A 69,124-nucleotide genomic window follows, 5' to 3' on the forward strand; every position below is an offset into this window, starting at 1 on the left:
GATGGAAGCGTTGGAAAACTTCCAAGCATTTTAGTCTATATTTAAAATTGTAAGCAAAAATACGACAATTTTCCAATTTACGACCAGACTCGCTTAGGACTCAGTAAAGGCCATTCGTTTGTGTTAATTACTTGTAAGCCCAAGTAAATTTTCAAGATCATTTTAAGATTAACTTCTTAGTAAAGTTTTTTTCTATAACTTTTTTTAGATTAAATGTAATAATGACATATTTTAAGTTGCATTTCCTCCGAAAGCGATGTTCGCAAAAAGGGCTTAAAGAGTCTTTTTATTAGGATCAACTTACTAATTTAAAGTGTTATTTTATCTCTTACCTTTTAGGATCTAAATAGACTATTAAAGCAACCCGCAGAATTTCTTACAATCTGATATCAGAACATAGTGTCCCCCATCAAACTCTGCAACTTTTTTTAAATTTATTTTTTTATTGGTTAACTACAAAACAAGTCATAATAGATCTTAGTGGTCCATCCTGTATATATTAACTAAAATATTTTTTAACTGTACTATATTGGCAGGGAGCATATTAGGATGGGAAAGCTGGATTTGGGTGGAACAGTTCGACCACAGCGCTGTTATCTTATTAAATTTGCAATAAATCATGCTTTTGAAATTGCATAAATAATAATTTTAAACGTAAATTAACATAATCTATACAATTATATTAATAGTGTGTCATTACTATGGTAACTCCCTGAAATAAAACTCATAAACGGAATATAGTTCGAATAATATGTATGTGTATGTGTACCTTTATAATAAATGAATGTATGATCAACTCACAATAAAATGTCTGATGTTTCATTGTTTACAAGGACACGAAATAATTAAAGAAGGCTGAATAATATTAAATTTTATTAATAAACTTTATTTATATTAATTTTTAAGCATACTTACAAAATATTTTATTTTACTTTTAAATAAATTTAAAAAGAATACCTACTTTTTGCATAAAATTTAATAAATATTTTTATAACGTAAAAGAAGAAGCAAACCTTTTGATTCAAAAAACAATCAATTCAAATAAATATTATTTTTTATAGATGAGTCACAAAAAAGGATTGTATATTCTCTTCCTGTCTTTAAGTTTAATTATTAATTTTAATTCAATTAGTTTTAATTATAACTAAGTTATTATTTTAAATTTTGTACGTGTTTGTTCATTTTATAAGAAGACATATTTGAAAAAGCCTAGCTATTTGCACGGCTTTTCGTACTTTTCGTAGGTCATTTCTTGCATCCGAATATACATAATCCCTGTAAGAAACCTCACTTAGATTTTTTAACCCGAAAAATCGTTATTTCCTGGGGTACTTTTGTTGAGCAGAAAAAAAATCAGAAAGAAATTGTTAAAGATAAAAGGTCGCAGCTAGTCTTAAACGACGTATTTTGTTGACCCTCGAACTAAAAAAAAGGGGTGTTATAAGTTTGACCTCTTTGTGTGTGTGCGTGTCTGTCTGTCTGTGTCATCGTAGCGCCTAAACGGATGCACCGATTTTGATTTTTTTTGTTTCGCCTGAAAGGTAATTTATTGGAGAGTATTCTTAGCTATGTTTCAAGTGCAAGTTTAGGATTCCGTAACCGAAAAAAAAAAAATGGTGATGATCTTCAAAACTGGTTCAGTTTGGAAAAGGCTGTAAGGAAAAGGGAAATTTAATGGAGAGTGTTCATAGACATGTTTCAAGTGTGAGTTTAGGGTTCTGTACCCGAAAAATTTGTTGGTTTTTTAATTTTTGTAAATTTCAGTTGTTAAAATCTTTATTTTTTGACTCTTGATTTTATTGTGCGGTGCATCGTTTTCCTTAAAAAGTAGAAAAAACTCAAAACAGTGAAAATTGTCGCTGAAAATCTTATTTTTTAAGAATGAAGCTCAGGTTTTACAAATTCTATTTGATCACCATCGTATTCAGCGTATTTTTCAATATAATAATAGCCAAATCGTTAATTTTGACTTCAATACGACTCAGCTTTAGTAACAGTTTTTCATTCTCCTTTAATTTTATTGATTTGAGAACGGTAAAAATCAATTTTGTGATGGAAATTTACAAGAGTATTTTTTTTTTCAATTTAAATAAAATGTCATAGTACCTCAGATTAATAATATTATATTATGACGTTATCCGTATTAAACTACAAGCAAATCAGGCACAGATACATGATGTAGTATAATATGTATTTTTGTTTGGTCATGTAGGAGATAAGTATTCCTTTTCCCCACGGTTTTCTGTACGACAATATTATGATTTCTGGGGCAATCACCTCAATTTACAACTTCATTCTACAATCGGGGATGTAATAAATGTAGAAAATTATTTTTCGATTTTTTTGACCGTATAAATATGGTGAATTTTTTTTAGAAATTTTAGCTTTTAATGTATTAGTTAAATACATATGATATACAGGGTAAGTCAATTTAATCTATACACCTGTAGGTAACCAATAAAAAAGTAACTTAAACAAAAGTAAAAATTTATTATTAAATGCATTATTTGGCAAAATGATTTAGCCAAAAGTTGTAAGGACATTTTCCTATGCCCATAATTTTGATCTACAATAAAACATAAACTTTAAGCGTAATAATGACATATTTTTAAGTTGCATTTCCTCCGAAAGCTAACGATTTTTTAAAAAGTGTTTTAAATAAAAATGTAATTCTATTTCTTGCCGTTTAGAATCTAAATTGGCTATTAAAGAAATCTGAAGAACTAGGTCCAATCTGATGTTAGAATATGATGTCCCCCATCAAACTCTACAACTTTAGTGTTTAAGTTATTTTTTGATTGGTTAAGTACAAAACAATATATTTAGGTGTATAGCTTAAAATGGCCCAACCTTTGTATAATACACTAGAGTGATACCCACCCGATTTGTTGGGTTTAAAAGTAAAGATTGATAAAGATTGCTCTCGCTTATCCCCTTTCTATAACACTCGAAATAATGGTATGGATTGTTTTACACAGGTGAAATTTATGTATGGTTTTCTATTTTTTTTAAATGTATAATAGTAATTATTCATTGAGTATATCAGAAAGATGGCCGTGAAATATTGTATATTGACTATGGTAATGTCAAATTTAATTAATTTTTAAATTTTTTTTACTTTTTTATTAATATATCTTTATAAATTATATCTCATGTGTTATTCTGATACATCAGCTATATTGCTGTACAGTTTCATTAAAAACCATTCGCTAGTTTTAGTGTGAAAGCGTAACAAAGAAACATTCAAACAAACATGCTTACTTTGGCATTTATAATATATAGAGATTTACACTTTATGTAATTTTGTTCAAAAAGAAGTTTGTATCGTGTATCATATACTTTATAAGTATATACATATCGTGCTTGTGTATCACCAACTCGAGGTTACTTTCATGTTTCGACCTTTTAATAGATAAAAATTATTTAAATTGTACTTACATATTATTATCGAAATTTTCATATTTATTTAATCATATTAAAGTTTTGATTTTAAATATGTATTTCAATTTATAATTATAAACCTTGTTCAAGTATCTGCGGGATGGTGCCGAAATGATGCAATATTTTACTTTTATTGACCATTACAATCAGGGCCGGATTAACCCTCAACGGGGCCCTAGGCAACCATCAATTTGGGGGCCCTTTTTTTTCACGTCCGTTCCCTTCTTTTTTCGATTAAAAAATACAAACTTTTATCTTTCATAAAAATTTTATTGTCCCAATGTAATAATATCAATAAAATTACTATCTACATTTTAAACATGTCGTTTTCTACATTTGTTTTCGGCAAATTCATCAATTATATCATCAGTATCGATTTTGTTCAATAAATCTGACTCAATGCAAAGTATACCTAACATCTCGAGTCGCTCTTGTCGCGTTGTAGCTCTTTCAGCAGCTTTGATTCTTTTTAATTGCGAGAAGGATCGTTCGGCAGAACAATTTGTGATCATTAATGTTAAAAAAATCCGAAGAGCTATTTCTGTGTTAGGAAATACATCGGCTAATTGATCTTCCATTAGAATCTTATACAAATGACTATGAGTTTTTTGTGCGTCAGTGTATCTGGAGTTCACGTAACTTTGGAATTGTTTCATTTCAATAAAAAATTCTTCCAAATCTCTAGAATAAAAACGAACTAAGTTATTTATAGCTTCGTGGAGGTCTCCATCACTTAGAGAAAAGTTGATGAGAAATGCAAATCTCTCTGAAACTTCCATATACACTTTTGCACGTCGTTTGATTTCACTGTGAAGATTGTCGATGATTTCGAGGAAACCTTTTGTCCTAAAATCATCGCGAGGCGAAAATTCTACTTCTGGAGCATTTCCGTCATTAGGTTGTTTTTTTCTACGACGAGTACGTTTTACGATTTCTGTATAACCTACACCAGGTAATAATTGTTTTGTTTTTTCCTCGAAATCATTGAACTTTTCACGGAATGAAACTAAACTCTCTTCTAACGATCCGTACAAAAAAGCACACGTTTGCAAATCTGCTTTTTCACTTTGCAATGACTTACTCACTGAACGCATAGCAGTCAAAATAGAGTTCCATAAAATCAACATGAAACCAAATTCGAATTTTTGCATTTTATTCGCGATACACGTCGCCTCATAACGAGTATCAGTATTTTGTGATTCATCATCAGCAATGATTTCTAGAGCCTCTAATATGATATCAAATGAATCGTAAATTTTCATTTTTCGGGGGCCCCCTAAAATCGGGGGCCCCAGGCAACTGCCTATTCTGCCTACTTGTTAATCCGGCCCTGATTACAATCGAATTTTAGAAGACCTATCTATACCTTCCTCCTATCGAACAATTAATAAATCGGGTTGACATTAAATTACATAATACTGTGTGTTTTTTAAATCATTAAAATTAACTCGAATTTCAATAATCAACAGTTAAATTGCGAAATTATTATTTTGCATTTGACATTCTGGCGTCCCTTGCAACCTTGGGCTTAGAGCTAACGCTCCATTTGTTCTACGCTTGATCCAGCGCTGATGAACACTATTCAGTACAATAAATATTACCGCAGCATTCAAATCGATAGAATATTGTTTAAAAAAAACCGACTTAAAAAAAAAAAAAAAAATTCAAAAACAAATTAATATGCACTAAAAAGTAAAAAATAACGAAAATATAAAGTAGTTACAATTATTGTTATTTTGGAAGTCGGTGTCAGCCAAGGAAACAACTGTGAGAGAGCAGTTTGCTACATTAACTTGGCTGACATCGACTCCAAAAATAACAATAATTGTAACTACATTATATTTTCGTTATTTTTTACTTTTTAGTGCATATTAATTTGTTTTTTGTTTTTTTTTTTTTTTTTTAAGTCGGTTTTTGTTTTGTTTTATGATTTTTAGTGAATCTGAAGTACACTAATTTGTCACTAAAAAAAGAATCATCGAAATCGGTTGGCGTGATATTGAGTTATTCGTTCATTTGTCACGCACATACTTAATGCAATTTTAAGACATATGGTTTTCACATGGATACCGTTGCCAGAACTGGACCAAATTGAAATGGGACCACACGGGAAGCACGAGCTTTCAAATAGATTAAGAATCATCAAAATCGGTTCACTCAGTCAGGTTCTGAGGTAACAAACAAAAAAAAAAATATAAAAAAAATACAGTCGAATTGAGAACCTTTTTTTTTTGGTTTGAAGTCGGTTAATTATTAAAATACCGTTTCAATCTTACAATATACTCTAACCATTACATAGCATGCGTATATACGTTTTAGTGCTTTTCATGAAGGGCAATTACTTGAAAAGGTAAGTGATCATCGTAAGCGATTAACAAATATATTGTGAAGCGTGAATTTGTCAAAACGTTGATCGAAACAAAATTCACTGTATTACTATCGCAATTTAACTGAGCATAATAGGTATAATAAAAACGATCCGCTTTACATTTTATGTTTTTACTATACCTACAACTTTAGTGTTCGTAAAAACTTTAATAACAATAATAGTATATTTAAATGATTGAATATTTAAAAATTGTCTCACATTTTATAATAAAAATTAAATAAAATATATAAAAAATATAACCAGATAAAAATAATAAAAAATATAAATATTATATTCAAGAAAATGAAATCAAATATATATGTATACATAAATTATTACGAAAAAAAAGTAAATATGTGTTTTTAGATACCTATTCATTAAATATACTGAATGGTTCACATAATTCGTTCACTGTATTGCATAATGTCAACCGTGTGTCCACCGTACTCACATTAGTTAAATTTAGCAGTGTTTGCAACAAAATGAATTAAAAACAAGTACAAATAACATTTGGCTAAGTTAACTTTTGAAATACCCTGTATATATAATGTTGAATATGTGTGCTTGCATTATTTTTAATAAATTAGAAAAGCTTAAAATACTAACACATTTAAGGCAGCCCCCCTCACCAGCCACCATTTGTTATACATTTCAAAAATTTCAAGTATTTTCTAAAAAAAAATTTTTTTTCAAAAATCTTCTTACAATTTACGTTGAAGCAAACCTACAAATATTCAACTTTCTATCTTTTATAGTTTTGGAGAAAATGGACAAAATTTTGCCCTAATTTACGCCGTAACGGTTAAATAATGATGTTTACGAAAAAATATTTCAAACAAAACTTGTTTATTTTGGCATAAGGAACATTTTTTATATTTAAACTTTTATTCTATCTCTTACGCTTTACAAGATTGGTACCACAAACCCAAGACCCAATTGATCTAATTAAGTAATTTTATGAATACCCATACGAAATTTTGTTCGTACCATCAATATTTCTAAGCCACCATCAATATTTAAAAAAAAAGACTCGTAAACAGCAAAGCTTCATCACAAAAGTCATATTCCTCACCCTCCCTCCCACAGTGCGCGATTAATCCATCGCGGGGCCCGTAATAAAAATGTCTTTTCCCCATGGAAATCTCCTCAAAGTTTAAGAAGTGAGCCCTCGCTTTTATAATATCGATCTGCCTAGTAATTAACCCAACATATCCGTTTATTTGTGCAAAAGGAGGCCGCTGGGGAAGTATATACTTGCCCCATGCTTGGGTATTGTGTCCCAAATTACCAATTTTTCTAACAAGTCGTGTTGGAAATATTCACTTTCCCGTGGCTATAAGTTTATTGAGAAATTATCGTTATTTTAAAGTTATCTACCACTTGATGCAGTCTTGCTGTTTTAAACTGAACCACCCTGTATAGATAATGTAAAAATGAGCATAACATCCGTTTATTCGAACCACATTGTATTATATACAATAGAATGAATGGAATTGATCAAAGTGAAAGGAAGTATTTAATAAATAAAGAACACTTCTGGAACGAGTGATGTTTTATGCAATAAAAATATGATTGTAAAAAAAAAAAATAAAATTATATAAATATAACATTTAAAATTAAAAAATTAAATAAAATAAATAAAAAATATATATTTTAAATAATTTTTTTGTTTGTATTTTCAAAGCTATATTATGAATAGATTTATTTAGTTGACAAATAATAGTAATTTCTAAGGGGAGTCATAGTTGTCTGCAAACTTACTCGTTTCAACATAAAATAGTTATATTATTCGATTCAATAACATATTTTTCATATTCCATCAAACTTTTGCATCGAATGCGAGGCTCGGATTAAGAATATTTAGGCCCTGTACTCCTAACAAATTAGAAAATTAGTTATTGGTGTATTTTCTTTATATTCCGAAACGAACAATTATTATACGTAAAGCTGTAAGTTTTTAAGTTCTAAAAAGGGTTTTTAGGAGCCGATTCCTCCCAGGACCTGTCAACTGCCTCCCGATAATTAGACTTCTGAACTAAAATTAATATATTTTAATAAAGGATTTTCGAAAGCATTGGAGGTACGAATTATCACCATTGACGTTAGAGTTACATAGACTGAGTGTCAAACGATTGTAAGCCTAGGTAAAATCCATTGTAGATTCGTAAGAAAAAATGTAAAGTGATACGTGATAAGTATAAAATCAAAAAGCGAAAAACTTCAGTGAAATCACAATATTTTATGTAAAACATTTTGTGATATGAAAATTTAACATTCAATGTATGTTTTTTTTGATAAAGGTCCCCATATTCTTTTGATAAATGTATTTTTTTGATAAATATCCTTAGCTGACCTAAGCAATTACCTCAGTTGTTGGCACGCTTCTCACTGTACGGAAAGAAAGGCGATGCTTAGTCTATGTATAGCTCTAAAGTCAATGATTATCACTCAAATCTAAACAATTTATATTTCGTTCTCTCTTTCAATTTGTGAAACACTTGACGATGCTATGGTACACGCCATAATGGACGTTACGAATGTTTAGGTGAAAGTTTAAGTCTGAAAGTTTAGGTTCAGGCTAACAACTGCGTCCGTTGTATTTTGCATGATACATTCAGTTACTAAGCTTGAAGTGGGCCGAATAACCCTTTCGATTTCAAACGTTGAAGAATGACTATTTTATTTATAAATACTTTCGTTTAAATTTTGTTTTGTTTCAGATTCAATTCGACCCTTTGAAGTGGGTAAAATCACGTTCAACGATTCCGTTACATATAAACATACCAAGCTAATAAAATGGTGTTAAAAAAAATATTCTTATAACAGAAAAATCGAGAATATCAAAAAGCTGAAAAAGCAATTCAATAGACATTACATAGAATCAAACTTTTACTTTATGTGGCATTATAACTTATGTCGAATTCGTGTTCTATAAATATGAAAAAGTGAAAAAACCCCGACATTTAACTAGATAGCATAATATTTACATCCAGAAAACAAATATTTAAACAAACGGGTAAACCTTCTAGGTGATCGGAAATCACATGTGTGCAAGTTTCATGGCCCTCATGGTCTTCGACTTTGAATTCAGATATAGCAAAAGAAGTTTCACACAAATTTTAACAGTTAGAAAAGTTTATTCATATTTATTAATGTAAAAATACATGTAGGTTAAGTAACAATGTCTACCATTCTATCTCCCTCCCCTGATCAATTTGAATGTATACATACATGTTTCTACCTAGTGAGGAACTATATGTGGGAGGTATGAGAAGAGGTTAAAATAACATGATAAAAGATGGTACTTTGTTTCTGGACAACTCCCAAAACCATGGCCAATTTTGTTCATTACTCACAATAAACAAAAGAATTTTTACGATAATTATTGTGGAAATAAATACGTTGCTCTATAAAAAACCACAAATATACTACAAAAGCAAATGTCTTCCCAAGTTTTAAATATTATTTACACAACAAGCAATACCCATCAGTGATTTTTTAGTTCCGAAAAATGCAAATAGGAAATTATTTTACTAAAAAAACCAGTTATTCAGCTTATACACGCGTTTATAAACTGTGTTTGTTATATTATCAAGCAATTTATGTCTGTCTTAAGAAGTAGCAGCTAGCCACAGCAAGACCTGAAGCAACATTATAAAAAATACAGGGTCTTCATAAATAAATGTTAACATTGATCAATTATTTTTTCCGAATAAAGTATTGGTCTCATAATTTTTTATAAGGTAACAAAACGATTTCGAATAAAACCATTGATGTAATGAAAAATAATTGACGACACTTTTTCGCTTTATCGCCTAAAGTTGCGATAATTCTCGACTTTAAATTATTCCTATCCTAATTATGTGTATTTTTAAGTTGAAAATAAAGTGAATAATTGAATTGAACTAGAGTTCCTTTTATCACATTGACATGGAGAGCATAGGAGAGATCAATCTACTTCAAATTTCAATGATAATTGTTTGATAATATCCTCAATAAGTATAGAAAAAATTAAACTGTTTAACTGTAATAATATGTGCTGTGCCTGACGAATGATGTGCAAAATTAGAAAAACAAAATAGATTTAGAAAATCCTGGAATGAAAAATATATGTTTTCGTCTAAAACATGACTCTTTCTATTTTCCTAAGTGTAAAAACCTCAAAAATGACGAAAGAATAAATTAAAAGTTCACTGATGCTTCTTGAGTGGCTTGAGAAACTCTATCACGCAGGAATGTGCTCTGACCATACAATAATGTTTGCAGAAAATGAAGCGAGATTGATAGTTTTCAAGCTGTAGAAGAATAAAGATCGATTTTTCGACAAAATTGGCCAACTTTTTCTCCTGAGCCTGAAATAGCTGAATGGAAAGCAATATGCACTGGCTGGAGAATAATTTTCTGTACAAAGAAAAGCAAGACTCGAAGGTTTGCAAACTGTATAAGTATGAAGCTTGAATTTTCATTTGTTCACTGTTCATTTTTGAAGTTTTCAGATTTAGAAAAATAGAAAGGGTCATGTTTAGAATTAGAACGAACATTTGTTTTTCAATTAATGGTTCTTCATTTATATTATTTTTCTCGTCTTTCACAAAATTCGTTAGGCACAGCACACTTTATTACAGTCAGGATCATTACGGTAATTTAAGAAAGTTGGACCAACTGGAATGGGGGTAAGTTGGGTTTTGAAACACAACTTTTAAATACAAAATTTTAAAATAGCTGGGACCAACATTACGGGCATGTTGAGGACTTAAAATCATGGTCAAAATTAAGCTAAGTAGGTTATGAATTCGCACTGTGCGTGAGTTTTATAGTAGGCGTTTCCATGGTAACTATACACTACCTTAATTATAAAATTGTATGGATGCATATATAATTGTATGGATTGTATTTATGACTTACATTGAAAATTTAATATTATTGTCTTACAAATTTAAATAAATAATTATGATAATTTACATTTAAAAAATAATATTTGTGCAATTTGATTTCTTATTTTCACAATTTTTAATGCATTAAGTTTAATTAATTAGTGTTTTTCAATAATTTTAATTTGAGATTTTCTATAAGATTAACATGTAAAGAACTGCAAATTAGTCATAACAGCCTCCTTTATCACCATAATTTTTCACTGGAAGCGCTGGCATCTTTTTTATTGTCCCTACCATGGAGGTTAGAGAGAAGGAGAATGATCGCTACGCGCTAAAGCATTAGCGCGCCTGTCCCTGAAAATTCGTCGGTAAGTAGTATCTGCGAAGTTAGCTGTTTATGAGTATAAGTAGATGAAATTAGTTGCATAATGTACAAATTTAACAATAGCCCGCTTTTATTGAGACAACTTAGCGCCTCACTTATTTTGTCCGCATTTCTGGGACACTATTTCCTACAGCGATCGTCTCCTTCTCTCTAACCTCCATGGTACTACCTACCATGACTACGCACACAACGACACTGTCGTATTCGTATCTTGTGCAAACTATAATACAATTTTAAAAAGATTAATGAAGACATTGTACATAAAGAAAAAACGAATTGTGCGCGTGTGTGTATGTTTGTAGTTGTATACTATTGAATGCTGCTTCATACCAATATCATACAATAATCATAATGGATACGAACTGTATGTTTTAAGTTTTAATTTTAAGTACGTTCATACTACATACGTCAGTCATAGTACCTTTTTAGTTATGACGTAATTTGATGTTATTATTATAAGAGTATGGTTCAAAGTATGAATCAGAGATTAAAAAAAAATACATTTTTGTTAATATTATAAATCAATAGTTTGAAATAAGGTCCTATAAATATATAATTCTTTAAATAATTACTCCATGATTCAAACAAATTCTAAAATATAAATACTAATCGACTTGATTGAAATTGTTTTTTTAAGTTAATTCTATTTTAAAGACGCTTCGTAGCTAATCAAACAAAATACAAAATATTTATTGAGAATGACGATCAATTGAGCTAAAACGGGTCTTAAAATGAGCTAAAACGGGTTTCTTGAAAAGTAATTTCAGTCAAAGGGGGCTAGAAAAAGTTTCACGATTCTATTGAATATGGTGATAATTAATTATAACTAGATTGATACCCGACCGCTTAACTGGGCTTAAAAGTAAAAATCACCGCTTTATAGCCTCCACCCTCTCTTGATATACACAGTTTTCAATTTTGTTAAATGTAAAATAGTCATAATTCATTGAGTATATCAGAAAAGTTGGCCATGATTTTTTTTGACATTTACTATATTAAATTTTTACAGAATTCTTTAATTTGTGGTTCAAAATGATGATCATAGATCTGCTCCATCCATTATCATCATTTTCAACCATTAATTAAACATTTCTGTAAAAATTTAAAAAATGGTAAATGTCAAATTAAATTTAATTAATTAATTTTTTTTTTTAATATATCTTTATAAATTATAGTTCATGTGTTATTATGATATTTCAGCTATATTGCTGTACAGTTTCATTAAAAACTATTTGCTAGTTTTAGCGTGAAAGCGTAACAAACAAACAAACAAACATGCTTACTTTCACATTTATTATATTCGTGATTCGTATATTGATTGATGAGTCAGTACATTGTATTTGTGCATCCTCGAATTGTTATTTCAAAGATCTGGTATTTGAGATCCAAAATATTAATCGCAATAACCTTAAGAAAAGCGAGTACCAAGGCGATTTGAAATAAAAAGCTTGATTTTTTTTATATGAAGTAGGACTAAGTTTAAATCAATTCTGAAATTTTAGGGAGGATTGTCCGATTATTTAAATAAATAAATGACTTTAAAAGTAGTCATATTTAACATTGATCTTATGGGAAAACGGTAGATGGATGATTTTTCCAAAACTAGTCGGTGGAAATTAAAAAAGAACTATTTAAATTAAAGTTAAAACCTTAAGTGCCCGACTAATTAACGATGTATGAGCACGGTAGTGGGGACACAAATTTAAAAAAATATATATTTTCAATTTTGATGGTGAATTATGTTATAACTTGACAATATAAGACGAAAAGTAAGAATCAAATTTTTCGATATCTGGAGTAATTTTCAAAATATCGAAAATTGAAAATTTTTTTTAATTATTTAGCTTTCAATATTTCGAAAACCAAGGCAGGTATCGAAAAATTGTATTCTTATTTTTCGTCTACATTCATGAAGTTATAACAAAATTCATCATCAAAGTTGAAAATAAGGTACAAATAATTTCAACCCTTTATCTAAAATTGCCTTGCTTAATAAAAGTTTAGGTAATCGGGTAACAGACATAAAGAATACTATAACTCTCATACAGACGCAATCAATTAAGTCTGTAGCAGATACGTAATGATATCAAATTTAGTTGGATTAACTTCATGGTTTTTGCTAATAAAGAGCACAACCAATTAAAATCTCATTGCAATAATAAATTGAGGTGATTAAAAGAATGCAAAAATTTATTTTCAACTAATAAAATCTGCTTCTCGGTTTATTCAGTTATCGCTAATGAAAATTTGGAAAACTCAATAAAATACTTTTAATCATTTTAATGGCAATGAATTATTTATTTGATGCGTATGTGATACAACGAAGGTCAAATCAGTGAATATTCCACATTAAAAAGTTTTTTTTTTTAGTAAATCTTTGCTTGTTAATTTTTTTAATAACTAAGTATACCTACATTAAAGAAGCAAATTAAAACTTATTAATACTTTTATAAAATTTGTATAAAAATTACCTTGATGTTAAAATAATAATGTATGTGTGTAGATTAGATTAAAACAAAATAAAAGTCACATAAATTATTGTGAAATAAATATCAATATACATGACCGTATCAATTATTTTTGATGCACAATAGACCTTTTTCATGAAAAATATAGGTCGAGTAGAGCCTGTAACTCGAAAATTACGCATTTTTAACAATAAAAACACGATGAAAAAAAATTATAAAAAAGTCACAATATTTGAAATAATTAAAAACAATTTTTTTTTGCTCCACCGCAAACGTGATCTGTGACGTCAATTCGACAACCAACGACAGTAAAACAGTGTCAACAGTTATATTTATATATCGTTAATATCAACTTTAAAGGGGTCTATATAATATCATTTCTGAAAGTGAAGAATAAAATGCCACCAAAAATCAACCTGAGTTTTCAAAGACAGATTAATGAAATCTACCGAAAATAACTATTTTTATGATATGGGAGGTTTTAGTGTAAGATGACAGGTTCAATGCACCCAAAGTTCGTGAAGTAAAAGCAACTTTGTGAGTACTAATTTTAATAAGAAAATGCGTAACATTCTAGAAAGAAAAATGTGATTAATAAAATTTCTAAAAAAAAATCATCCAGGGAGAGCTATGGAGACTTTTATAGCATGTTGAATTTTGGTAAATTTCGTCATTTATAGCTTAATCCCCTTATTAGAGGCTATAAAAAGTTTTTTACCTATTATAAAAAAAGTATGCAACAAAAAGACGATCTTAAAATTGACATATTTAAGTTAATTTTGAAGCTAGAGAGTCAAATAAAGAACGAAAACTATTACTTTATTTGAATTTTTTGTTTGTTTCTTTTAATTGTAAAAAATGGTTTTTTTAAACCTCAAAAGAGTGGGTTAAGCACCCTCCCCGCGTGACAAATTTCAAAGATGCAACATTTTTTTCCTTATTACATGATTTTTTAAATACTTTCATTGATGATTAGGCAGCTAGCTTTATGTTTTACTCCTCTTTGATATACTTATAGCTACGATCATGTATAAAACATATAGTACAACTATATCAGCAATTTTTATTATTATAAATTTAATTTAAATACGAATTATTTATAAAAATGACCCTGATACTTGTTAGTAGTTTTTTTTTATTATAAATGAAAATCGAGTCTGCATTCAACAAAATTTTTATAAAATTATTTTATCACATATCATTTTTAATGTTTGGAAAATACCTTTACAACTTAAACAAAAAAATCTGATCGCATTGTAAGAAAGTTTTCTTTATGGCTAAATAAACGTGCCTTATTGGTGATATGCTTTTTTACAGTTTACCACCCCAAAGCCAGCCCAAAAATGTACAAAAATTCCTCCGTAAATTTAAAATTTATATTTATTTAATTTCCTTTTACCTTAGGAAATTCAAAAAATATTTAAACGAGTTAGTCCACAAAAATTTGTGCCCCTGTTCCGCCAAAAATCTCTACCAATAATATGAAACGTTTATTTATCCTTAAAGTAACATATCTACCTACAAAGCGGCAGACATTTTTTCAAATTATACAAAAATTTTACAGCATTTTTGCAGGTTTTTTAATTTATTATTAAAAAAAAAGCAGCCTGTAAAATCTGCGACAAAGACCGGATTAACCATTAGGCAGAGTAACTAGCATATATTTTATCTATGGTAACTAGACAAGTAACTACTTAGAAGTCCCGCATTGGCTGGGTAACCCGACCGCGCACAAAAAATTGAAAATATTTCATAGAGAGTTGTCAGTTGATGAAATACTTTATACTTACAGAACAGAGCCATCGAATAGAAGAACTAATAATATAATACTTACATTAACAAGAAGTCAAGAATATAATAAGGACATGAAACTTCCTATCTGGGCGGGAACTAGCTATCGGTCGTTGCGTACTTTATACTGCGCATCAGGCTGTCTAAGTGATTGAAAACACGTTTTCAATCACTATCAATTGATTAAAATAAACCGAAAATTTAAAACAAAAAACAGCCTGATGCGCTGTATATAAAGTACGCAACGACCGAAAGGACTAAACTTCGCCCAGGTAGGCGCCTTTTTCCTGCTACCCTCTACTCCTATTTTGACGTCCTTAATATATATGTTCTTGCAAGAAGTTTAAATTAAAATACCTCCGTCTTATTTTACTCGCATCCCTTCATCAACCATTGAAAAAAACTTATGATCTTCCAATGGCTGAAAAGGGGCCGCGACATGGTTAATCCGGCCCTGTCCGCCACTATTTCTTCCATGAAATAAATGTTGAAACAAGGAAATTGGACCATATTTCGTCCGAAAAACGTCCAATTTTTTTAATTTTTAATTTTCATTTGCCTTCTGCCACATATTGGGATATTTAATTGTAAAAGCGAATAATACGTATCATTATCAAAACTAAATAACCATAATTCAATTTTTCAGATTTCAAAAAAATATCCAGGTACGAAGTTTTATAAGAAAAAATTAAACTAAAATAGTAAAAACCTGATAAGAAAATACAACTTTATTATAAAGAATTGAGGAGCTTATCTGCAAACCGGGTTTTGTCCAAAAATTTCCAAAGTGGGGTTTTGATTGATTATTACTCTATAGGCTCGTTTACATCAGAAACAGTATTCCATTTTGTGCAAAAAAATATTTGTCCCATTAAAAACTGATGTTGAAAATGAAGGTTTTGTGCAAAGTGTGTTTTGTCCACCAGAAGAGGTAGGGTTCTAGCAATGCAAACCGTGTTTTGTCCACTCAGCCAATAGGAACTGTCCTTTTGCTCATGTGACTAACCACCTATTGGTTACTTCAGCTTCAAAATGTACCTGTTGGTCATGTAATTACGCAAGCGAAGAAGAATGATGTGAACAAACTCCTACAGAAAATGTTTGATGAAAACTGGGCTGACAAGGAACCTTTAGAAGATCTACGGCTTATGTGGTATAAGAACATTATTTTTGAAAATCCAACAGCTATTCAAGAAGCTGAAGAAGAAGAGTGTGACTGTCTGGCAAAGGAAAGGTGCAACCTTCACATATAATGAACTGTTTATGAACCCCATAACAGAACTGTGTTTACCTTTTTGATGTTGATATCAATAAACACGTTTGCATTCAAAACGAGTTTTGTCCAAGATAATTTTATTCAAACCGAGTTTTGTCCAAACATTTCCTGCAAAACGGGTTTTGTCCAAACTATAATGTTGATTTTTAACACTTTATTGTTTACTTAAAGGTAAAGTTAGTATTTAAATTGATTTAAGGAGTTAATATAAAAGAGCAGAAAAAAATTCAACAAATAATTATAAAAAGAGATAGTTGTATCAGTTTTTTCTCCCTCCTGAAAAATCCACCGAATGTGACAAAACCCGGTTTGCAGATAAGCTCCTCAATTATCAAAATTCCCCGTTTAAAAATACTTAATTTTCTTATTTTTATGATATACCTTTTGTCCCAGCTACACGTAATTCCCCAAGAAATTAAACAGTGGCGTATCAATTGTATTTTAATTAAATATTTATAATTAATTTGTAATTTTAAACCTACTATGGTAAGCCCGAGCGCAAATTGAGACGCAAGTTATTGGTGAGGTGAGATGACGCAGATTCTATATAGGGATAGATGATGTAGTTTCTTAAAGCACGCTTCATTATTACTGTTATTAATAACGGCATCATAATCTTTGGCTGCGAAAAGTAGTAAAGTATGTTCTGAAATCGGGATTTTAATTTTTGATGCATCGGGAAATTGCATCCGATTGTATCATTTAGTGAGTCTTCCAATCGTCTCAGGAGAGATAGATGCCCTAAACGTATTTAATTAAAAAAAGTTTTTATATAGGTAATATGTATATGTATTTTTTATACACTACATCCAAAAAGTATGGGAACAGTCAAGAAAGGCACTTTCTTTTGAGAAATGAAATAAAGCTGTAATCGCAAAAAAATTTTGTTCGAAATTTTTGAAGTTTTAATTGTAATCCTCCATAAAAGTTTTTCACAACTATGAAGAAAAATAATTTTTCGATTAGAGCGTTAACTAACCTAAGACTGTTCTATACACATTTTTGATTGCCGAGAAATCATTCTTTGATTGGTGGAAAACAAAATTTATAAAGAAAAGTGGTTTTCCAGACAAGAATGGTTAAGTTGTTTATTTTTTTATAAGGAATATTTTTTACATTTAAACTTTTGTTCTATCTCTAACGGTTTACAAGATGGGTCCTTCGGATCCAAGAACCAATTGACCTATGTTGCTCATTTACGAACTCGATATCTTTATTCGTTTCTGATTTATCGTGTCCATAGACGGACGGACAACCGGAAATGGACTTATTAGGTGATTTTATGAACACCTATACCAAAATTTTGTTCATGGTATCAATATTTTTAAGCGTTACAAACTTGGGACTAAACTTAGTATACCTTGCATATTACATATATGCATGGTATAAAAATAGGGGTTTACATTTGCTGTAGAAGTCCAGGGAACTAACAGGGGAATTGATTTTCATTTCATTCGATAGATTTAAAAAAATATCGGACACGTATTTTTCCGTTTATCAAAACAAAGGTCATTTCTCGAGTTCTTAGACTGTTCCCTTATTTTTTGAATTCCCTGTATATAATAACATTTTAGTATTTTATTATATCTACGACTTGATTTAAATAATCAATACCTATAATACGTATAAAACAAGTCATTATACCTTTACATGGTATTCTGTAGCAAATATAATATGTGTGGGAAGGTTGTTAAGGTCGGTCATTGGACTAACGTACATAATTTTCGATAAAGAAAGAATTTGGGAATTCCAAGCACATTATAGCAAACGCTTAGGTTAAAGAAGTTTTTGTCTATATTTTGCAAATTGTATAAATAGAAAATAAAATAATAATAATAATAATAATAATAATGGGGTTTAACCTCCGTTTTTTCAAGACATTATCTATAACAGAGGCCACTCACATCATTATTTTTTTATCTTTATTTATTTTATTTTAAACTACATTCAATATATAATTAAATTTTTATGATGTGAGTGGAGTCGATTACTTCGATTTGGCATTTATAAGAGGACTTTATATTAAAATCTTCTATTAAATTACCAACTGTGGCACAGTTGACAAAGTGGAAGCGTTTTTTATCCGCGATCTTAGTAAGTGTGATCGAATCTGAAAAAAAAATATTAAAGTGGACAAAGGAACGGTCTAGGATGGAGTAGTAGTCTGTGAAGTGACCACAACTCCATGGACCATCAATCAAATGTCAAAATATTTGACGACAACAAAACACATGTGAGTTTTTATTTCAACACTTAAGTAATTTATTTAAATTGAAATATAAATATTCTTTCTTTTTGTTTTTAGCGTTTACAAATATGTCAGTACTAAAGTTAAAATCATTAAATGAATTTAAAAAAAAATAAGAAACTAAAAAAAAACGATCACAACTTCACAAAATCACAAGGCGACATAACCTTATTAAAGTAAGTTGGTTTTTCTTTTTTTTTTTATTATTTTTTTGTTTTATTAAAATGTGTGATCCTAGTTGGAACCGAAGATTTCCGATTTTGGCGTAAAATTCGTCTTGTGCAGTGAACCAATTCACTATCCTCGGTATCTGACCCGTGACTCGATTTAGTCAAGCATTACACGGGGCAGAATACAGCGAAGATTAAAGACCGCGAAGTCCAGCTCCGAGCGAGTTTTCGAGACACCCGTAAATAGGGCTGTCTAAACTCGTGGTCAGCTACCTTCTAAGCGCGGTATTGGTCCACATACACAACAAAATTTATATATTTTATGAAATCGAATTGGAAATGTTCAATCGCTCATTTTAAAACTACGTATATTAAACGTTTTTGAATTTTTTTGTAGGTAAATCTCCAATTACTATTAGATACGGATTAAAACAGAAGAAAAAAAAATAACAACCGTACCTTAAAATCTAGGAAAAACCACCATAGGAAACCGAGCGGTACACAGCCAAACAAACAACACCAGCCGTTGATGAAATGTCCAGGTATAATTAATTTGATCGTTATGTAAGTCCACTTCTTTGAAGTTAAAACCAATTATCTTTATTTCCAGATTAAATTGCCCAATCAATCCATCAATTGTACGATGTAATATTAAAACGTGCTCGCGTTGCGGGCACGAACGTGTATTTTATTGATTGTAATAAATTTTTATCCTTGATGTGTACCATTCAACGGTGATTTTTTCAAGAGTAATTCCGTCGTTGATTATCCCAATCCATGAATTGTCGATGTAATATTAAAAACGTGCTCGCGTTGCGGGCACAAACGTGTAAAATTATTAATTTTAATAAAATGTTTATTCGAAGTGTATCCTTCAATGGTGATTTTTCAAGAGGACCTAATTTTTAAATTGTCTCATCTTATCAGCTCGGTTCTGTATTCATACGCCGCTACGTTGTTATTGTTTGTTAAATTTTAATAATTGTTGCGCGTGGTGGCTATTCACACGTTAGCGTGTACTGACGTCCGTTCACACGCTAGCGTGATTTTAATTCAATTTTTTTTTTTTTTTATTATTTTATTTTTCACTTTTGTACATATTTCTTTTCGTGTTCGTGTGTTTTAATGATTGTTACCCCTTCTGTCCCAATCCGTATAATGTTTTTGATCGTGCTTATTACTCTAATTTAAAAGATTTTTAATTACTGTCAACCTAACCTACAATCAAAATACTTTGAACCTTATTGAACGGTTCAGTCTCCCCCACTTTAGAGAGAAATACTATTGTATTTCGGAATTTATTATATTACACCGCTGACATTCCGGACAGGACCTAACATAACCGCGGACCTCCTCAAACAGCCGTGGCCACCAGAAGCGACGGGCAATGTCCCTATAACTTTTTGTAATGCCGGGGTGGTTTGAAGCTCTTCCATCGTGGTGATAGTAGAGAAGCATTTGTCTCATAGTTTTAGGTACCGGGATACGTCGCAACCTATTCCTCCCTACAATTTTTAGAAGAAGGGAGTCCCGTAACTCATAGCCTATTACATCATCCCCGGCCCGTAGGCGCACGATGATGAGCCGTAGCTCAGGATCTTCCTCTTGCTGTCGTTGCAGAGAGGTAAAGGTTTGTAGTACCTCGTCTAAAACTGAAATTTTTCGTGTATGTCCGTCTGTCAAATTTTTATGGAAGTTGTCTGTGGGACTTTCCTCGTCGTTTGATATTATGTTTGGTTTGCTGGATCCGTCACACCGAGGGACGTCTTTGAAGTAAGTATCTATGTTTACTTGATCCTTGATTTTGTACATATTATCTCCTAAATTACTATGCGATAAATTTATTAAAGACCTATTCGCACTTTGATTGCAGGATTGGCTACATGATATCTTACTTATCGATTCACATAAATATTTTAATTGGAGATTTACCTCATGAATATCATGCTCGTGTGATGCGTTGAGTCGTGTTTGGGAACGCATAAACTGTATGACTCTTGATGGTGTGGCGTCCTCCTCTCCTACTGTTGTTGTTGGCGCAGGTTGACCAGTCGGACCTGCATGTGCTGGTGGCGCAAGAACAGGATGATGTGATGGAGTTGTATTCTTTTGCGTAGTTGGCGCAAGATTCACATGATTTGGATACGTTGGAAGAGTTTGTCCATACTGTGGAACACTCCCCAACCCATAACCAAGATACTGATGCGGTTGTGCAGACGACGCAGGTGGAACCATACCAGGCGCCGGATTCAATATCGGTACGTTTCCAGGACTCGTACCAATAGTTGATTGTGGTACATTTCCAGCCAAAACTGTCGTGGGTAGGGTGGAATTGGCTTTCGACACTGATGGTGCTATTGTCGTAATACCATGAGCACCTGGAATATCTGGCGGAGTAGCGTAACTTGGTGAAGTTGCGTCAACAATGGTACCCAATCCAGCAGTGTTACTTGTTGTCGTTGTTGTGTTGACGGCGATTGTTGTAACCACCATTGGAGCATCTGCTGATGATGTCGTGTGCTTGTTGGACCGTGTAGTCGGCATCCTCTGGCAGTTCACCTAGACGTTGCGCTCGTACGAACAATGGAAAAAAAAATTAGTAGTATGTATTTTTTTTTTTGCAAAATTTATTTTAACTTATGAGCCAATAATCCTTTTTTTTTTTTTTTTTTTTTTTTTTTTTTTTTCTCTAATCCAGACTCGATCAACTACCCTACGCTATATGCTACCAACTTTGGCATTTATAAGAGGACTTTATATTAAAATCTTCTATTAAATTACCAACTGTGGCACAGTTGACAAAGTGGAAGCGTTTTTTATCCGCGATCTTAGTAAGTGTGATCGAATCTGAAAAAAAAATATTAAAGTGGACAAAGGAACGGTCTAGGATGGAGTAGTAGTCTGTGAAGTGACCACAACTCCATGGACCATCAATCAAATGTCAAAATATTTGACGACAACAAAACACATGTGAGTTTTTATTTCAACACTTAAGTAATTTATTTAAATTGAAATATAAATATTCTTTCTTTTTGTTTTTAGCGTTTACAAATATGTCAGTACTAAAGTTAAAATCATTAAATGAATTTAAAAAAAAATAAGAAACTAAAAAAAAACGATCACAACTTCACAAAATCACAAGGCGACATAACCTTATTAAAGTAAGTTGGTTTTTCTTTTTTTTTTTTATTATTTTTTTGTTTTATTAAAATGTGTGATCCTAGTTGGAACCGAAGATTTCCGATTTTGGCGTAAAATTCGTCTTGTGCAGTGAACCAATTCACTATCCTCGGTATCTGACCCGTGACTCGATTTAGTCAAGCATTACACGGGGCAGAATACAGCGAAGATTAAAGACCGCGAAGTCCAGCTCCGAGCGAGTTTTCGAGACACCCGTAAATAGGGCTGTCTAAACTCGTGGTCAGCTACCTTCTAAGCGCGGTATTGGTCCACATACACAACAAAATTTATATATTTTATGAAATCGAATTGGAAATGTTCAATCGCTCATTTTAAAACTACGTATATTAAACGTTTTTGAATTTTTTTGTAGGTAAATCTCCAATTACTATTAGATACGGATTAAAACAGAAGAAAAAAAAATAACAACCGTACCTTAAAATCTAGGAAAAACCACCATAGGAAACCGAGCGGTACACAGCCAAACAAACAACACCAGCCGTTGATGAAATGTCCAGGTATAATTAATTTGATCGTTATGTAAGTCCACTTCTTTGAAGTTAAAACCAATTATCTTTATTTCCAGATTAAATTGCCCAATCAATCCATCAATTGTACGATGTAATATTAAAACGTGCTCGCGTTGCGGGCACGAACGTGTATTTTATTGATTGTAATAAATTTTTATCCTTGATGTGTACCATTCAACGGTGATTTTTTCAAGAGTAATTCCGTCGTTGATTATCCCAATCCATGAATTGTCGATGTAATATTAAAAACGTGCTCGCGTTGCGGGCACAAACGTGTAAAATTATTAATTTTAATAAAATGTTTATTCGAAGTGTATCCTTCAATGGTGATTTTTCAAGAGGACCTAATTTTTAAATTGTCTCATCTTATCAGCTCGGTTCTGTATTCATACGCCGCTACGTTGTTATTGTTTGTTAAATTTTAATAATTGTTGCGCGTGGTGGCTATTCACACGTTAGCGTGTACTGACGTCCGTTCACACGCTAGCGTGATTTTAATTCAATTTTTTTTTTTTTTTATTATTTTATTTTTCACTTTTGTACATATTTCTTTTCGTGTTCGTGTGTTTTAATGATTGTTACCCCTTCTGTCCCAATCCGTATAATGTTTTTGATCGTGCTTATTACTCTAATTTAAAAGATTTTTAATTACTGTCAACCTAACCTACAATCAAAATACTTTGAACCTTATTGAACGGTTCATCGAGCTTATACAAACGTCGACAGTGTGATCAATTTTATCGCCCCATTAATTATAATTATTCACACTGCCGCTTCCTGGATTCGAACCAGCAACTTTTCTTTCTAGGTGTACACTTATCTACCCTTTAGGTTGGTTGGCCTTTTTCTGAAAATCTACAAAATACACACCTTTGTATCTCCGTGTATAATGTTCTTCGTGATCATCCGTAGTTTCTTCGAAAGTTTGTACTTTCTAGTTTTTCATTTACAAGAGGAATTGATTGTGCATGAAATCCAATATATGGATCGAAAGTTAGGGGTCCATTCATTTATTACGTAAGAATGATTTTGGAGATTTTTTATTCGAGTTTCTTTTTATTTATTTTGAAGTAAAAAAAATGCATTCTTATATAAGATAACTTTTTTCATCTTTCCCACCCCCGACCAAAAGGAGGAATGGAGTGATAAAATTAAGCTTCATATTAAAAAACTTGTACAAACTTTCGAATGAGCTTTGGATGATCTCGATTAGACCATTGTACATACGTGAAGATGCAACTTTTCGAATTTTCGCTAAAATTTGAGGTTTTTATGGCTCGTGTGCTGAAATGATTCGGAAAAAGAACTAAAGAATTAAATTTTCATTTTGTTAAGTTTTATTATTCAGAAAAACAATCCGATGATGATTCCTTGCTTCTGTTTTGCTTAGGTATATACAAGAAATTTAAAAAAGTTTTCCCTAAATTTTTATACAATGGTTTACAAAACACTGCTTTTCAAAGTTGTTCAAGGCTTTCAAAATTGTTTATAGCGAGAAAACTGTTTATTACCTTTGGAAAAACACAAAGGCAATCGAAAATTTAAAATCATGAGTAGACCTACGTAGACAGAGAGACGACCTACACAACTCTCCCCTCTAGTATTTGATTTTAGTACGGTATGAGTATTACTACTAGTATTTTTAAACCAATGGAGTTGGTTTCCACTGCTACAAAATAAAATACAAGGTCATTGATCAGACGTTCAATATGTGAACGTGACGTCATGCGTCATACTCATACGCTAAAATATAGGTATTATATATAAAATCGTCAATATTGCACATATACATTTTATCTAAAATGATTGTAAGAAGCTGTTTGCATAAAATCAAACGTCATTGTCGCAAGGCTGCGGCGAATGGTCTGAACATCTCTTTAAATTAACCAAAAATATAGGGTCATCAACCTGAAAAGTTTTAGCTTTTTATACCATGTATATGAAATATACATAGTATATAAAGTTTAGTCCCAAGTTTGTAACGCTTAGAAATATTGATGCTACGAGAAAAATTTTGGTATAGGTGTTCATAAAATCACCTAATTAGTCCAATTCCGGTTGTCTGTCTGTCTGTCGTCTGTCCGTCTGTCATCACGATTACTCAAAAACGAAAAGAGATATCAAGATGAAATTTTTATAGTGTGCTTAAGACGTAAAAAGTGAGGTCGAGTTCCTAAATGAGCAACATAGGTCAATTGGGTCTTGGGACCGTAGGGCCCATCTTGTAAACCGTTAGAGATAGAACAAATTTTTAAATGTAAAAAATGTTCTTTATAAATATAATAAACAACTTTTGTTTGAAACATTTTCTTGTAAACATCACTGTTTACCCACGAGGACGCTAATTAGGTGAAAATTTTGTAATATGTATTAATATGGGAATATCAGAGTAGAAATCTTTCTTTATTTACGTGAAGTAAAAAAACAAACGATTGCGTCATCAAAACTGTCTATACATGGTATTTCAACAATTAAATCAGTCAATTGTTTGTTTTCACTTGCTAAAAAAATAAATAGGGTAGGTATTAATTTTGTGTCTTATGTATATCACCGACGGACAATATTGTCATTTAGCATTATTGCCTGGAACCCGAAACTAAATTCGAATTGTCGGCATTCTCGTAAACTATCCGTAAAAAAATTAAGCTCAATTATTAAAAATTATGCTTAAAATCTAACTCTGTCATAGATAATCTATGACATCATTTAGCTTGTCATATTCGCAAATGAGAAAAAATTATTCCCGCACTCATCGCAATAAGATAGGTCGTAACCTATTGCATACATTTTTCATCGAATATTCGATGTCTGAAAATTTGACGCGTGGCTGAATATTTGGTATTGAGCCAAATTACTATTCATGGCATCTCCAATCAAAATAGCAAACAAATACAATTAAAAAATTTTAATATAATATTAATAAATTAATTAAAGTATCTTATTAATTCTCTAGCTTGTTTTTCTGTGGGTCTGCAAGAGTTTAAATCTACTATGGAAAGTTTTATTAATGACGAAAAATAGAACTACGATCTAAAAATATATGGCACCGATTTGATTCTTAAGATATAATTTTGTTCAGTATGTAAATTATATGTTACGCACTGCGAAATTCTTCACGGGTCGACTAGTTTTATTATAAATAAAATAGGCATAACATTGTTTCTTTATACTTTACCCACGGGATTACCACAATAGCCTTAAAATGGCCTTTAAAAATGATCTAATAATAAATATAAGGCAGATAAAATATAATTTTTTCCCAAAATGAATAGAATATACAATCTACAAAGTAAAAGTTACATTATTAAAATCGCAAAGACTTATTTTTTTTTATTATTTAATAAATTTATTCATAAAACTTTCTATGTCAAATTGAAAGTATAAAAAATATATGTATTTAAAATTAATGCTTGTTATATCTTCACCATCAGGTAGAAAGGAATTAAGACAAAAATGTTAGTTTCGAGATAATATGAGTTAAATAATAATTGAAAGGACATGTGTACGTGGCAGGTGGGGGAAACATATATTTTCAAGTAATATCGCTGGCAGAGGCGAAATTAATTTCCAAGCATAAAAGTCGGAAGTTTTATTTGTAATCAGCAGATTAGTATTTTAATTGCGAATGGTATAAGCACGGGAATATAACCAGGGAAAGTGGAAAAAAGGATAATTTTAGAGGTCACCAATCATGATTTTAATGTGGAAGTCGCAAATAACGAAAAGAACAAATGAAAATATACTAAATTCTTCGCAAGGGAGTTGATAATCATGTTGCGACTTCTTTGGATCAAATAAAATAACTTCGGACGCAGTGATCATACACTTATCTCGTTTGAACTAAATTGTAAAGCTTTTTTTAACTACCTACATAATTATCTCAAAATCATCATTTTTGTGACTTAAACTCTTTCTACCTACCGTCAAAAATACATTAAATTCATAAAGTAAGTACAACTTATTGATAAAATTGCATTAGCAAATTGTTTTTGGAGGAATGAACGAGTCCTATTCCTTGTTATACCATGTATATGAAATATACATAGTATATTAAGTTTCGTCCCAAGTTTGTAACGCTTAAAAATATTGATACTACGAAAAAAATTTTGGTATAAGTGTTCATAGAATCACCTAATTAATCCATTTCCGGTTGTCCGTCCGTCCGTCTGTGGACACGATAACTCAAAAACGAAAAAATATATCGAGCTGAAATTTTTACAGCGTACTCAGGACGTAAAAAGTGAGGTCAATTTCGTAAATGAGCATCATAGGTCAATTGGGCCTTGGGTCCGTAGGACCCATCTTGTAAACCGTTAGAGATAGAAAAAAAGTTTAAATGTAAAAAATGTTCCTTATAAAAAAATAAAAAACTTTTGTTTGAAACATTTTTTTGTAAACATCACTGTTTACCCACGAGGGCGTTAATTAGGTGCAAATTTTATAGTATGTATTAATATAGGAATATCAGTTGTGTGTGTGTGTCTATTTAAAAATGAATATCTTTTGTTATTTACGTGACGTCAAAAAAACAAACGACTGCGCATCAACACTGTCTATACATGGTCTCAACAATTAACTCAATCAATTGTTTGTTTTCACTTGTTGTGTATTTAATTTACAAACCTATAAAATTGTCATTTAAGGCTGTTCTATACACACGTAGTGCTCGATTCAGTCGAGCGGCAAAAATTTGGGGCTATAAATTGGGATTTTTTTTGAAACCCACTAATTTTGGGTCATTCTTTTCAGCTGTGGTGTCAATTTTTCACTAGCTATCACTTATGTGCTTAATTCTGGGACCAGGACTCCACATTCTTGAAACTTATTATAGAGCTAGGTTAATTTTGATCACAAATTTGAAAAGAATGATCCAAATTTAGTAGGATTGCATACTTGGTTTATCAAAATTGGATAAAATTTGGATGTGATAGAGCAAAATTAAATATTTTTTTGTGCCAGTCGAAAAAACAGTAAGGCAGACAGACACAATAATGATTCTATAATGATTTTTCATCTATGATAGCGGAACCCTAAAAATTGAACTAAATTAAAATATCGATATGTATATTTTTGTAAACTGAAAATTTGCCAAAATTTATAATTCATTAATAGTTTGCAAATGATTTTATTAAACTCTCTTTGTATATAAAAATAGATTAAAATAAATACAGATAGGTAATGTGTCTAAAATTATTGTTTACACAATATTACATGTGAATGAATTTTTTTGAAATAAATTTTCTTAATAATCAGTCAAAATTCTTTAAACATTTACTTGATGAAAAATTCTGGGCAAAAAATGTGCAAAGTTTCAGAACTGTACCCAAAAGTGCAGATTCTTTTCCTCATATTTTCACTAACAGCACTACTATCTAAATTGATGGTCCCAAAAAGTTTTTATGACAAAAAAAAATTACTTTGTTGATAATTACTTTTGGAATATTCACGTTTTTAATCGAATGTTTATATAAAGAGGGAGAAGATCTTATACTAGGCGAGTAATTAGGTAATGAAAATATAATGGAAAGCTTTTGTAACAAAAGTAGCACGTTTTATTGTGAAATGTCAATCACTTTGAATAATAACGGAATGACGTAATACTTATTGATTTATATTTGTTAATTTACGTCATATATACGTTGGAGAATAGTAACGTTGTACAAGTACCGCCAAAAAGCTTGCATAAAAAATGTCATTAGAAATAAGTCCACAAGCCACCTTATGCTTGTTTCACTTTAAACGGTATCGTAAGAAAATTAGTATTGTTATGTAATATAACAAAAAATCGTTTTAAAATAAAGTCAATGCAGGTTTCATGTGTTAAAACTGCAAAACACACCTCAAATCTTAAAATAGTACCGTAAAGGTTTTAGTAAAAAATTTTACATGCTTTTGAAGGGCACAGCTTAGAACACAAATTTGAATTTTGCATATATAGCCTGTTTGGTAATTCTATGATCTCCTTAAAAGGGATAACACTATTACACCTTAGACTATTAAATATATGGAGTGAGCTTCAAACAATTTAAATTGAGTCAAATCCATCATGGCGACGGCGTGGAAATGTCAAAACAAAGTGCTATTGTCATACTTGTCATTGAAGATTCGTAAGTAAAAATATAAAGTGATACGTGATAAGTATTTTTTTTAAGTCAAAAAGCGAAAAAGATCAGTGAAGTCTCGATGTTTTATCTAAAACATTTGATATGAAAATTTGTAATTTCTAATTGTGATATGAAAATTTGACATTCAATATATGTTTTTTTTTATAAATGTCCCTATATTCAATGTATATTTTTTGGATAAATGTCCCTATATTCTTTTAATAAATGTATAAATGATAATTTCCTTAACTGACTCAAGCAATTACCTAATGTTGGTACAACTCTCACTGTACGGAAAGATAGGCGATGATCAGTCGATGTACTTAATGGTCTAAGGATTACATTTATTTACGACAAAGATCAATAAATAAATTTCTGGTCGAAAATGCATGACTCCCGAGTTAGGGAAACTTAATAAATGTTTTAATGTTTTTTGAGAAATCTTCTTCGAACAAATCAACATGTTAAAAATTTACTGAGTATTTCGGCAGGCCTCTAAGTAGTACTAACCCAAGGCCCCACAAATTCACGATCCGCGCCTATCCACCGTGCTTACTGCTTAATTCAAAACTTAATTATCTACCATTTCCAACAACATGGCAGAGTAAATCATATACCAAAATGATCATTACTTCCCTAGTTACTGTAATCCATTTTCACAATGTGACACTTCGTTATAGAATTAGAGTTATTGGGTTAAGATGGGCGTGGAATTTTTGGATTAGCTAATTACATTAATATTATACCTAAAATCATACCGAACCTTTTTTGTAACAATAGAATTAAAAAAAAAAAATATTTAAAATACATTAAATCAAATTGAAACGAATAAAATTTATTTACAAATTACAGCTATAATACAAATTTTACAAAAATTCATTTTTTATTATGGTTTTTTTTAAAATAATTATTAAATAATGCAAATAAGTTACAATACGAGCAGCAAAAACAAAAAATACTACAATATTATTATTTTTTGTCAAACTGAGGTGCAGGAGGTGGTGGCGCCATACTTGTTCGAATACTGCGAACATTCGGATTATTTTTTATTGCTTTGAAGGGCAACAACGAACCAAAATAAATATGTTGTACAACTGGAAATTTGCTTAAAACCTGGAAAGAAACGACGGGAATCATTAATTTTATTTAAAAAATACAAAAAAGTTTATGATTAAAACAAATAAAAACCATTGGCAAACATAAAAAAGTTTTGTCTCACATGTTAATAAAAATTATTGAAGCTAACAAAAACCGTGAAAATAGTATTAGGAACTAAGAAAAGCGAAATAATCTAGAAAAATTTTAAATAACTCCTACCATGTGATGATTGATTCTATTAACTTCGAAATCAACTACTATATTTAATTAATTTACCTCTACTTTATACATTTTTATAAGTCCACCATTAACTTTACTCCAACTAGGTACACCACTAACGCCCCATAATTGATTTGAATGTTCAGCGAATGGACCGGTCTTCACACTATTTATGTATTTAATACAACCTAAAAATAAATAATCACTTCCATATTCTTCAAGAACTTTTGGATTTAAAAATCCCGCTGGTTCGATAACTTTGTGATCTGAAATAAATTAACAAATGGAATATAACAATTGTTTTTTTAATATTAAAATAATAATAATATCAAAATTTTTAGAAAATTTCTTAAATTCGGGGAAAATATAGGATAAAGCTTTTAAATAAATGATTTAATTTGTAGTCTTACTAATTAGTTGTGAACTACCCCATATGAATGGTACAAATTGATAATCATCCAAACTCCAAACGCCATGACTTCCTGCTGGTTCCATTCGATATGTTTGTTGTAGTTTTCGTACAATTTCTAAATACCTTAATAAAATAAATAAATAACATTAAATATCAACTATTTTCAAATAATAAATACTAATTAACTATAGACAAGTAAAAGATTGCGAAAATTAATGGTCAATAGACTAAAATAATGTTATGTTTACGGTAGATGCAGCACAGACCTAGCGATGATATTAAAATTTAAATTGAAGAAATTCTTACAGATCTAATTTAAATAATAAATATGTACATATCCATCTGCAGAATTGCGGACTCTTTACAAATATGTAAACTCCAACGTAATCACAGCAACTCTAAGTGGTGTGAAAAATACGATCAGAGAAGTCTAAAAACCACAGCCACTGTGAATTTCGAATTACTACACCAGCTACAATGACGCCGAGTAATGTTAACTAAACAAATTAATTTTTATTTACCAATTACCAATTTGTATTTTAGAGCTTATCGTTAATTTAAAAACTAGACGATAAAATAATTTTGCAACAAAATCTTGATGGTATGCTTTGTTAAACCACTTTCTCGGAAACTAAACTTACTTTTCGCTAATCAGTCATTCGATTACAAGTGAAAACATACCTATTAAATACACGTAATACAACAGCTTCTTTATCAGATTGAAGAAATGCTCCAATTTTAAAAAGGCAACAAAGAAACATTAAAAATGCTAGTTCATGACCAGTTCCATAATCGATACGAGTTGAATTTCCAAAGCCTTCTACTAAATATACAATTAATTCCGGTATTGCTCTGTACATTGAAGGTGGCAGTGCTTCTTGTAACAGGGTCAATGCTTGCTGATAAAAAAATCATTTTAATTAATTAATTTTCAATATACAAAAAATAGTTCTGTAAATCATTTTTAATAGGTTATCAATCAGTGTGAAAGAGTACATACACATTAAGTAATGTGTATAAGAAATCAATAAATAGGTAGTATTTACTTATTTCTTTCTTTAAACGCAAAAAATAATTAACGCCTGCGCTGATTATTGCCAATTTGATTATTGTTATTTGTCCAGACTAAAAGTTCTGACATCCCCAAACAACTATATATAACAGAAGCTGGGTGAACTAGACGCCGACCTTGCGCTCGGGAGCTAACGCACTTTGAACACAGATGGTGGTAAAAGTCACTTAGTCCCGATTAAAAAAATGAGGATATTAAGAGACACAGGCTCAAAGCAACAGGACCTTCCTGGAAAACGCCCATAGGGCCTACGGTCGTTTAGTGATACGCTAGAAGCAATAAGTCACCGTGTCATCTCCCGACACGAACTGCTCCATCTAAATTAAGAGGCGGGGGTCTATTAATAGGCGGAAGTCTTTTAATATTTGATGAAACCCTCCAATCCCAGACTGGAGATTTCCCCCTAAAAACTAAGACAAAATCGCCAATCAAAGGATAGCAGGTGGCTGCATTTATAGCTTCCGTGTCTACTTGAGCAATGGCCGAGCAAAGAAATTAATCGGGTCAGTCATTTATCCACTGTGGGTGGTAGGCGGCTACCTGATTATTTCACAAACCAGAGTTTGCAATTAACGACAAACTTCAACATCCGAAAAATATCGTTAAAATGTGAGTTTATAGGAATTTTGGTTAGCTTTCGATATGAAGTTCTCCAGCTCCAACATAAAATTCGTATGTTTAATATTGACAAAATTAGCCTGTGTAAAATGATTTCGTACACACATTATAAGAAAATTGTTTTGCAAAATGTCTTAATGCGTAAAGGCGCGGTTCCTCGAGTATCAATGAATATTTCAGTTATTTTACTCAATTGAGCAATGAATAACATACCGTAGACAATTTATCATGCCAAACACGAAAAGCTTGATTTCCAAAACGTTGCGGCTGTTGAACAGGAGGAGTTTCAGCAATTAATGCATCAATTTTATTTAATAAAACAATAATTTTCGTTATGGATTGTGATTCTGGACATTCTGTAGATATTGGTTTACATTTAACAGCGTCATTCAATGCTAGAATAAATCCCATATATTCCTAAAACAAAACAACGAATAATTAGAGAAGTTCCCCCACTTCAAACCTGTTCACCTTTAATTATTTTTGGTAATAAACACACATTGTTTAGATTTTAGTAAGTTTTAATAAAAATAGATATTTACTTACAAAATAAGCTTCGGATTTTTCCCAAAGGGACATATCGCCCATTGTTTTAACTGATTTTTCCGGTACAACAAATTCATGATCTTCACCAACTAAAATCAAAGTAAGGTTAGTCTTCCTTAAAGGTTTTTTTTATATTTATTTTATAATATTTATTAACCTATTTGAAAATTGGTTTCCTTTTTCGATGTATTTTCCATTTCTTTTAACGAATTATTAAAATTATGTAGACTTTTAAATTAATGAACACTTATCTGTCAAATACAAAACATTGAAAAAGCCGATAAAGTTTGTTCTTTTTAACACTACTTTGAACCACTGATCTGACATCTGAAATTTCTATGTCACAGGATAATGTCAAACTCACAGGAATACAGGCTCGTATTTATAATATTTTTATTATAAGAGTTATAATTATTAAATTTCCACGAATTTGAGAAAAATTATAGATTTGCAAGTTTTCTGAAAGTTATGAAAAGTTAATTGTTAGGTTATTTACAACTAAAAGCAAAGTAGCTGATAAATGGAGTTTAAATTCATTTTCATACCATAATAATATATATTTTTTCACGGTTCGTAAGTATGTCGGAAGAGTGTGAACACATACCACGAAAGTTAGATAATTACGATCAAAAGAAATGAAGGATTTAAAGCTAGAAATTAAGATTTAGTAATATGCAATAATGCATACGATATTTACATCATGGTCTATATTCGATTATTTTTGATGTAATATGATACATACAGGCGTAAACTAAATATTGACAAATATATTGTCTAGTAATCTTAATTAGAGAATTACTAGACAAGATATTTGTCAATATTTAGTTACGCCTGTATGTATCATATTACATCAAAAATAATCGAATAGACCATGATGTAAATATCGTATGCGTGATTAAAAGTAAGCAACAACAATAAGTAATAATAATAAATAAAGTGGATAAACAAATTAAAAAATTCATTGAGTTGAAAAAATTGCATTCGTGTCTAGAACTCGAATACCCTAATTGGTAGGGCGCTTGACATGAATCCAAGAAGTCCGGGTTCGTGTCCTGGTTCGAGTGAATTATTTTCAATTCTCTTTAATTTAGTAAGCTGTTTACTAAGAAAAAGGTATTGGTGACAAGAATTTAGCATTAACAGTTCTATTTGATAAGGGTAAAATTAAATATATTTTTGGTGTTTTCTACTTGAATAGTTTTTAACAACTGCCCTAAACGAAAACGATTCGAAGAAAAGCCTGTAGGATAATTAGAAAAAATAATTTGTTGATAAAGCAGTTTAATATATGGTTTAAGAGCACTTCTCTTGACATCTTAACAAATCGAGAAAAATTTAGGGCATTTCAGTAGGTACCGTGGAGATAGAGGTTCTGATACTATGTTCAGATTCCGATATCGTTTGATTTAATAAGTAATCTTTTAACGATTTTCTAAAATCTAAAGAATATCTGGAAAAAATAAACATTTTTGATGATATTGTATTGTTGGTTCCTTGGAATTTTCACTTAATTCTAATAAAATTTTGAAAAAACAATTCAATTTTAATTTTATTTTCTGTCATATTCTAGAAGTGTTAACAAGAACAAACCTAAATTTTTTAAAGTTTTTCCGTATATTTCAAAAATTTTATACTGCTGTAGAGCCTAAACTTTTGCAAAAACTTTATTGCACTTTGTTAACGCTTAAGTCCCGTATTTATAATGCTAAGAAATAATCAATGAAGAGAAAAACTTTTTGTCATGTGTTATCTGGCTCTTGACTCAATTACCTTTCGCTTGGGTTAACTTCTAATACAACAAAAATTATTTAAAGAATGATGAATTATTTATTTAAAAAACCCCAAACTATTTATAAGATTTCTAATTTAAATAAATAAAATACAACTATAAAAATTATTTTGGTAAATTTGAAGTTTAAATTCAAAAAGCTAATCTTAAAGTAAATACTAAAAAAGATTTTTGTAATACTTTAGAAAATGGAAAAGAAAACAGTAATCCATTGGTTTCGTAAAGGTTTACGAATACATGATAATCCAGCATTATTAGCAGCCATTGAAGAAGCTGTTAAAAGTAGTTCAGCATTACGACCGATTTTTATTTTGGATCCACTAATTTTAACATGGATGCGAGTGGGACCTAATAGATGGCGCTTTTTACAACAATCACTGGATCAGTTAAATGAAAATTTAACGAAAATCGGTTCAAAATTGTATGTAATACGTGGTACACCGGAGAATGTATTCAAACGAATTTTTAAAGATTGGAATATTTCGTATATCACATACGAATATGATACCGAACCTTATGCAAAACGAAGAGACGCTTTGATTGAACAATTGGCTCATGAAGCAAACATACGAATTGAGAGTGAGATCTCTCATACCATTTATAATACTCAATTAGTAATTAAAAAGAATGGAGGTAAAGCTCCGTTAACAATGCAAAAGTTTTTATCAGTTGTTGATTCAATGTCAAAACCACCAATTCCGGTACCTGCTCCAACGAAAATACCTGAAATATGTAAACCTACTTTAGATTCATTTGAAAAAGAAAATCCACATTGCTATGATTGTCCTACTTTATTAGAACTGAAAGTAAATGAAAAAAATTTAAATGCATGTAAATTTCCTGGAGGTGAAACCGAAGCATTGAACAGACTAAACAAAATTTTATTGAAAAAATCTTGGATATGTAATTTTGAAAAACCAAATACAAGTTCAAACAGTTTAGAACCAAGCACAACAGTTTTAAGTCCATATTTAAAATTTGGTTGTTTATCATCAAGATTATTTTATTATGAAATAAATAAAATTATATCTGGGCAAAAACATTCTAAACCTCCAGTTTCGTTAATTGGCCAATTAATGTGGCGTGAATTTTATTACACAGTCAGTTCCGATACACCTAATTTCGATAAAATGGTTGGTAATCCAATTTGTTGCCAAGTACCTTGGGATACAAATGAAAAACATTTGGAAGCTTGGACTTATGGTAAAACTGGTTATCCATTTATTGATGCAATAATGCGACAATTACGACAAGAGGGTTGGATACATCATTTGGCAAGACATGCAGTGGCATGCTTTTTAACTCGAGGTGATTTATGGATATCGTGGGAAGAAGGACTAAAAGTATTTGATGAATTACTCTTGGATTCAGATTGGGCATTAAATGCTGGTAATTGGATGTGGCTATCTGCATCGGCATTTTTTCATCAATTCTTTCGTGTATATAGTCCTGTAGCATTTGGAAAGAAAACAGATAAATTTGGAGATTATATTAAGAAATATGTACCTGAATTAAATAAATATCCTGTAGATTATATTTATGAACCCTGGAAAGCACCGTTAAGTGTACAAACCAAAGCGGGATGTCTTATTGGAAAAGATTATCCAAAAAGAATTGTTATACACGAAGATGTTTACAAAGTGAATATCAGTAAAATGTCTTTAGCATATAAAAATAATAAGACAAACGATAATAATAAACAAAAAGGAGAAAGCTCTAAAGAATCTGAACCAGCAGCAAAAAAAATGAAAAAAGTTTCAAAATCCACAAATACAACAAAATCCGATTCTAAAAAGTCCAAGCAAACATCGTTGACCAAATTTTTAAAGAAGTAAATTATGTTAATTATTAAATAAATGAAAATTTTGTGTTTTAGCATTAAGTAATTTTTTCTAATACAGTGGAACCGCGGTAATCCAACAAACGTTGTGCAAGGCAATGCCGAATTATCGAATTTGTCAGACTATAGAGTACTACCCACAAACTCGCTGTATAGTCTGGAACTTTTTGAAAAGAATACCTTGTAATCCGACAAATAACATATCAAAGTGAAGAGATTTTAATCTTTTTCTAATTTCAGCCCCGAAGAATTCATGTATTTATTATAAATCTGCATTGTACTTATCATTATAGTTATGTCGGATTAGACAGGGGCCGGATTACCGCGGGTTTACTGTATTTATAAAATTTGTATTATTTCAGTAATAGATACTTACAGACCAAAAACGGATTGTTAATTAAGGAAATTAGTGCCACGCATTCGCGAATATTCGCATATTTTTTTAAATTTGCATTTGCAAAAAACGATGCGAATTTTTTTGGCAGTATTTTTTGTCACATAAGCATTTTAGATTTACGGCATTATAAATTGCAAAATAAGTACAAACTTCATAAATATGTGCTTTAACATTGACTGTTGGGCACATACAATTATAGCAAACAAACTTCAAATCAAAACAACCTTAAGTTTACTTTTAATGGACTTATATGGTGTGTTTTTAATGAACTTATACGGTTTGCTTTTTATGGACTTATTCGACAAACTCTTTTACACAAAAAATGAAGAATTTTAAGTTAACGTTCACGCTCTTCACAGACGTCCAAATTCCACCGTAGCCGCAGCGACACTAAGTGGAATAGCTAATACATTCGTAAAACTATGAAAAAGGATATGCAATTCATCAATAAACAATAAACACGTTTTATATATAAATGTTACATGGCCTTTGAGGCCGGCTATAACTTACCCGGACCCTCTCATATGTTCCATGGCCTTTGTGGCCGAATATAACTTATCCGTGCGCTCTTCACAGACATACAAATTTTAGCGTAGCAACATCGACACTAAATAGAATAGCTAATACGCTCATAGAGGTCTACGACCTCAGCTACTGTGAACGGCAAATACCGCAAGTATTTCTTTTTAAAATTTGTAAGGTTTGCCGAGGATCAGATACTCGGCAGCAATGATACTGGGTTAAAATGTTATGGATTCGATATGGGAGACCGTAAATTCTCTTTATTACAAAAAAAATTCATAAATCCTAGCTTACTGTGAAAATGATTTATTTTCATAATATGTCAAAAATATTTGCATTAATTAGTTTCAAATTATTTATTTTTAAAAAAATTAAAATGATTTTGGAAACTAAATGAATATGAGAAAAAATGTGATTAAAAATCGTTTCCAATGTCAAAATTTGTAAAAAGCTTTTTTCAGAAATTCTTTATGTTCACTCAAAATGTTATTAAAAATCAAAGAATATCATTTTTTCGCGACTATTGTGGATTAATTTATCATATACCCAAAAAAATTATACATTATAAGAATGAATTGATTATTTTTCAATTAACAACTTTTGTGGGTTTAAAGCCTATCATACCTGAAGACAGTCGACCACCATGTACGGATAATAAAAAAAATATCGAAGCTATTATTACAATGGCTGAAAAAGCTTTATCAGAAGGTCAAATACAGGAAGCTGAAACAATACTCTTGGTTGGATTGAAAATTGCTGAAAATAATGATATGGAAGAAGAAATATGCCAGATATATGATTGTCTTATAAATATTTCATATTCCATTGGTGATTTTGGGAATGCTCAAGATTTAATCCATCAAATAGTTTCACGTTTGATACGAACCGGAATGAAAACTGATGATGATGTAATTATCACTTTTAAATTGAAATTGGCACGACTTTATAGTCACACTGCAAATAATGAGGTTGCTGAATCTACATTTAAAGAATGCATAAGTCTTCAAAAGAATAAACTAGATAGTGGACCTTTATCAGATAAAACCGGAATATTATACATTGATTTATTATTTTGGTATGGAATATTTTTATTCCAAAATGAAAAATTTGAGGAAGCTTTGAAGAATGTTGAACTAGCATATAATTATTCAAATAAAATCCAAGGCATAAATTCATCACAAGAGCTAGTAATATTATCGATACTTGCCGAAATTTTATGTGCATTAGCACAATACGATCAAGCTATTGTTTATTTAACAAATGCAATTGTAATTGGGAAAAGTATCAATCATCCGGAGTTAGCATTATCGTATGTTTTATTAGGGAATATTTATTTGAAAAAAGAATTAATTCAAGAGGCAAAACGCTGGTGTGAGGAAGGTGCAAAACTAAGTCTACAACAGAGAAATATTCGTGGACAACAAGCATCACGAGTATGTTTAGATAAAATTAAACAAGCTTTTGATACTAAATATGAATTAAATCAAGAAAGTGCCTAAAAATTAAATTGAGTCGTAATCTCTTATAATAAATATATATTTGAGACATTTTTTTTTTTCGTATAAAGCACAAATTTTTTTTTTATATAAGCACAGAGATAAAATGTTCACAAAATCTGTATTTTACAATATATAAGTATACAACAATTAAATAACCTTATATGTTTGAACATTTAAGAATTTTTTTCTAAGCTTTATCATATTATATTGTTTTCTACATGTTTGTTTAATTTTTTTGTTTTCTAATAAAAGCTTTTTTAAGGTACATTATATATTGTTTCTTTTCTTAAAACAACGTTAGGCTAATATCTAAGCTTTAGAATATGTTTTAATATTTGTTAATTTTTATTTATTATTTTGATAAATAAAATTTTATATAATATACAGATTATTTCGTAGTCTAAAATATTTTTGGCATGAGTTTCGAAAACGTTTTCAAAGTTATATGACAATATATTCAACTAAGTCACAATCCTAGAGTAATGTACTCTAGGATTCTCTCATCCCGTGTAATGTACTATTAATAATATTTAGAATGGTTTAACGTTTTAACTAGTGCATTTTTATTGACACAGAGTATACATTTAAACACATAATAATATACATTTATACATAACATTTGAATTTGGTAAAAGATTAAACGTTTCCCGAACTCAAGCTAAAAAAGAAATGAATAATGAAATAATTAGGGTTGCCATCCTCACAGAGTTAATCGGGTGACTCCAGGAAGTAGTTTCTTAAGGGAATTCTAACTCCCGATTTCAGCATAAATCTTCCAAAGTTCAGTAAATAAAGACTTTTTTTGATTATTTGTTTCATATTCAGGAAAATTTGTCAATTCTTCCTTACAACTTTTATTTTAAACTATTTGTAGGACATAAATTTATAACTATAGAAAAACTAGGTATACAAAACATCAAAAATATCGCGATCAAAAGTTTTATGATTCAGTGATATAATTAGATTAATTTTGTCTTGAGACTTTCTCTCCTGACTTCCTGGTTTTTCACGACTTCCCGAAACTTTGAGGTAGCAATCTTAGAAATAATAAGTATACATTATTGTGGTTAATCTATACAATTATCTAAATTTTCTATAATATTGGAGCAATAAAATATTACACATTTAGAAGTCCGTTATACAGTTGGTTATTATTTTTGAGAATGTTTTAGTAATAAATATTTAAAAAAATTGTATTCCAAAGCCATTCAATTTTGAACAAAACTGTAAATTACCTACATTAGCAACTTTAAAAAAGTCTTCGCTTTATTTCAAGCAAATTTTATAAACTAAATCTCAATACTTCGTAATTACAACAATTCGTAATTAATTGGGTCTTGTCTTGTGAAATTTCTAGACAATCACAAACAAATGATGGATAGAGGAACTCTTAAAAGTTAACTCTAATATAATTGAGTTCCGTTGATCTAAAAATAAAAAATGGAATTGTTTCATTTGTCTTAAAAAATTGTGCATGTACCCAATCAATACAAAAGCTTTAAAAATTAATAAATAAGCTCCTTTGAAATATAAAATTATTAATTTGTTAACAAATATTCATAATTTAGAATATTATTTTTCGTTGAATGCTTCCCTTATCTCATGTAAATTAATGAGTTTTTATTCAAAAAATATCATAAATTTATGATACGTTGTTGTAAAGTTACTGTAAGTTTGTAATAATTGACACATTTTTCTAATGTAACGCAATTTATGATATATTTTTTATCTGATTTTTAGAACATTTAGTATGGTAATCGAAAAATTGCGAATTCAACTACTTGTATGGATCTAGCCCATAGACCAAATTTTCTCATTTCCTTCATATAAATGGTATATATACCAAAAGTCCTTTAGATAATTTAAAAATAACATTAATTGAAAATAGTTAAAAAATGTGGTGGACTTCAGTATTGTATTAGACCACAGAAAAAGTATATATGTTCACAAATAATCCTCACAAAATGTTTCTGCACAAAATAGGCGAAGGAACATTTCAGAAGCACTTTTTTTATATATAATTTTTTTTTAAATAATAATATTTGGCGTTAACTAGTTTATGGTTAGATGAATTACTCTTTCAATTATATATGAATTTGTGGCCAAAAAAAAAATTAATGCAACTTCTCTATTGCGAAATCCTTACCGTTTCAATAGAAAATGCGAAAAACCAGGAAAGTACATGATAGGGATAGCTGAAACCCACCACATTACACGTTGAACCTCAATAGGGCAAGCTTTTTGGGCAATTTCTCTTATTTTTTGCCAATTTAAATGAACTAATACCTATCTAAAATTTAATTTAAAATATTTTCATCTTTGACTATTACAAAATATTTCAAAAAATATATAGTATATATCAATTATTCATAAGAAACACGGTAAAAATTCTAGAGTTTAAATTGAGGTACATTATAATATTCCCATACGGGGTGTCTGATAAAAACCGTACATTCAGACAATGATATAGCCCATTGATAATAAAATTTTTAGCAAGTGCTTAAAAATTTTTTGATCCGATATCATTAACGAGATAATATTTTGTTAATCTTACTGTAGAATCATTACAAGATGATTGCGCAAATAAATATAATTTGATTTATGTTTTTTTCGTAAAAATTTACATAAATAACAAATCAATCCCCAGTAGTTTCACCCGTCATCCGTCGAACTAAAGTCAATTCGTTGTTTCAGTTGCTTCCAGCAAATTTTCTCAAACAAAGGTAACGTAAAATTATTATATTTTACAAAAAAACTGAGGGTTCAAAAATGATCAATTTGTTACGTGATATTTAGAAGGTCCCATTATTCTTGTTGAAGTCCCTTAGGATGTCCTTCTCTTCCTCGTTTTTAGAACGCTCGAAGTCGAATTTATTTAAACATTTAAAGTTGACCATCATCAGAGATAATATAATTATCTTCGCCTATGTAAATTAAGCAGACGTTACATCACATCGTCAAAACTTGTACGAATCTCGATACAAAATTCAAAATTAATTACATCATTTTAAAAATCATATTAAAATAAATATTTGAATTACAGTGGTTTAAACTGAATTTAATGAGAATAGGTATCGGTTAACGATAACCATTGTGGTGGTACTAATTGATCATGTATTAATTGAGAATGAACTTGTCGATCATGAAAGCGTAAAAACGCGTTACTGCCAATTATACAAGTACCAATTAATTCACTGCCGCCAAGTAAACTATCATGAAATACACGAAATTCAATACAGCAACGTTTTAAAATATCACGACTTATTTTAAATATTAAAGCTTCATTAAATACTGGAAATATTGTATTACGATGAAAGCTTGTTTTTTGTTTTTTAATTCTTTTTCCATCCAATATAATCGAAACTTTCACGAACGGATCTGAAATTAACAATAGAACTATTAAATCATTACTTAGATATTTATGATTATTATTTAAAATTTAACTTAAAAAATTCTACTACTCAATTGGTATTCGGGATCGATTTTAGAATATTTTATCGAAATTTACTTCTCTCTTTCTCAAAAAAATTTTGAGGAAGACCCTTGCGCTAAAATTTTTGAACCATACTCTTCAATTTTGCATCATCATTTCCGTGACATCTGATCTTAGACCGACAATTTCTGTACCTCGCAAAAAAATTCGAACTCTTTTTTTCTTGTTTTGATTGACTTTATCACCTAACATGATGAACAAAAGTTTAACCTCCTTCCCTTTAGATAATTCCTCCGCACGGATCTGCCTGCTGAGAATTTATCATCGCGGACAAAGCTTAGATACTTGGGGATATCAAATACATGTTTTATACAATTATCCGAGATAATAATTTTCTTTTTTCTATCAAGTCTCATTATAATAATCAAAATAAATACAATTTATCAAATTGATTGGATAAATTTTAAATCTTTTGCAATTATGCGATATGGAAAGCGGGATAGAGTCCATGGCTTCATAAACTTAAATTATATTTTTTAATTTAATATACAATTTTATTTCGATTATCATGATGGTATTTATTTCTTATTTGAAAAACTTCTGTCTGAACTGAAAGTGACTGACTTCTGTCTGAATTGATTATTATATTTTATATTATTTACCTGATGATGTACGAGTTTCGTCAACAATTTTTAAATTTCTTGCTTTAATTACTGTAACGGTCAATCGTTCAGCTGAAGGTAAGTATACAAGTGAAACCATTAAATCACCTAATTCTGCTTTTAAATCTCGTTCAGAGCATGGTTTTAACTCTTTCCACACATCAGTCGTTTGAGTAAGATCAATGTGACCAAGTTGTAAACGAATTGTTCCAATATTTCTGTGTCTTGAGTAAGCAACAAAATCGCATAATGTTACCTCAATTGTGTGCTTTGATATTTCTTGAGGATCAACTTCAAATACAAAATCTTCATCAAATACTACAAAAATAAGGAAATTGTATGATCATTTTTCCTTAAAGAACACTTTTTTTTTCGAATTTATCATTCTTTCATTTACCAGGGTTTAAAGTACGTTTATGTACACGAGTTTGCCAAACATTTGCATGATGGGGTAGTAATCGTATTTTAGCGTATGGATTTGCAGTGCCATTAAACTCAGTTGCAGGTAAATCATTCACTTCTAAAATTTTTATATTTAATATACCCGCAGTTACATCATATGATAGAATTAAATGAACAATTCCAGCCGATTTTAATTCGCATGATGGTTGAGATTTAATTGTCTATAATTTCATAAAAAATTAAATTAAATTTATTTTATCACTTAAAATGCGTGGCACTTGCGTACTACGACATGTATTTGCATCCTATTTCTGCGATATCACGCTCGTATTTACTTCAAAGTTGGAAAGAGAACACTCAGTCCATCATTCTCTACATTCATGGTTTGAATGTGAAATCTCGCCAGAAAACGGGATACACCGTACTACGTTAAGTGCCCTCGCAACTTCAATCATTGGTCTTGTTCAGCAGAAAATAGGCGGATAACAGCGCGTTCGCTTTATGTGACCACATACAAATATTTTTCCCTAGCAAATAAATTAGGGTGTCCGCTATTTTGAAAATACACTAACGAGCTAAAAATCGTCTATTTCTGAGGAATAATCTCGTCGTATTATACCTTTTGATACAGTGATGTATTTATTTTTGAAGGATCTAGCTTTGTTTGCATTGAAATTTGTCGAGATTTTGTTGGACTATTGAATATAAAATTTTTTTCGGCATCAGTTTGAGGTGAGTTCGAAGAATCCGATAATGGTGGCCGAGGATATGCTGAATAGTTTGCCACATTAATATTTGGTACCAATTCCTCTGAAAAATAATCCATAAATTTAAAAAAATATATATATGACAGAAATTTGTTTTGCAGAATAATAAGACTTAAAGGCTAAGAGAAAACCGTGTAGATAAGATAAAATAAAGATGCGTCTCTCGTTGACTGTTAAGGATGTATGAGCATGGTAGTGGGGGCACAAATTTAAAAATAGATATTTTCAATTTTGATGATTAATTTATATTATTACTTGACGATATAAGACGAAAAGTAAGAATAAAATTTTTCGATATCTGGCTTAATTTTCAAAATATCGAAAATTGAAAATTTTGTTTAATTATTTAGCTTTCGATATTTCGAAAACCAAGACACATATCGAAAAATTTTATTCTTATTTTTCGTCTACATTCATGAAGTTATAACAAAATTCATCATCAAAGTTGAAAATAAGATAAAAATAATTTCAACCCTTAATCTACCCTGCTCTTACATCCCTTATATGGACGGAGACACTTAATTTTTTTCTTTTCTAATTCATTGCTAATATGTTTACTTTCTATTAAAAAGTTTTCTTTAAATTTGTTTTCATTCATTCCAAATGAAAATTATCAAAAACTTCCAAAATATGTCGTTTTTTGAGATTCCTCCATAAGAGCCAATGTATTTTATATCGATTTTTAATGAATTTTTTCTTAAAAATTTGCACGGATACCTAAGCTGAAATTTTAACCACATATTCTTTGAGTAAAAGACTACCTACAAACAAATTTTGAGCCTTTAAATCAAACATTGTTGTCATGCTCATACATCCTTAAGACAAACTTAAGATCGTAATTTCTCCTCAGTTTTGTAATATCATGGAAATTATATTTTACAATAATTTCTAGAATATAACTCAACTTAATAATCAATAATATATGAAATATATTGAAGAACTGAAATATAATATTTAAAAAATACGGGAGTAGGAAAAGAAAGCTGAACCCTCAAAATATGCTTCCTTAATATTTGTCTCCCTAAGCTCCGATTCTCTTCCGAAAGCTTTCGATACAGTGCAATAGATTAAGTGTAAGATAAAAAGTAAAATACCAACCTGCAACACTGACTGGCACATTTGTAGTTCCCACAACTGGTCCAATATGCGATGCTGTATCACTAATCGTTTCCACTGAAGGATATATGGATTGAATACTACTTGTATCGGAATTTGAATATCCACATTTCACATCATTGCGCCTTTATCACAAAAGTAAGTAACAAATATACAATGAAAAATTTTTGTAGTAAAATATCTACGACTCAATAAAAAATGCTCGCCTTGAGATAAAAAAAAGAAGCATTTTGAAGTTTTAAGCTTCTAGTTATGAGATCGTATTACAAAATTTATTTATGATATACGGTTACCGCTCCGTAAATAGAAGAAAAGTTGAAGGAAGGATATAAATTTTCGGCCAAATGAACTCCCCGTCGGGGGGCCCAGGTATATTAATTTAGTAGATTAAAAAAATTGAAAAAGGCACACATACAAAAGTGTGTGAATGGACCAAAAGTAATTATTTTTTAATTAAGATTTTATTGTGTAGTCTACAAATTTACAACGCTGACAACATATTCTCGTTTTTCTTTGCACTATTTTATTGTATACAATTACTAGCGACCCGCCCCGGCTTTGCACGGGTGCAATGCTGATACTAAATACACTACAGAAAAACTGTGAACGTTGTATATAAAAACATAGCGGCCCGCTCAGGCTTCGCACGGGTATAAAATATATAGCCTATGTGATTAAAATCGATCCAGTAGTTTTTATTTATTCATTACTGCCCGTGGCCCGAACGCGTTAAATTTGGAGTAAAACAATCCCCCTTTCCCTATACCATGAAGATTTCCTGCTATCTTTGGAATATCTAAATTCATACACTACATTTTTACTTATTTACTTTTTACATTTTTAACTATTAACCTCAAAAATAGCAGTACTTCTCCACTATTTAATGGATGTTATTATACATATAAACCTTCCTCTTGAATCACTCTATCTATTAAAAAAAACCGCATCAAAATCCGTTACGTAGTTTCAAAGATTTAAGCATACAAAGGGGCATAGGGACAAAGGGACATAGGGACAGAGAAAGCGACTTTGTTTTATACTATGTAGTGATAAATTGTCTGGCGAGCACAAATCGTATGACAGACTGCAGATGCAAACCCTAAAATTTCATAGCTGTACTATTTTGAGAAAATGTTTTTTTTAAATTTTATTGCTTTTTACAATATTAAATTTCTATTATTCAATATCGTTAAATAATATTCTATATTGTAGCTTATTTCATAACGAACAATTTGAGCATAAGTTGAGTACTCTATGACCTTTATGCGGAGGTATAAGCGAAAATCAGAAAAAAAATGTTCACTTTTCATAAATTTTTTTAAAAAACTAATAGAGCCGAGGTATGATCGACGCAAAACTATTTTTTCCGAATTCCTGAAAAAATTCTGCAGAGAAATTCTTGGATACCGAACTATTATTATAATTTTAAGAAACAGTAATTTTTCATTTATGGTTAATATTAATATATTTATCTGGCAAGCCCTAGCCAAATTATTTGGTAATTAATAAAAAAAATTTCAAAAAAACCTTACCTTTCCAACAAATTTTTTTCATACCAATTCAAACGAAATTTTCTCGAACATGCAACGTATAATAAAACGATTGCCAGAAATGTAATTACAAAGCCGGTAGCCAAATATAAACCAAAATAAAAATATGTTGAATGTACATCTTGGATAACTGCTCCCATTTTTATTCAATACCCGTTTATTTACTTAGTTTGAACCATCTGTTACACATATACTCAGTTCATTACTTAAAAATTAGTTTAAAATAAATTTATTTTAATTATTTATGAATTATTAAATTAATTGAACATTTTATTTAAGATATTTATTTCGTTAGTAAATTTATTATTTATTTTTGATAATTAAACACGTGTAATAAGTATTTTAGAAATTCAAACAAGTAAAATCAATAATTGAATAGGATAACACCCGGAATACAACAAGTGTTTATCAACATTTATATTTACAATCTGTTATGTATATTTGACAGTTTTTCATGAAAATCACACAGGAATTTTCACTATATATACAATATACATATATAATTACATCTATCTTATATACAATACGGTTTACATTAACGTTGCTGTTAAAATTTAACACACGCAAAATCGAAAAATTCAGTGCGAAGATTTTGGTACAGTAAATCTGGCATTTTGACTGGAAAAAATTACAATAGTGACTCTGAGGTTATAGATCGTTAGGGGGGCATGTAAATAACTTAAAAAAAAATTAAGAGAATTTTTCGTTCTGCTGTTTTTGAGAAAATCCAAAAAAAATGGGAAAAGAAAATTTGGAATGCGTTTTTCTCGGAATCTATTGATTTAAGGGAAAAGTTTTTCAAATAAGTGTAGAAGACACTGTCAGCTACATTTTATGTCATTGGAGCAACGTCATACGAGTTAAATTACAAAAAGTAGGTGGCGTTAAAGTATCAAAAAAAGGGTTTTCCACGGTTTTCATTAAGAAAAAATGATTTTTTTGTAAAAGTGTAAATGAAAAAGTTGTTTGACTCAAAATTAGCTTCAACTTTTATTTAAACAATTTTTTTGTAAAACTTTTCCCTTAAACCAATAGATTCCGAGAAAAACGCATTCCAAATTTTTTTTTCCCATTTTTTTTGATTTTCTCAAAAACAGCGGAACGAAAAATTTTACTTAATTTTTTTTAAAGTTATTTACATGCCCCCCTAACGATCTATAACCTCAGAATCACTATTGTAATTTTTTCCAGGTCCGGCCTTTTTTTCGTCTATATTGACTGAATCATTTATTCTTTGAGTTCCCTGGCTTTTTTTTGAAATAAAAGCTTGTTAAACAATGTAAAAAAAAAATAAAATTTTCTAAGAGAATAATTTCATTTGATGATGAAATTATTCTTGTATGTTTCGAAAAATGTTCTAAAAACAATTTGTTTCATTTTATAGACCTGCCCGAATCAAATATTGTGCCACATGCTAAGAAATATTAGAAAACTAAAAACATTAGAAATTAAACAATTTATCCAGGTGGTGGAATATTTATTTAAATCATTATGTGCCATCCCTTACACTATCGTACCCAAGAAAAATCAATATACACTTTAGAAAATAGGTGAGTACTATTTAGTTAGTTGCCTTGTTATTTTTAATAAGTTTCAAGAATCTCGTAAACTTGAGATTATTTGAACATCTTGATAAAGAAAAATCCCGATCCCATCCCAAACAACACTTTTTCATCCGGTTGAAAATTACTTAAGAACGACGTTCGTTACTTTTAAAAAAAGGCTCACCTAACAGAATATGAATCTCTTCCGTTATTTAATTCAATTTTGCATTCGACTTCTGTCGTAACTATTATGCTTAAAAAAAGGGAGTTTCTAGTTGAAATTTTGAAATAAAGGAAATTTCAAGATCACAATAATATTCTCACTAAATAAATTGCTAAACCTTGAAACATTTTTTTAAAACTTTTTTTATACGCCATCGTCTAAAAAAAAAAAGAAGAAAATGAAACAAAAAAATTATCTTAACAGGTCAAAAGATTATACAGGATGGTCCATTTTAATCTACGCATCTGAATATCTCACCAAATCAGCCTCCTATTAAAAAATGACCTAAACAAGGCATGTAGAGCTTGATGGTAGACATCACATTCTGACGTCAGATTGGACCTCTAGTTCTTCGGGTCTTTTTAAAAGTCAATTTAAGTTTCAATTGTTCACATGTAAATAGTATAATAAATGTCAAATTAAACTTGTTGCATTAAAAATTGGGAAAATAAGAGACGTAATTGCATAAATATTTATTTAAATGTAAATTAACATAATTATTTAAATTTGTTAGCAAATAGTATTCAATTTTAAATGTAAAACATATAAAATTTAATACTTATATGTATATTCAAATAATTATGTTAATAAATTAGTGCTTCGGTACTGTGGTAACGCCCTGAAATAAAACTCATGCACGCAGCGAATTAGCTAACCATATAAATCTTTGCAAAGTGAAATAAAAACACAAATATACAATATACACATCATTTTTAGATTTATTTTACAAAGAGACTTTGTCTACAGAATTACACATATTCATTATTTATTTATCATAATATAAAATAATAATACTTATTTCAAATTAAATTTTTTTTTTTCAAAAAGGAATTTTCAACTGTGACAGTTCTGTTAATAATTAAAATATTCACTTCACTCTATCTGAAACAGAAAGGTATAACTTGTAGGATACTATTATTTTGTAATTAAAACGATTTGTCTTGAACTTGTGAATCAGTGAGAGAGTTAAATGTGTAATCAAGAATCAATCATGGAGTACAAAAAATCATCATTTATAAATGAATGTTTATAGTTTTCTACACTTGAAAAAAATTTCTGCTAAATTATAAGTAACTGGCTGTTACCAGCCCGCTTTGCGTGGCGTAAAATATACCCGCTTTGCTGGGCAACATCCCCACTTGCACCCCTCCCTCCACATTTCCTCGCGTTGGATAACATTTTTGTAATGTACACGTCATGCTCTTTTATTTGATACCCCACTTAGGTATATTTGTAAATATTCGATATTTCCTTCCCACTTTCTCGCTACACCTTTCTACCCTCCGAAGGTTAAAAAAATTTCTAAATGTAATTTAAAACATTCTGACCAAGTTTTGAACTATTAAAAGCCATAATTTAAAAATATGAATTTTTTATTCATGAACACCCCCGCAACCCCCCTTGTGGGTGGAATTTCGTAAAATCCGTTCTTAGCTGACCTCTACTTGGCAAAAGGAATATTCCCGCCAAATTTCAAGTCTCTAGGTCTTATAGTTCCAGAGATATCGTGATGAGTGACTATCTATATAGATCTATAGAAAGTCTCCTATATATATATAGAAGAAGATAGAAGATAGACCTTTAACATTAATTTAATTTTAATTTTCGACTTCAATATGGTTTAATTTTTTTTTTAAATTGTAGAATATTTTTATTTCAATGAAATGAAAAATCTTTATTAAGGAGGCCACCTGTTTTTCCAAAATAAAATTTCCTGACTTTTTCAGTTGAACAATTCGAAAATTGCCTGGTCAGATTATTACTTTTAAAAAGATGTAACGAAAATTTTAACTAACGAACAGAGCAAATCGTATTATTAAATACGACTTAAGATATTACAATCACATGATCCATTTTTTACGAGACTAATAAAATTCCCTGACTTGTCTGTTTTTTTACGGAATTCTCTGACTTTTCTGGTGGAAATGAAATTGCCTCCCCCTACTCTCATTTTATCGAATGTAGGATAAAATGATTTTTTGCTTAAGTGAGCTTTTGGTTTATATGATTTAAAAAAAATGAATTTCCCTCACTTAGATAAAAAAAAATTAGTATTTCATTTGATTGTATAGAGATTTAAGAGAATACATTTGATTTCAAAAAAATATTTTCCTTTGTATCTTGCGTTCAATAAAAATTTGACACTATCTGTACATCATATTAGATATGTTTGGTGATTCAAAAATACACATTTTTAATGTGTGTAGTGCCACCAAATATGTCTGATATATACTGTCGGATTTTTATTGAACGCAAGTATATACGAGCGATTTTGTGACACTTTTTTAATGCTATCAAAAAAGCTTTGATCAGGTGCATAACCAAATTGAATAAAATAAATACTAGTTGCTAGTTTTAATCAGTAAAAAGTTTCAAAGTAACCATCAGAATTTTCCAAAACTTTAAAATCAAAGATTATTATTATTATATTTAAGATTATTTTAAAATATAAAAATATATAAAATAGTTTAAATTTCAAGTTGTTTTAATCCTGCAAAGCAAGTTTATCCAAGAAATAAGATAAACTTGCTGATCGTGGAAACAAAATATTATGTTTATCAAAATCTTCAAAAGAAGTGGAAAAAAATAACGAACTTTCTTTATTTATTAAACCCATTTCTGAGAAATTTGTTAACTAAATTTTAAATTCATAAATTTTCATTAAGAGTGCAGAAGTAAGCGTCTAGTTAACTCTACATATCTAGAAATATTATACAATTTAAATATAAAATGAATTGTGTCTAATAAAGCTGCTGCTATTTGAGAATCTAAATAAATTTTTTTCAAGCATATAAAATAAACTATACTCTTTATCTTTTAATAAATACATACAAATGTAAACTTACCAATATGAGTTATTGTTTTTTAAAAATATAAAATGGAAAAATTAATTCTAAGATTTAACGTCCTTCAACTGCAAAAAAAAAAGAAAAAAATTTAAGAATATTTTTAAACAAAGCGATTTAATAACAGATAATATAATTTTAATTATGAATTCAGTGAGAGAGTTAAAAGATCACTTTAATATAATCAATGATTTCTTTATATTTCATCATTTTAAAAATATATAATAAAAAAATGGGCTGATGATTTTTTTCTTATTATAAAGAGCCGTATGCAGTATTTAGACAGCCGGAAATTGAAAAAATATTGAGTAAAAAAAAAAACTTACTGTAAGATGATAAATCAATTTCATCTGGTAATTCAGTTATATTAACGTCAAAACGATCTTGAACTTCATTTAAAATTTTCGCATCACCTTCCTCACTAACCAACGTAATAGCTAAACCTTTGGTACCAAAACGACCTGCTCGTGCAACACGATGTAAGTACGTGTCTGAATCTTCTGGCATATCATAGTTAAATACAATATTTACACGTTCAATATCCATACCACGTCCAAATAAATTTGTTGCAACTAATATACGTTTTTGAAAGTCTTTAAATTGTTGGTAGCGTGATAAACGTTCTTCTTGATTCATACCACGATGTATACCAATTGCAGGGAAATTTTGTTCTGTTAATAATTGTGATAATGCCATACATCGTTGTACTGATTTTACGAATATTACGACCTAAAATTTTTTTATGTAACTTAAATTAATCGTTTAATAAAAATTTAGCTCTTAAATGGATTTTTCATCTATGTAATAACACTTCATTTCGACTTTAATATGTCTCTAAAATGGTATCACTTACGTAAGGCCATATTTCAGTCGAAATGAAATATATTTGAAATGAAATTTCTATAGCAAATAATTTCAACTATGTTACAATTTTTTGTTTTGTTAAGGCGATATGAGGTGAAATATTAACCCATTTTTTTCACAAATTGTTGCATAAATAATACTCCCTTCTCCCATCACTAAATTTTTCCACTTTTTTTCTACACAATTTATCAATATAAAAGTTTATTTAAATATGACTAGGGCCCCACGGCGGCGTAGAATAATGCGAGGCAAGTTTAAGAATGATAAACTATATTCATTGAAGATGTGCAAATGAGAACATAATTGAATAAAAAATTTGAAAATCATTTTGCCCGACTCGAAGGAACGAGATATCCGTTGTTCGACACCTTAAAAATTGCAATTCATCTTATTTAAATATCGTACTCAACGAGTTTTCATCAATTTTAAACTTTCCTAACAACAAAAATATTTAAAATCGTCTAAAACTCCCCGTCAATGCAAATTTTCGTAAAGGAAAAAGGTGAGGCACATCCTTCACAACAACCTACCGAATTTCCAGCCGTCCTGAAATGATTGTCATAAGTCATAAGCTAAATCTAGCCCTAGACTCTGAAGTGAGTGTTTAAATAGATACTTGTTCTAAAAAACTTTTAGTTTAAAAAAAAAAAAGAAGTTGAAGTTGACACAGTGTAACAGAGATTTTTAACCATATATGTTTCCTCTAAATTATCAGGCTTCGCTAATCGCTACTTCTTGTTATAGAAATTTCACTCAAAAATGTAAGTACTATAAAAAAAATACCTGATTGAATTCTAATACGTCTAAAAGTTCAAATAATTTTTTATTCTTTTCATTTTCCTTTAATTTGACATAATGTTGTTGTAATCCGTGAAGTGTTAATTTGGCTTCATCATCGACATAAACTTCCATGGGCTAAACAGTCAAAAATAATGTTGAATTACGATATAATTGTACAAATTTTTACCCATAAATATTTAAAAAGTTTAATTAAGGCAATATTAAGTTAATTACTCAAAGTATATGAAATATATTAATTGAAATTTTTGATACAGAAAAATTCGTTTATTTATTTTAATTTATATAAAGTTCTCAATAAAGATTTCAATACCAAATACGTAAAATGTGTTTGGAAACGCATATTTTTAAATTGTTGGAATTAAAGGCCCACGCTAGTATTGAAACGGGAAAACATGTTTAAGATGATATCTCAATCCGTAAATTAAAGAAATATTATTTTACCTAAAAAAAGGTTTGCATACTACGCCATTCTCTTAAATTAGTTTAGAAAAGACATTACACTTTATAAACGAATTTTACTGTAATTAAAAATCCGTTAATTTAAAATTTTTAGATTACTAATATTAAACTGTCTTTCGTAAGGTTCAAAGCTAATTTGTTACATTTCCATTAAAACAAATAGAACATTTTTATAAATAGATTTCAGTAAAATATTAAGAAGCTAAATAAATATACTCTTAAAGCGAAATTTCCTGAAAGTCTTTGTATAAAATTTAATATAGCAGTCCTGCTATCTCCTAATATTCGCAAGACTTGACCTTTCATATTAGCCTTATTTTATTTTTCAATTAATTCGAATATTAAAATAGTCCAATTACGAAAGAAATTTCTCTACAAATCTAGTTTTTGCGAATTTTTAAAAATAACAATAATACAAGGTTTTAGAAACAAAGATAATTGGAATGATGACTAAATGTTTTATCTCTTAGAAATTCTCACTGCACAGACAGAAAACTGAAGTTAGTTTTTGAAAATCTTTAGAAGTATGCAAAATTTGAACGTTTATCCTAATTAAACAAAGAGGATGATAATTAATTGTAGAGAGCTTTACTTTGTGGAACTCCATAATTAGGATAGCTTAAAAATAAGCAAAGTAAATTAGAAGTTTTATTTTTCCAAAATCCTAAAGACGAAGATACTTGAAAAGTATCAAAATTTTACATGAAAGAAGCGGACAACAATATTTGAATGCTTATAAATTCTTCGTTTTTTATTGGATTTCAATTCTCAAATTTTGTTATGGTGTCTAGTGTTTTTTTACATTTTTATAGGTAATGTGACAAATTCGATATCAGTCACCTACCCAATTAAAAGAGTAGCATTCACTGATCAGTATTTTAGACAAAATACACGGAAATAAACTACCGAAAAACTTCATTTCTTGCTTATTATTAAAGAGAACGTAGCATTTTTTTGAAGTTTACACTACTTTATTGAAGTCAAATGAGAGCCTTGACTGATTTAATTCCGAGGCAGAGTGTTCTAAGTGTAGGTCGCACTTTTATCATAGTTCTGATTAGAAAAATCAGAATTTCTCAATATGTGCCTGGCGCCAGAGCACTCTCCGTACACATTTTATATTAAACTTCGCATATTACCAGAATTCTTCGGAGTGATCTTCCTGTCAAATATATTTACTAAGATTAATCAAAGCTAATATATCTTGGATGATACTTTCTTAATCTTGGCAATTATAAAATAAATTTGTTCGATCATCTTACTGTTGTACAATTTTTCAATGCTATTCTGACTGATTTTAAGACAAGTTTTTGTTTGTATCATACTTTGAATAATTAATATAATTAAAAATTGAAAAAAAATGAAAACAATTTATCTCTTGACGTAATTAAACAAGATGACTACCAACAACGGGTGTAGTCCACAATCATATTTCGGAACATTGTAAAAATAACATCCATTTTCAATAAAATTCACTTCCACAAAAGGTGTGGCGGTAGTCTGATCCAAAATGAACAACAAATCAATAATAAAGTTGATAACAATTTGATGGAGAAACAAAATAAAACATATTTTGTATGAAGAATAATTTTTTTTAACGTTGTTGCGCGAATATTTCCGATATAATTTTGTATACACTGTAGCTCGGCCGAAACAATAAACGAAAACGTATTAATTTTAGAAAAAATTAAAAACATAAATTAAAAACACAATCTTCAATCTTCTTCTTGCTGCATTCCATCTTCTTTCCATTTGTTGGAAAAGCCTACACGTTGGGCTACAGTGCTCTAAATGATTTCAGCCCATCCCATTCCCAACAAATTAAAAGACCCGATTGATTTAAATGATTTTTCTTGAAGGATTTTTATGAGATTGGATGTTTGATTTGATAGGAGATATTAAAAACTCCTTAGAACATGGACGCTCAGGATGTGATTTGGTTGTATTTGTAGTAAATTTGTTGTCTTATGATTGAGGATTTTTTGATTCGTTCAGGTTGGTGGACACAACACATTTTTTATTACTAGATTAAAGTAAATTGGTATGGGAATTACATCTTGCATGAATTTCTTGCAAACAGGACGAATATCTTTGCTGAGCGTAGCCGAGAACATCATTACTTGTTTGTCGTGTGGTGTGTTACGATAAATTTCTTGTACATCACGTCTCATATCTAAAACAAAACAACATAATTAGTTGATTCGAATGGAAATATTTATAAGTGACTTGGATGTTAGTATTTTTAGAAATATCGACAAATATTTCTAAAATATATAAATGTTGCAGATTTAAGTATGTATTAAAAATATTAATATTATTATATAAAGATATTATTTTTGGTTTAATGTTTTGTTGTTGAACCCGAATTTAGATTTTATGAACAAAATTTCCTGGACCGTTCCAGGATACATTCGCAAAAATAGCGAATTTTTTTAATTTTATAGCTCCCGCAAAAATAGATCTGTTATAAAATTACCGTGTGTATCTGTGTTTTTGTCTGTGGTATCATAGAACCGATTTATATTTTTTTAAATAACTTGATAAAGGGATTTTGTTTTAAAAATCGAGGTCTGTTAAGCCTATGGGCTGGAGTAAATTTAATCTTTGTAAATCTGACCCCTTTTAAGTTCTTTTACGAATATTTATATAAAACACTTTTGATTTTTTAGACTACGATAATAAAATATTTCCAATTCTCGCCATTGACTTCGTGCAAGTGTGGAAATAAGACCTTATATTTAATATTTTTCGCAAAATTTTGAATCCAGTATTTTCAATGATAAGGAGCCAATAAAAAATTAATAATCGTTCGTCGTAAAATTTCATAAGAATTTATTTTTTATATTTATGAGCATATAAACTGTTTATTAATTTACTACTACACGCCCCGAAGGAGGCCTATACGACTTTCATAAACGCCCACTTTGTATGAATGCAATGTATTGATCTACAGGTTGTAACCACCTTTTTGAGATGTGATCCGCGTTTGATGTTTTTGGTATCTACATTTTTTGAAGCGAATTTTTTTATATTTGAAATTAATTGTCAAAAAAAAAGGAAAATGAAGAAATTCTTTTCATATCAAGCGGATAAATTCGAATATAAATATAATGGTAGGCTTTTGTGACATAATTGAAATTTCTTTGAATGATAGTGGATCCCAAAAACGAAATATATCGAATCGTATAAAATAAAATTCTTAAAGAGTTTCTCATAGCTACATTAGAAATAATATGAAATAAAAATAATACTAACCTAATAATTCAAGCATTTTATCACATTCATCCAAAATGAAATGCTTCAAATGTTTCAAATTCAATTTTTTAGCACGTACAAGTGCCAATATTCTTCCTGGTGTTCCAACAACAATATGTGGACAACTATTCTTAAGTACTTCTTCATCCTTTTGTATTGGTAGACCGCCAAAAAATACACCAACTTTAATATGATTCAAATATTTTGTAAAACGTTCATATTCTTTACTAATTTGGAATGCAAGTTCACGTGTATGACACATAACCAACACATATACATGATTCTCTGCTGGTTCTAACTGCTGTAATGTGGCAAGTACAAATACAGCTGTCTTTCCCATACCAGATTTTGCTTGACATAGGATATCCATGCCAAGCACAGCCTGAGGAATGCATTCATGTTGAACTGAAAAAGAAAATTTTATTTTAAAATAAAAGAACTACAATTTTTCTGTAAATAAATGGTACGAGAATGATACCCCTCCATAGGTTAGGCTATAAATAAAGTTGCTAACCGTCCAGAAATTTGCGGGAACATTCAGATCTGAAACTATTCTGATTTATTCCCTCATTTTGTAAAGAAATAAAAAAAATCTCTCCACACGTTCAGTCTCTTATAGTTTCGAGTGGACATTATCTGCTTTTCAATTTTAAAATTTAGTTTAAAATGGAAAATACACGATAGTAAATATTTTACTGAAACCACCCAAAAGAAGTCTATATTATCTATATATATATAAGAAGAGGCTGGCCGGCTGATTCACTGACTGATCGATCAACCATCAACGCAAAGTTGAAACCGCTCAGTTTAGAAGCGTGAAATTTTGCACAGACTTTCTTTATATGACGAAAGTATGTACTAAGAAGAGATTTTTGGAAATTTATCCCCTAATGAGATTAAATGAGGATTTAAGGTATTTAATGCAACTAAAAATGTAAAAAATGATATATAAGAAAGGAAGTATCTAAAAACCTTCAACAGGGTGACTAACGATTTAGCTCAGAAAAAATCCCAGACATTTCCAGGTTTTCCAAAGATTAATTTTTCCAGACAAATATTAAATCCCTATCCCTATATATAATAAATGGGAAAGTAAGGGTGTTTGTTTGTTTCTTACGCTTGCAAGCACAACTAATGAATTGATTTGAATGAAACTTGACTCATAAAATTATATTTATTGTTTTGACATTTCATAAAACAGGGTAAAGGAGATACAATTTATGGACATCTGTTCAAACAAAGTCATACTTTTTATATTTCAAAAAAAATTGAAAACTGTTTGATAAATATACTTTTATCTCGTGTAAAACAATCGAAGAAGTGAACTTTTGATTATTAGAAACTGACAAATCGAGGCACGCAGTCTGGTGGTAAAAAAAAAACTATTAATGGGTTACAAGTGTCGAGTAAATACATACTGTTTATATTAGCAATAAATTGTTTATAATAAATTATTGATAAATAAAATTAACAAGTGAAAACAAACAATTGACTGAGTTAATTGTTGAAATACCATGTATAGACAGTGTTGATGCGCAATCGTTTGTTTTTTTTGACGTCACGTAAATAACAAAAGATATTCACTTTTAAATAGACACACACACAACTGATATTCCTATATTAATACATACTATAAAATTTGCACCTAATTAACGCCCTCGTGGGTAAACAGTGATGTTTACAAAAAAATGTTTCGAACAAAAGTTCTTTTTTTTTTATAAGGAACATTTTTTACATTTAAACTTTTGTTCTATCTCTAACGGTTTACAAGATGGGTCCTACGGACCCAAGACCCAATTGACCTATGATGCTCATTTACGAACTTGACTTCACTTTTTACGTCCTGAGTACGCTGTAAAAATTTCAGCTCCATATCTTTTTTCGTTTTTGAGTTATCGTGTCCACAGACGGACGGACGGACAGCCGGAAATGGATTAATTAGGTGATTCTATGAACACCTATACCAAAATTTTTTTCGTAGCATCAATATTTTTAAGCGTTACAAACTTGTGACGAAACTTAATATACTATGTATATTTCATATATACATGGTATAAAAATGGAACTTGGAAGTTTTACAGAACGTGAATTTTGCAGTTAGAGATTGTAAGAGTGAAGCAATGTATGTTACTACAAATATTATAATTTCGAAGTTAAATTTGTATAATAATAATAATAATAATTGTATTCAATAGTAAGATTTATAAAAATCTTTGTTTTCCAGTTTCCTTCAGGCCCTTAAGTTTGTGATAAGATCACAAAATTATATTTTAATTCGCAACTAGTTCTGTCTGCCGCTTCTCAATGTGACTGCCAGGTTTTATCTGGTTATTATAATTATTCTGAAGTTGATGGATTTTGTTTTTGAGTAAACACGCTTCTTGTAATAAACGTTCAAAAAACGCCAACTTTAAAGCTTTCAGCATAATTTTTACGTAGTTTTCATTAAAGTCTACATTAATTATAAATAAGTTTTCATCATCAAACGACGAATAGAAATCAAAAAATTTTTTTTAACGTTTTTTTAACTATTACATGGATTTTTTAAGCCACGCTTCCATGTTAGTTCCCAATTGCATATTTATTGAAAAGAAATAGTTTAAAAGATGTGATATAATCATTTTTACGTAATACAAAAAAAAAATGTTTAACAGTTAGTTTTTAATCCTATTTTCTCTTTATTGATTTATATTTTCTAAGCAATAGTTAATGCTTCTACAAAAATTTTTGTAAGAAGTATGTCTGATAACCCTGATTGATCAGATGTCCATAAATTGTATCCCCTTCACCCTGTTTGTTTCATGTTTCAAATTTTTTAGTGACTTTCAAATGATCTTTGTCAGTTATTTAAGGACAAAAACGCGGTTGAAGCCGCAGGTAAAAGCTAGTTAAGTGGACTTTATTAAAGGCATGGGCAACCCATGGATCACAAAGAGATTTCAAGAAAATACCCGTACACACGGGTACGTTCGAACATTCACTCCGCTTAACATGAAGTATTGAGCTACTCAATCCTACAAATTATTATAATAAAAAAGATATCTATGACATTAAAGCCGCAAAATTCTTAAAAATAAAAAATATTTACCTTCCGAAGGATGTTCAAAACCACAATCAGAAATAGCACGCAGAATTTCTGGTTTCAATAAGAAATCACGAAAGCCGGAACTGTGAATAGATACATATGTACCTTTAACTTCTTTTTTGGTTTGGCCGTCTACTACGGCATCAGTAACAGTCTGCTCTGGTTGTTCCTCATCTTCATAATCCAAAAGATCATCATTATCGGCCGACATATTAAATACTTTTACACTATGAAACATAAAACAAAATGTATTACATTTCATATCTTAACAGCCACACACAATGCCGGTTTACATACAAAAAATGTTATATAGATAAAGTTCAACTTTTATGAATAAGAATTAGTATTTATTTGTTTAAAAAAACATTCAAAATTTAATTTATTTATTTTAAAATTAGATAAAATAATAGCAAATAAGAAATACTTACAATTACGAAAAATGGCGGTCAAATATTTCACAACGTTGTGACTAGAACGAGGTTTTTCTGCAACTAGCGTCAGTATCAACTATCAACAAGGAAACGGAAACTACTCTATTAAAATAATCAAGCATATGCGCAATATTTTTAAGTAGAAATTTAAATAAATAAAGTTATGTGGGTTATGTAATAAAATAATTTTATAATAGTCATTGATAGTTTTATTAATTTTATAATTTTATTTTTAACATTTTTTACATGGAAATCATGAACTTAATTAAAATAAAACAATATTAAGCTACCGATTTATTATATATGTGGCTACCATTTTCATCAATGTGCTCTAACGTAGTGAATTTTCAAAGGCTCTAACAGAGGTACACAATGGGAGTGCCAAGGCGCTACAATAATATTGGGAGCACCCTAGTGTGTTCTGTGAGCAGCGTATATTATATTGAAGCTTCAATTTTCCTGGCTGAAATCTCAAATATACAATTTCCAATTTATTATTATTTATTTTTTCTTATCTAATATTAGTCTCTTAACATTATCTGCCAGACATACTACTGGAGAAAATCTTGCAGGGTAACTAAAATAAAAAAATTTTTCAAACAAAACAAGTAGGTTTTAAGGTCCGGAATTTGACTTTGACCTTCAAAATCGTCTAAGAGTCTAAATGGTCGAGCGGTCTAAGGCGCTAAGTCTTAGAACGTTGGACTATTTAGAAATGGGTTGCGGGTTCGAATCCAGGCAGCGCCAGTGTAAACAATTTATAATTAATGGGAATGCAGAATTGATCACATTGTCGTCGCTTGGATAAGAACGAAATAACCGACTCCACCCACATTAAAAATGTGGTAAGGCATGCGTCACAAAAACGGAGGAAAACCCCTTTTTTTTTTCTAAGAGTCACGGGCTTGTTACTGCCAAGAGATGGGAGAATACTTTAAATTATAATGTTGTTTATAATAAAAAAGGAAACAGCTTTTGTTTGAAGCATTTTTTCGAGTATTAAGTATAGTTTCGGTAGAAAATTCAGTGCCAAAATAGTGGAATTTCGCTATCAAGTAAAAGAAATGAATAGTTGCAAACGGTAAAATGTTTCCAAAAACCTTTGTTCTAAAATAAGGAGCGAATTTTTATACGGGAAATACGTCATTTTTAAAGCAAAAAACTTAAAAGATGGTATTTAAGATTATTTTCTACGAAAAACTCCGGTCTGATGTATATAATTCAGTGGTGCGTATACAAGCAGATTGCAGAGAACAAATTATTAGTCTATTATAACAATAAAATTTGATGATCAAACAGCGGGATCAACGAAATATCATATAAAAAAATATAATATTTTTATTTACATATATCCGATATGTATCCTAAAGTTAATATAAAAAAAAAGGCAAAATCCAGCTGAGGTTGGGTTGATCTATTACGATAAGGGTTGAGTTAACACGATTTAACCTTTTTTGGTAGCGCGGAGGACAACCCTATACTGGGGAAAAATCATCCACATCAGTTTCAGCCCTCTAATTTTTCTTTATTTATTAATCTTAACAAAATTAAGAAAATGATAAGACAAAAACATAACAAACGGATTTTGTGACGTCATTTTAAAAAGCTTATTCATTTGTAGACACCACACTTTTTTTCGTTTTTCTTCAATGTATTAAGTTTTAATTATCATTTAATTTTGTATTTTACACGTTCTGCATCATTTCCTTACTGCAATTTTTGAAAAAATACTGGGTACTAAAATAAAAATATGGTAGCAAGGACAAGGTCAGCTGTTACCACTCCTTTATTATTCACATTCAATTAAAACTTGTGACTTTGACGTTTGATTGTCACTTAAATGGAAGACGAAATGGTTTCAGAATCAATTCCAAATAATAAGGAATCGGATTCAGACGTTGAAATGGAAAATGAAGAAGAGGAAGATGATATAGACTCTGAAGGTATAATTGTAGGTTTTAAAAATTACTCACATCTATAAAAATTTGTTTCATTTTTAGAGTATGTCGCCTTGAATGATAAAATTGACGAATTAAACGATGCATTGGACTCAATTGAGAAGAAAAACGATGACATACATGCACAATTACTTGAGCTACTAGAATACAGTAAACAATTTCGAAAAGAAATTAAAGAACGCGTTTCAGATAATAATGAAGCTGAAACAAAGTGAAGGACAGTTTTTGTTGTTATTGTAAATATAAGAATGTTTTGGGGAATATTTGTTGTATAAATGAAATTATTGGTTTATAAAATTGAATAAAAGTGTTTATGTTGATTGTATTATATTAAAAAATGGTAAAATAAAATATATTTAATACAAAAAACTAAAGTTTTTCAACATTTATAACAAAACTTGATTAACTTCTTTATTTCTTATCAAGTGCAGATTGAATGGAAGTATTAAACAAGATGAACAAAACTAAAAAATTATTATTAGTTTGGTAATTATTATTTTTAAACATTTAACAGTGTTAAGTACTCTGCGTAGGTGTCAAAAATTTCAAAAAATAACTTATCTCCGCAGCATATATATGTCACCGTAACATTGTAAATTTAGCTTCCAAAAAAGAACCAAAAACCACCCCAACCTGTGATAACTCGACCTAGATCAACTAAACCAAACCCAATGAGTTGAATTTTTGTAGATAGATGCTGAGATAACGCAAATTGGAATGGTTTTTGGTAGCCCGTTTACAATCTGACAGGAATTACAATATTACGGTGACAACACTGCATTTGAGACGAAGGCTGGAGCTTCATTAGTTACGGTGGATGCATGTATTCCACTAAACGATCTAGAACCATTTCTTGGAGTATCACAACGCACAATAAAAACTAAAATAAATAATGGGTTGTACTCGAATCCGACTGCTATTGAGAAAAATGGTTTTCATGGAACAATACTTACAACACCGGAAAAATCACTCGAGGATACCAACTAGTCTGCTCGAATGATGGCTGATTTGAAAAAAGTTTTTTAAGCCGAACACAACGGATATGAAAGTTTGATTCCCTAAAACTTGTTTTCACTTAAAATGATTTAAAAGTAGTTGAATCTAGTAATCTTCTGTTAAATTAAGCGCAACAAAAAATACATGCACACACACCAGAAGGGGTTTAAAATCAATAGTCACAGCAATTTCGCTGTCGGCATTTATTTTATTTATCATGTATTTTTCTATACAATAATCTCAGTAACCCGATACCCCCTGGATTCTACTGCACTTATTTAAAGATCTAGATAGATTTTTCGACCCAATACTCGGGTATCGGTGGTCATCATGGAAAGTCAAGTTGTTTTAAATAATTACATATATTTTTAATGTTTTGTACAATATTTTTAATTATCGGAAAAATTTTGAAGTTGTACATTGTAGTTATGAAAATCTTTGTATAAATATAAAAAAAATTAAAATTAATAATTAAAAAACGTATTTACATCACACATAATAAAAACAAACAAAAAAAATTATTTCAAAAAATACGATAATTTTAACTGGCCTATGTATCGTGTCTCTACGAAAAATTTCTTTTATTCTTTAATCAAATCTTTCTGAATGTTTAAATCTAATCTATACCAATCATCTTAGCCCGTTGAATTTCCATCATGAATGCAATAGAACTTCAGTGCAACGACGACGGTGGTTGTAGTATTTTTTCCTCAAAATATTTTAGTTATTAGTCGTAGGCTACAAGCAAAAAAATTCATTCCTTGCATTCTATAACTTAGGATTAAAATAAGCGTAGAGAAACAGGCAAGAAGAAAAAAAAATTAAACGGTGGAGATGAATAAGAGCGTAAATTGTGCGACAACTTGTTTACAAGACTGACCAACTAAAATATTCTTGTTTTTGTATATCTAATTTAATGCAGGTTTTCATGTAAGGAGTCAGGGACGGCAAGTCCCAAAAATTTTTAATTTAGTACTACATAAAATTGTTTTTTAAATCTACAACATATTATTGCATTGTTAAAACTACTTCAAATGAGTGTGAGAGAGAACAAATACATTAATCAATGCGTACAAGAAAGATACTATTATATGTATGCTTGTATGTGTTTGTAGCTATGACTGACTAGTGACTAGTGCATTTAGTCTCTATTACTACTGTTCAGAGACCAAATGCATTAGTCAATCATAACTACAAACACATACAAGCAAACATATAATAGTATCTTTCTTATACACATTGCTTAATGTTTATATACTCTCTCACACTTATTGATGTACTATGGGAAATTATATAAAAACAATTTGTATAAGAACTCATTGATTAATCACTGTTCGGTGCTTTTTTGATTATGTTAATTTAGCTTATTTGCTTACGTAATACACTACATTTAGGCATGGTAAATATATCGATAATCTGTGAGATCGATATTTCTCATCCCTACCTGTGCTTACCTGTATAATGGTATGTGGAACAGGCGAGTAAATTCGAATTAGTGAATGGTCGCCATATCATAAGAATAAACTTCATTTGTTTATTATAAGGGCCTTATATAAATAATTTTAAAAAAACTGCTTGTTTAGATTTAGTCTATTATGAAGCTTATTTTAGTTTTTCACAGGTAAAAACATAAAATACTTATTAATATTTCGGTTTTGTGCGAATTTTAGCCAATGTTAATTTGTGAAGTTCAGTTAATGCTGTTTTATCCAGATTAAAAATCAATACATAATTTATGTAAAATACAAATAAGAGGTATGACGTATTATATTTGGTTATAAAAATTAAATTGAACATAAATACTTGGCACACATAAATAAATTAAAATTAAATATAAAAAATATTGAGGTAACTATAATTCATCATGATCAATTTTATGTAAATGTTCACCATAATCGGTTGCTTCACTGCCTACAAATATTTCATGGTGTTCGATAATTTCATCAAATGATAATAAATTATCAACGTCGTCGTCAGATGATGCAAATAAATGATCAACTTCTTCTTCAGCAATATCTCTATAAAAAAAATTCAAATTTGATTCAAAAAAGTATAAAGCAGTTAATTCTTAGTAGTTCATGGGTCTTGAGAAGTGTGTACAATCGGAAAACGGTTCCAAATCTAAATTTACCATTTTTTTAAATCTATAAATTTCCAAAAACTCAAACGTGGGCAAGGTCAAAAATTGGACTCGTAGGACGGAATTATGAAAAAAAAAATTGAGATTGCTTCAACAAGGAATCAAAGGCTGTACATTTGATTGTGAACTACTTCTAGAATGTTTGTATTACTTATGGCGAACGTTTAATTTTGGAGCGTGTCATATCGATAGCAAAATCTATTGATAATATTTAAGAAATCTATTACAAATCCACCCAACTGATTTACTTAATCGGTTGATCTACCCAACTGATTTGCTTAATGATTTTTAAATGGAATATATTGATAAATAGAAGGTATGTCGTAGATTGGCGCTAGTTCTTGGCTATACAAATTTCTATAGACTATCAGTCCAGCAAAGGTAGTATATTTTGTCTGAGTTATATTCATATGTCACAGAAAAATCAAACTTTCCACACTAGTTGTACAAACTACAATCATAATTTTTCAAATACGTTAAACTTACTCATTACTTGGAGCAATCCATGCTAAAATTTCACCACTATCTAAGTGAGCATCTTTATTCTTGTCGAATTCATTAGAAAAACGTTCTTTTTCACCAAGTATCCATTCTTTGTTCTGTTCAGCACCACGCTCACCAATAAACTCTTGAAAATCGATAAATCCATCTTTATTAACATCTTTATCACGTAGTGTATGGCGTAAAATAATTGCTAACGTTTCGGGATGCTCTTCCGGACGATTGAATATTACGAATTCATGATGCTCTAGATAACCATCTTTATTCAAATCAGCTGCATTGAATGTTTCTTTGTCATCATCAATTAACTAAAACATAAAAACTAGACTTTATTTCTCGAATCGAAAGTTTTATTCAAGGAGCTAGGCCATTTTTTGCAGTCGATGGAGGTCGAAGTCTGCATTAAGTTTATTTTATTTGTTTTTATAGGAAGGCTGTAAAACAATTTGTATAAGCAAATGATGAAGGGATTTTTTACCCTCCTTTTAAATGAAAAAGATTTTTGGCCATTTTATAGTAAAGTTGGCCATTTCCGAGTTATAAACAGTTTAATCATAGAAAAAAAACTATTAGTCAGGATGTACATTTTAAATGTTGACTTAAAAATTCAGGATTAATTTCAGCTAACATTCTTAACTCCCTAAGAAGTGGGCTTATTTATATACAGTCTCTCTTATCTGATAAAATGTTTGAATAAACTTAACAATCGACGCATTTCAGCTTGATATCTCTTTTCGTTTTTCAGTTATCGTGTCGACAGACAGACGGACAACCGAAAATGGACTAATTAGGTGATTTTGTAGCATAAAATTTGCTCCTAAGAAAGGCTTAATTTGATTTTAACATCTGCTATAAATATTTACCTGTCCTACTTCTTCCTCTGAACTGCCTGTGTAATCCATTAAATATTCTTTCCACGTAATACGTCCATCTTGATTTTCGTCAATATCTTCGAAACGTTCCTCTGCGTCTTCTTCTGAAAGATTTCTAAAAAAATTACATCGCTAATAAATTATCAATTTTCTTAAACTTATATTAAAATTATATTTCTTACTTAAATGATCGAATGATCCACGCTTTTAATTCATTACGATCAATATGTTGATCGTTATTTAAATCCATCTTTTTTACTAAAACTAATAGACGTTTCTTCGCTTCTTCTGGTGGTAACGTATCATATTCTTCTGCCTCTTTAGAACTACCTAATATAGCTTCGTGATCAAACTCTACGTTATGTGAGCCATCATCGCCAAGATGATTATGATCCCTAGGTTTGAAACTTCCATCTTCTTCACGTTCTAAATTCCTTGAGTGAGGATGTAAATGTGCCGATGCAGGTGTACAATTCACATAGTTAATTACAGTAATTGCAACAATTACTATAAGTTTTAGTGTAAAACGATGCATCTTATCTGTAAATATGTGTTTTATATATTTCAATGTACGAAATCAAGTGCCTAGATTTGAATAACTGAACAGCTCAGCAAAAACTGTTTTAAATAAATTGCTAAATAAACAAAAACAGGTATTTCGTAATCGAACAAATAATAAACCATTTGAATTTAAAGCAAATACGTGTCTTTATTAAAACTTATATCAATTAAAAATTATTTAGAATAAATATATATATATATAAATATGACTGTGATTTTAAGATAGTAACCTTTGTTTTTAACTAAGAATATTTTATAAATTATTTATTTCATTAATTTTTATATATAAACGGAACAATTACCTTTTATAATTAATACCGTATTATTAAATAAAAAATATGAAATATTTACAATAATAAGTTAAATATGAATAAAGAATACCAAAAATGATATATTAGAAAATACGGATTCCATTATATAAACAAAGCACTATTCGGAGATTGGCAGTACACTGTACCTAATTTATAAAGCGGTTAATATAAATTTCGATTAAATTCATTTCATTTATTTGTATTTTTTTATAAACATTAAACTAATTAGAAATAAAATAAAATCTAAATTTTATTTTCTAGCATTTTTTTCTTATAAAAAAAAAAGTTTGTGAAATTTGTTTGAAAAAAATGGGATTCACTAATATCTCTCTTTTCGTTGCATTTCTGGAATCAAAAAGTTGGTTTAAAAAATCCTTAAAATCAAATTAAGAAGGATCTAATAGAGCTTAGAGTAGTGTTGGAATGTGCCCTTTAAGATTTATATAGGGGGCGTCCATGAATTACGTGAGATGATTAAGGGGAGGAGGGGGTCGAGTCAAATATCATCTAATCTCACGTTGGGGAGAGGGGGGGTCTCGACAAATATCACGCAATTTTTTTTTCTGATTGAAACAAAAAAATATTATACTATTTTGTTGAATTTAATCCAAATTGCATGTACATGTTTAAAATTTAATCTTAAGCGTTAACGTAATATGATTACGATTATTCACTAATTCGTTCGGAAAAAAATTATTTCATTCATACTTTTCATTTCATTTTTCTTTTTACAATAAACAATCTAACGCGTTTACGTAATAAACCCACATTCTGAAAAATCTCACGTGAGTTTGGGGGACGGGGGAGGGGGTTGACTAAAACCTCACGACATCTCACCAAGGGGAGAGGGAGGGACAGAAAATTTAAAAAAACACCTCACGTAATTTATGGACGCCCCCATACCAAACTTGAGACATTTATCTTAATTTGTAAAACTTTTCCTTACATATAATGACTTCTTTTTAAGTGAGCTCGTTCGAAACAACTTCTAGTCCTGCTAAGGAATCCAGACATTTTCCGTAATCGATTGTTTTACTTAAGTTTTTATAAGTATTTTTATGCGTAAATACAATTTTAGAAGAGAAAAGAAAAGTTTTTAAACACTTTATATTGTTTTTTTGTGAAGATACGGCCTTAGATATTCCCTTTGCGCGAGGCCTGTACCATTTGCTACTCTGGCTACATGGCTAATCCATGAATGCGTAGATAGATATACGCTATAAAGAGTAGTAAGTGCGACTTGATTTTAACGCACTGCGTCAATTCAGAGAAATATCATCTATCTATTTTGTATAAAAAATGCCTCTGAAGGGTATTGAGCATTGAATATATAGCCCTAACATCAATGGTACGGAGACCATCACTTTGTTAGTTTCCTTAAATTGACGACGTCACAATTTTTCTAAGGTTTCGTATTTAGATGAGCAGTTGGATTGAACGTTAATGTTCGCTCAAAATTATCGTTTACCGCGTTGTTCGTTTGTTTAGTAAGTAAACATA

At 29.9% G+C, this 69,124-nt stretch overlaps 7 protein-coding genes and 1 long non-coding RNA gene across 9 annotated transcripts; 4 read left to right on the forward strand and 4 right to left on the reverse strand.

Annotated features, from left to right (window-relative positions):
- Window positions 1-18,757: 18,757 nt before the first annotated feature.
- LOC123305800 lies at window positions 18,758-19,858 on the forward strand. The gene is made up of 4 exons (XR_006536859.1): window positions 18,758-18,836; window positions 18,909-19,027; window positions 19,419-19,563; window positions 19,632-19,858. It is a non-coding gene; the product is annotated as an uncharacterized LOC123305800 (long non-coding RNA).
- Window positions 19,859-29,728: 9,870 nt separating this feature from the next.
- On the reverse strand, window positions 29,729-33,105 carry LOC123304981 (serine/threonine-protein phosphatase 2A activator-like). Its single transcript, XM_044886558.1, has 7 exons — window positions 32,958-33,105; window positions 32,801-32,889; window positions 32,468-32,671; window positions 31,246-31,463; window positions 30,563-30,687; window positions 30,210-30,418; window positions 29,729-29,948 (listed from the first exon to the last, which is right to left on the reverse strand). Exons 1-7 carry the CDS (start codon window positions 32,995-32,997, stop codon window positions 29,805-29,807), a joined length of 1,029 nt encoding a protein of 342 aa, XP_044742493.1. The 5' UTR covers window positions 32,998-33,105; the 3' UTR covers window positions 29,729-29,804.
- On the forward strand, window positions 32,769-37,632 carry LOC123304980 (cryptochrome-1). Of its 2 annotated transcripts, none has more exons than XM_044886556.1 (2): window positions 32,769-32,905; window positions 34,775-37,632. In XM_044886556.1, exon 2 carries the CDS (start codon window positions 34,778-34,780, stop codon window positions 36,422-36,424), a length of 1,647 nt encoding a protein of 548 aa, XP_044742491.1. In that variant the 5' UTR covers window positions 32,769-32,905; window positions 34,775-34,777; the 3' UTR covers window positions 36,425-37,632. The 2 variants fall into 2 exon arrangements, with proteins under 2 accessions (XP_044742491.1, XP_044742492.1); XM_044886557.1 differs by having other exon boundaries at window positions 32,813-32,900.
- A 116-nt stretch (window positions 37,633-37,748) lies between these two features.
- LOC123305673 (tetratricopeptide repeat protein 19, mitochondrial-like) lies at window positions 37,749-38,913 on the forward strand. Its single transcript, XM_044887454.1, has one exon. It carries the CDS (start codon window positions 37,780-37,782, stop codon window positions 38,845-38,847), a length of 1,068 nt encoding a protein of 355 aa, XP_044743389.1. The 5' UTR covers window positions 37,749-37,779; the 3' UTR covers window positions 38,848-38,913.
- A 1,839-nt stretch (window positions 38,914-40,752) lies between these two features.
- Window positions 40,753-46,947, reverse strand: LOC123305209 (synaptotagmin-10). Its single transcript, XM_044886857.1, has 6 exons — window positions 46,760-46,947; window positions 45,210-45,352; window positions 43,964-44,154; window positions 43,340-43,565; window positions 42,943-43,260; window positions 40,753-42,225 (listed from the first exon to the last, which is right to left on the reverse strand). The coding sequence occupies exons 1-6, from the start codon at window positions 46,915-46,917 to the stop codon at window positions 41,906-41,908; spliced, it is 1,356 nt and encodes a 451-aa protein (XP_044742792.1). The 5' UTR covers window positions 46,918-46,947; the 3' UTR covers window positions 40,753-41,905.
- A 4,481-nt stretch (window positions 46,948-51,428) lies between these two features.
- Window positions 51,429-60,446, reverse strand: LOC123304917 (ATP-dependent RNA helicase WM6). Its single transcript, XM_044886469.1, has 7 exons — window positions 60,283-60,446; window positions 59,858-60,081; window positions 56,770-57,174; window positions 55,569-55,687; window positions 53,038-53,169; window positions 51,717-52,119; window positions 51,429-51,458 (listed from the first exon to the last, which is right to left on the reverse strand). Exons 2-7 carry the CDS (start codon window positions 60,063-60,065, stop codon window positions 51,445-51,447), a joined length of 1,281 nt encoding a protein of 426 aa, XP_044742404.1. The 5' UTR covers window positions 60,066-60,081; window positions 60,283-60,446; the 3' UTR covers window positions 51,429-51,444.
- A 1,616-nt stretch (window positions 60,447-62,062) lies between these two features.
- Window positions 62,063-62,515, forward strand: LOC123305857 (bublin coiled-coil protein). The gene is made up of 2 exons (XM_044887692.1): window positions 62,063-62,228; window positions 62,286-62,515. The coding sequence occupies exons 1-2, from the start codon at window positions 62,126-62,128 to the stop codon at window positions 62,456-62,458; spliced, it is 276 nt and encodes a 91-aa protein (XP_044743627.1). The 5' UTR covers window positions 62,063-62,125; the 3' UTR covers window positions 62,459-62,515.
- Window positions 62,516-64,988: 2,473 nt separating this feature from the next.
- LOC123300267 (reticulocalbin-2) lies at window positions 64,989-67,738 on the reverse strand. The gene is made up of 5 exons (XM_044882815.1): window positions 67,616-67,738; window positions 66,935-67,292; window positions 66,744-66,867; window positions 65,866-66,188; window positions 64,989-65,257 (listed from the first exon to the last, which is right to left on the reverse strand). The coding sequence occupies exons 2-5, from the start codon at window positions 67,285-67,287 to the stop codon at window positions 65,092-65,094; spliced, it is 966 nt and encodes a 321-aa protein (XP_044738750.1). The 5' UTR covers window positions 67,288-67,292; window positions 67,616-67,738; the 3' UTR covers window positions 64,989-65,091.
- Window positions 67,739-69,124: the final 1,386 nt, after the last annotated feature.

The sequence above is a fragment of the Chrysoperla carnea genome, chromosome 1 (genome assembly GCF_905475395.1).
Source record: "Chrysoperla carnea chromosome 1, inChrCarn1.1, whole genome shotgun sequence".
In the NCBI taxonomy this organism is placed as follows: domain Eukaryota; kingdom Metazoa; phylum Arthropoda; class Insecta; order Neuroptera; family Chrysopidae; genus Chrysoperla; species Chrysoperla carnea.

Excerpts from the sequence above, each read along its gene's own strand:
- LOC123304981 (XM_044886558.1), bottom strand. The coding sequence starts at position 32,997 with ATGGAAAATACATCGAAAAAGGAAACCAATTTTCAAATAG. Across the intron at positions 30,688-31,245 it reads GTATTACGTGTATTTAATAG|GTATTTAGAAATTGTACGAA; the intron begins GTATGTTTTCAC and ends TATTTTATTAAG. Across the intron at positions 30,419-30,562 it reads GGGTAGTTCACAACTAATTA|ATCACAAAGTTATCGAACCA; the intron begins GTAAGACTACAA and ends AATTTATTTCAG.
- LOC123304980 (XM_044886556.1), top strand. The coding sequence starts at position 34,778 with ATGGAAAAGAAAACAGTAATCCATTGGTTTCGTAAAGGTTTACGAATA.
- LOC123305673 (XM_044887454.1), top strand. The coding sequence starts at position 37,780 with ATGTCAAAATTTGTAAAAAGCTTTTTTCAGAAATTCTTTATGTTCACT.
- LOC123305209 (XM_044886857.1), bottom strand. The coding sequence starts at position 46,917 with ATGGGAGCAGTTATCCAAGATGTACATTCAACATATTTTTATTTTGGT. Across the intron at positions 44,155-45,209 it reads TGTGCCAGTCAGTGTTGCAG|AGGAATTGGTACCAAATATT; the intron begins GTTGGTATTTTA and ends ATTATTTTTCAG. Across the intron at positions 42,226-42,942 it reads CGAAACTCGTACATCATCAG|ATCCGTTCGTGAAAGTTTCG; the intron begins GTAAATAATATA and ends TGTTAATTTCAG.
- LOC123304917 (XM_044886469.1), bottom strand. The coding sequence starts at position 60,065 with ATGTCGGCCGATAATGATGATCTTTTGGATTATGAAGATGAGGAACAA. Across the intron at positions 57,175-59,857 it reads TTTTGAACATCCTTCGGAAG|TTCAACATGAATGCATTCCT; the intron begins GTAAATATTTTT and ends TTTCTTTTTCAG. Across the intron at positions 52,120-53,037 it reads ACGTATTAGAATTCAATCAG|GTCGTAATATTCGTAAAATC; the intron begins GTATTTTTTTTA and ends AAAAAATTTTAG.
- LOC123305857 (XM_044887692.1), top strand. The coding sequence starts at position 62,126 with ATGGAAGACGAAATGGTTTCAGAATCAATTCCAAATAATAAGGAATCG. Across the intron at positions 62,229-62,285 it reads AGATGATATAGACTCTGAAG|AGTATGTCGCCTTGAATGAT; the intron begins GTATAATTGTAG and ends TTTCATTTTTAG.
- LOC123300267 (XM_044882815.1), bottom strand. The coding sequence starts at position 67,287 with ATGCATCGTTTTACACTAAAACTTATAGTAATTGTTGCAATTACTGTA. Across the intron at positions 66,189-66,743 it reads CAGAGGAAGAAGTAGGACAG|TTAATTGATGATGACAAAGA; the intron begins GTAAATATTTAT and ends TTTATGTTTTAG. Across the intron at positions 65,258-65,865 it reads TGGATTGCTCCAAGTAATGA|AGATATTGCTGAAGAAGAAG; the intron begins GTAAGTTTAACG and ends TTTTTTTTATAG.